At 40.4% G+C, this 59,697-nt stretch overlaps 1 protein-coding gene across 1 annotated transcript; it reads left to right on the top strand.

Annotated features, from left to right (window-relative positions):
• Window positions 1-332: 332 nt before the first annotated feature.
• LOC114470704 (nuclear pore complex protein Nup98-Nup96-like) lies at window positions 333-56,070 on the top strand. Its single transcript, XM_028459050.1, has 34 exons — window positions 333-579; window positions 4,201-4,307; window positions 4,373-4,468; window positions 10,969-11,151; window positions 11,429-11,601; window positions 11,795-11,932; window positions 12,000-12,129; window positions 13,673-13,765; window positions 15,823-15,963; window positions 17,312-17,484; window positions 17,581-17,718; window positions 17,786-17,915; window positions 19,457-19,549; window positions 20,807-20,947; window positions 22,298-22,470; window positions 22,567-22,704; window positions 22,772-22,901; window positions 24,625-24,717; window positions 25,973-26,113; window positions 27,492-27,664; window positions 27,761-27,898; window positions 27,966-28,095; window positions 29,818-29,910; window positions 31,166-31,303; window positions 32,835-32,965; window positions 33,192-33,376; window positions 33,587-33,671; window positions 34,859-34,878; window positions 35,109-35,289; window positions 35,386-35,461; window positions 51,762-51,875; window positions 52,055-52,193; window positions 55,666-55,843; window positions 55,918-56,070. Exons 2-34 carry the CDS (start codon window positions 4,229-4,231, stop codon window positions 56,068-56,070), a joined length of 4,317 nt encoding a protein of 1,438 aa, XP_028314851.1. The 5' UTR covers window positions 333-579; window positions 4,201-4,228.
• The last annotated feature ends 3,627 nt before the right edge of the window (window positions 56,071-59,697 follow it).

Here is a 59,697-nt window from a genome sequence, read left to right as displayed (position 1 = left end):
GACATGTAAACCCATGTAAATTTGCGATGGTAAAACAGGGGACGGGACCCGGATAAGCAAACTGCTTCTCTCGTCTCCTTTTTCGGCATGTACAAAAAAGAAAAGAAAAAAAAAATGTGAAAAAAAAAAAAGTGAATGTAACCATGTCGGAAATAAACTGAATAAATTGTGTACCGAGTGGAGGGGCTGTGGAGGGCATGGCCAGCTTCAGAGCTTTCAATTGTCTTTCTGATCCATTTACACTTATGATTTACATATATATATATATATATATATATACGTGTGTGTGTTCCTCAAATATCTCTGTGAATTAGGCTCAGAATGACCTGAGACTTTCAACATGGCTCCTGCTTGGTTTAGGGGGGCAACTTCAGATTTGTTTGGACTGCAATGATACCATTCATAGATTATTTCATACTTGTCTTAAATGCAAGTTTGTAGAACATCTCAATGTTGACAGGTAGTCATGGTAACTTAGGATAAGTTGAAAGCTGTATAGAATCTACAGGAGTGACTGCACTAAACACCACCTAAATATTGACCAGCAAGTGTCTTCAGTGAGCAACGTTTATAACTAAGGTGAGTAATAATAATAATAATACATATTATTAAAATTAAAATAGGCTTTCACTATATATATATATATATAGCCTATATTACAGTGCTAAATATTGTGCTCTGCACTAATCATGTGAAAATTAATCAATACGTATTAGTATCCAGATACAAACGTTTGTGATGCAATCAATTCATTCAGCATCGGTACATTTTACTGGTGAAATTGAGATGCATCGGTCACTGCGTGCCTCCATCGGTAAAATCCATAATTACATCGATTTTTTTCATCCATCCATCATCCATCCATGTTCTGACCTGCTTGTTCCTGTTTTCAGGGTTGCGGGGTGTTTTTTTTCAAGTTGTATTTCATTCTATCCTGTGTTTCTGAGGCACATTGAACGCCCCATCACTGCTTCATCTTTTGTTTGAAACACGGACTGAAGCCTAAAGCACGTTGGTACTGCTACAAAGTTATAAAAACACGGAGGTCAGCTACAGCAGCAGCTATAGATGAGATTTATAACGCACATAAAAACTTCAAATCAAGCATCGTAGAAAGATGGTAAAGTTGGCCAGACGCTGGTGGTTGTCCTTTCTAGAAACCAAAATATATGAAAATGCAATAGTTATGACTGTACACATTTCACAACAAACCTAAATGTGTCCCTGACGTCACACGTTCAAACAAGTCTTTTAATTTAACCATTAATGAAAAGCTACTGAACCTCCCAATTTATTATAGCTATACATACTTCTATATTAGTGTGTGTGTGTGTGTGTGTATATATATATATGTATACGGTATTTTTCAAACTTTTAACAGTTTCACGGTATAAAACAGTATTTTTTTTCATGCATAATCAGGTGTTCACATCATTTTCTACTGGTTGAATTACTGCAGTAGATGAACTTAGGATGCTCTACTTTACTGTTATAATGAGTGAATATTGTAGAATAATTCAACACCAGCAGTAATATAAGTTCGCAACAGCAGCCCGCGCGAGCTTAGCTTTAGCATTAGCTTGATTTCTAGCTTTAAATGCTGCATACTCAGTGGTGTGCTGGTTTCTTATGGTGAATAACGGAGCGTTTTGTTTGCAGCTCCACCAGGACTTATTTTTGCGTTATAGGAATTACAAATTGCGATCCTTTGCTCTCTTTTTATGTGTATTACTGCCGACATGCTAAGCTGACCCTGCCTACGTGTCCGTGAGTGTTGTTCTCCTCTAGCAGAGGCATGCGCACACAGACACATGCTCACATGCAGCTTCAGAGCTTTCAATTGTGTCTTTCTGATCCATTTACTCATATGATTTACACACATATATATACAGTATATATGTGTGTGTGTGTGTGTGTGTGTGTGTGTGTTCCTCAAATATCTCTGTGAATCAGGCTCAGAATGACCTGAGACTTTCAACATGGCTCCTGCTTGGTTTAGGGGGGCAACTTCAGATTTGTTTGGACTGCAATGATATCGTTCATAAATTATTTCATACTTGTCTTAAATGCAAGTTTGTAGAACAGCTCAATGTTGACAGGTAGTCATGGTAACTCAGGATAAGTTGAAAGCTGTATAGAATCTACAGGAGTGACTGCACTAAACACCACCTAAATATTGACCAGCAAGTGTCCTCAGTGAGCAACGTTTATAACTAAGGTGAGTAATAATAATAATAATACATAGTATTAAAATTAAAATAGGCTTTCAATAAATTACAGTGCTAAATATTGTGCTCTGCACAAATCATGTGAAAATTAATCAATACGTTTAGTATCCAGATACAAACGTGTGTGATGCAATCAATTCATTCAGCATCGGTACATTTTACGGGTGAAATTGAGATGCATCGGTCACTGCGTGCCTCCATCGGTAAAATCCATAATTACATCGATTTTTTCATCCATCCATCATCCATCCATGTTCTGACCTGCTTGTTCCTGTTTTCAGGAGTGAATGAGTGAGTGAATATTGTAGAATAATTCAACACTAGCAGTAATATAAGTTTGCAACAGCAGCCCGCGCTAGCCTAGCTTTAGCATTAGCTTGATTTCTAGCTTTAAATGCTGCATACTCAGTGGTGTGCTGGTTTCTTATGGTGAATAATGGAGCGTTTTGTTTGCAGCTCCACCAGGACTTATTTTTGCGTTATAGGAATTACAAATTGCGATCCTTTGCTCTCTTTTTTTATGTGTATTACTGCCGACATGCTAAGCTAACCCTGCCTACGTGTCCGTGAGTGTTGTTCTCCTGTAGCAGAGGCATGCGCACACAGACACATGCTCACATGCAGCCTCAGAGCTTTCGTTTGTGTCTTTCTGATCCATTTACACGTATGATTTACACGTATGTATATATATATATATATATATTTATGTGTGTGTGTGTGTGTGTGTGTTCCTCAAATATCTCTGTGAATCAGGCTCAGAATGACCTGAGACTTTCAACATGGCTCCTGTTGTTTATTAGTGTTTTAATGTTATTTATTAGTGTTTTAATGGTGTTTATTAGTGTTTTAATAGTGTTTATTAGTGTTTTAATGGTGTTTATTAGTGTTTTAATGTTGTTTATTAGTGTTTTAATGTTTGTTTGTTTGTTAGTGTTTTAATGGTGTTTATTAGTGTTTTAATGTTATTTATTAGTGTTTTAATGTTGTTCATTAGTGTTTTAATGTTGTTTATTAGTGTTTTAATGGTGTTTATTAGTGTTTTAATGTAATTTTTTTTGTGTTTTAATGGAGTTTATTAGTGTTTTAATGGTGTTTATTAGTGTTTTAGTGGGGATGTTCTTTAGATAGTTAGAAAGTACAAACATTAAGTGGTTTATAATCAATGGAAACATTTTGCATAATTAAAAACATGAATTCAACAATGAAATATTAAAGTGTTCTCTTTGCTGTAAAAAGAGGGAAAGGTTTATTACTTCTAATAATTTTACGCGTTAAAATGCTTTTAATCACTGTTTTAACACAATCAGAACCCATTTAACCCTTCAACATGACTGAATGTAACGGGTCAGTTAAAATAAGGTGAATCTACCATAATATAGATCTATAGATGTAATCAAGCCTGGGGTTGTGTCCCATAACTGTGACACTCTCTCCTATCTGCACATTTAGGCCCCTCCCACTAGGGTGAGTGATGTGGTAAAATAAATCATCACAATTCTTTCTTCGTAAGATCACGATTTAATCGTAGTTTTTTTCATTCCGATCATTTGGACCATTTTTCAAGCTTTTTACCAATAAAATAAACCAATCCACTTACTTCCACTAAAAGGGATAAAAGATTATTAGAATACTTTTTAAACATTTAAAAAAATACTGTAAGCACTTTATCAAACTGGTTCCAACACAATTATCCTCAAACAAAAAGTTATTTTAGTCAGTCTTTTTACTTTGTTTAAAGTGGTTTAGCATTAGCAGCACTTGCTACATATTAGTCTAGTGATTTCCATTTATTTAAACCTTAACCCCCAAAAACATCAGAATTTTTACAAGCGTACGCCTGTCTCTGGATTGAGATGTACGCTTTTTTCACGCAAGCCTGTGTAAATGAGGCCCCTGGTGTCAGCACATTATAATTGTTGTAAATGTGGCCCCCTCCCTGTGTGATGTTGACCAAAGCCCCTCCTGTGTGCAGAGTTGGTACGGTTCTGCAGTCAGGCAACATGTTCAACAAGTCCTTTGCTACTCCCTTTGGGGGGGGAACGGGAGGCTTCGGAGCCTCGTCTACGTTTGGACAGCAGAGTAAGTCTTCTGACCGCTGACCTGTGGGGTGTCTGGACTGGTTTTATAAGTGTGTGTGTGTGCAGACGCAGGCTTTGGAACCACGAACAGCTTTGGGACGTCAGCGTTTGGGACGACCACCAACAGCGGGGGCGTGTTCGGCTCTACGCAGAACAAACCAGGTGAGACGGGCTTTTATTGTTAAGAACTGAACTGTCTCATCTGATCTGAGGGGTGTTCCAGAAAGCAGGTTATGTTCATACTCTGAGTTTGTGGTTTTATGAAGTGAGGTTATTTCTACTCTGAGTCTGTAACCATGGTAACGTTCTCCATGAAGTGAACCTACTCACTGGCAGGTTTTGTTTAAGAAACCCTGGGTTTCTACTGGCTCTGCCCACCTGGCTCCGCCCACCTGAACACTTTAATGAACAATGACACTGTTCTCTGATGTTGGTTTTCTTTATAACGTTGGTGATGCAGATCATTTAGTGAAAGGCTCTGATAGATCAATCATCCAATCAGAAAGTTTGATCTGTATTAAAACACATACTGATGTCTGTAGTAAAGTTCACTGGATATAAACCTGTGGATAATGTAAAAGAACATTTACACCTTAAATATGACATGATACACATTTAATACACATTTAAGGCTCCACATTTACAGGTGCTGGTCATGAAATTAGAATCTCATGAAAAAGTTGATTTATTTCAGTAATTTCTTTTAAAAAGTGAAACTTGTATAATGTATACATCAATTTCACACAGACTGATATATTTAAAGTGTTTATTTATTTTAATGTTGATGATTATAACTGACAACTTATGAAAACCTCAAATTGAGTATCTCAGAAAATTAGAAGATTATGGAGAGGTTAAATATTGAAGACGCCTGGTGTTCTTTAGATGTTCTCCAGTCTAGTTCTGTAGGTCTACACAATCATGGAGAAAACTGCTGACCTGACAGTTTTCCAAAAGATGACCACTGACACCTTGAACAAGGAGGACCAGACACAAAGGTCATGGCTAATGAGGCTGGATGTTCACAGAGCTCTGTGTCCAAACACATTAATAGAAAGGTGATGGAAAGGAAAAGAAGTGGTGGAAAAAAGTCTACAAACAATAGTGATAACCACGCCCCCTGGAGAGGATTGTGAAACTAAACCCATTCAAACATGTGGAGGAGATTCACAAAGAGTGACTGTAGCTGGAGTCAGTGCTTCAAGAACCACCACGTACAGACGTATTTAAGACATGGTTTCAGCTGTAGCATTCCTGGTGTCAAGACACTGAACTAGAGACAGCGTCAGAAGCGTCTCGTCTGGGCTAAAAACAAAAAGGACTGGACTGCTGCTGAGTGGTCCAAAGTAATTTTCTCTGATCAAAGTACATTTAGCATGTCCTTTGGAGATCAAGGTCCCAGAGTCTGGAGGAAGAGAGGAACAGAATCCACGTTGCTTGAGGTGGAGTGTAAAGTTTCCACAGTCAGTGATGGTTTGGGGTGCCATGTCATGTGCTGGTGTTGGTCCACTGTGGTTCCTTAGGTCCAAGGTCAATGCAGACGTCTACCAGGAAGTTTTAGAGCACTTCATGCTTCCTGCTGCTGACCAACTTTATGGAGATGCACATTTCATTTTTTAACAGGACCTAACACCTGCACACAGTGCCAAAGCTACCAGTACCTGGTTTAAGGACCATGATATCCCTGTTCTTGATTGGTCAGCAAACTGGCCTGACCTTCACCCCATAGAACATCTATGAGGTATTGTGAAGAGGAAGGTGTGAGACACCAGACCCAACAATGCAGAAGAGCTGAAGGTCACTATCAGATCAACCTGGGCACTCATAACACCTGAGCAGTACCACAGACTGATCCACTCCATGCCACGCCCATTGCTGCAGTAATTCAGACAAAACCAACTAAGTATTGAGTACATGATCATACTTTTCATCTTCATACTTTTCAGTTGGTCAACATTTCTATAAATCTGTATCAGTTTTAGTAATATTTTAATTTTCTAGGATAATGAATTTGGGATTTTCATTAGTTGTTATAATCATCAACATTGAAATAAATAAACATTTGAAATATAACAGTCTGTGTGAAATGAAATAATATAATAAACAAGTTTCACTTTTTGAATAGAACTACTGAAATAAATCAACTTTTTCATGATATTCTAATTATATGACCAGCATCTGTACATCATGTCTTAAAAAGATCAAAGAGCAGTGTCATTGTGGACGTTACAACTGTTATATACCTGTTAGGATAGTGTGTGTGTGTGTGTGTGGTGCAAAGGGAAAGGAAGTGCACTTCAAGGTGGAGTCAGGGGTTTGACTCCTACCTGGGTTATCATTTTATGATGTTTAGAATACGTCGTTTTTGGACGTCCAGACGACAGTGACTACATGATCAGGGCTCAACAATAATGTATCCAGTGGTGGCACTGGTGTGACTAACTTTCTCAGTTGGTCGCACCAGCACAGAATTTGGTTGCACCTTTTTTTTCCATTTTTTTGGAGCGGGGGTGGGAGTAGTACACAGCATAGCCATGCATGCTAATGAATAGTTGACTTAAATGGCGTACCATAGTTTTGTATGAAGTAAAAATTGACAATGACTCAAGATATGTTTTAGTGTCAATATTAAGTTTTTCTGCAACAATCAGTGGCTGAAATAACAGGTCATTTATTTTATATCATTTTAAAAGATGTAACTATTTTTTTTTAAATAACATTAAATCATAACATCAGGTTACATGTATTATGTTTATTTTACAGAAATGCTGTTCAGGAATTAAGCTAACATTAGCATAACCAACTTATCTGCATTGTTTCACCCATGAATTAAATTCAGAGGGTCCAGCTCTGATAGTGGGGTCTCCTATCCCTCTTCCCCTGGTCAGGGGTCTGCAACCTTAACTCTACAAGGAACCATTTAACCTCATCTCACCTGGATTAAAGTCCTCCTGGAGCCATAAATACCTTCTCTATGAAGTGTATTACATTATATACAGTTATAATTATATAGAATAATGTTTGATTTCATTTGATTTATATTGATCATGTAAATGAAAACTTAAAAACAGTTTGAAATAAAATAAATTGACATCAATAAATAAAACAGTATCTTTATCTTCAAATTCTTACACATCTCAGTTTACATGAACACAATGTTATATAAATAAGATTTTTATAGTTAATGTATATAAAAGTCTACAAAAAGTAACATGAATATGATAATACATGATCATGTGATCAACACATGCTAATTACTCATTTCTTGCCACACATAAAACATACATATTTAACCTGTACATTGGTGGTTAAATGAATCTGTTCCCACACAATTAAAATCTCTATTTTCTTCCAGAATAGTGTTTTTGTTGGTTTAGTTATCTTACCAGGGATTTAAAACTTAAGATTAGCCACAGGTGCAGGAAAGTTGATGGTCTGTAGATGTTGTAGGAGGTAAAGTAGGAATGTGCTGAGTCATTGTACAACGTGATTTATTTTAGGTAAATAAATTGTTATATCATGATTTTATTTGTCATAAATCATTAATAACCTCAATAGTTTCAATAGTTTTTTAAAGCTAGAGGGAGCCATTGTATAAGAGTCAAAGGGCCACATTAGGCCCCAGAACCACAGGTAGCAGACCCCTGCTCTGGTAGAACCACAGCTGAACATCTGTCCTGGTATCAAAGTCCATCAGTTCTGGTCCCTCCATGATGATTCTGATGAGTGTGTACGCTCTATTGCTGAGCTCAGCACGTTTTACATTTTTACTGCTGCTCTCAATGTGTAGCGTGCACTCAGTGATCGACTCGTTATGTCTGACTCGGTTCATAGCGGACCGCGTGCACTCCAAAGGAGCTCATTGGTGTTTTTACTCAGCTTATTCAACGTTGCATTACCCGCAGCAAAGTTGCGTGAGCGTGCACCGTCTCATCACCAGCAGCACTGATGTCAAACCAGCCTCCACTCTGAAATCCTCTCTCAACCTATCCACCAGCCAATTTATAGTTCCTGTTTATAGACAGTTTTACGGTAATCCCGCAGCGCGGAGCGAGAGAGAAAGAGATGTGCACTCTGTGGGACGTGACGAAGCGCTCAGCCGCTCCGTATAAAATAACGTTACCCTATACGTACTTGCACAGATGCGACCACATAAAAATTTCACTCGCACACATTGAAAACATACTCGTCTCGAGCCCTGATGAAGAAATAAAAATCAAAAACTCCAAAATGAAGAGGTCAACCCACCCCCATGTCTCAGGACCCACCTGCTTCACCCTAAAAGCTCACAAGCCCCCCAGATCAGATAGCCCCTGAATTACTGTCAGCTGGAAAATGCAATGAATTTGCTGTAAATTTCAATGAAAAAATACAATCAATAAAGTCAAACATCAGAACAAACCAGCAAAATAACAAAAAGCTTGAACAGCTTCCACCACTGAGGGAGGAGTCAACTACAATGTTAGAGTTTATTACAGTGAACTCAAAAACAATAGAGGAAACTGTTCAGCAGCTGAATCCATCACATGTTGCCTTGACACAATACCCTCAAACTTCTTTAAAACTGTTGTAAAGTCAATTATCACTGATTAGTGTCAGATAATTAACTGCTCATTCCAATCAGGCACCGTACCAAAATCCCTGAAAGTAGCTGCTGTTAAACCTTTGTTAAAAAAGAGAACACTGGATGCCTCTAAACTGGCTAACTATAGACCAATCAGCAACCTTCAATTCATGGCCAAGATCATTGAGAAGGTGGTCTTCAACCAACTGAGTCATTTCTTAACATTCAACAAAATATTTAATAAATGTCAGTCAAGTTTTGGTTCTCATCACATCACAGAAACTGCTCTGATCAAAGTGATCAATGACATAAGGTTGAACACTGATTCAGGAAAAGTATCTGTTCTCATTCTATTGGATCTAAGTCTGCATTTGACACTGTAGATCATACAATTTTGTTGCACAGATTGTAAACATGGGTTGGATTAAATGGAAAAGTAATGCAATGGTTTAAGTTCTACTTGGAGGATCAAAGTTATTTTGTAAACATTGAATCTGACAGATTACCAATGTCCTGTGGGCTTCCTCAGGGCTCTGTTCTTGGACCTCTTCTGTTTAGCCTTTATATGCTTCCTTTAGGACACATTTTACACAACTGTAAGGTTGATTATCAGAGCTACGCAGATGACACACAACTATATCTATCACTGAACCCAGATGACTATGGTCCCATTGAGGTGTTGTGTGACTGCTTAGAAAAAGTAAACTGCTGGATGGGTGAAAACTTCCTTCAACTAAACCATGACAAGATGGAGGTGATTGTCTTTGGTAACAAGGAAAAGAGGACTGCTGTCAGCAAGTATCTGAGTCTGGATCTTTAAAAGATAAAGACCAAGTCAAAAACCTTGGTGTTCTGATTGACTCAGATCTGACATTCAGCGTCAGATCAAATCTATCTTCTACCACCTAAAGAACATCTCCAGAGTGAAAGGTTTAATGACTCAGAAAGATCAGGAGAAACTGGTCCATGCTTTTATCTCCATCAGACTGGGCTATTGTAATTTAGGATCCACCGATCCATCGGCCAGCAGAATTCCCATATTTTGGGGATTGGCGATTGGCCGATTTTTGCTTATGAAACCAATCTTTTCCGCCGATCTTTTCTACCTCCGCAAATGTCTTTAGGGCCCCCCATGAAACTTGTTTTCTTTATTTCCAAATTCCATTTCTTCTACTTTAATAGTTTTTAATTCCGTTTTCTAGAAATATTAATTAGGGATGCACCGAAATAAATGTTTGTGGCCGAAGCTGAATAAAATATAAACGCTTGGCCCAATACCAATAATCGAATGCGGTTGTTAAGTTTTTTACTGTTTTTTTATATAGTGCATAAATAACTATGACATTATTAAATATTCCAGTAGCCTTTGCTTTTCAAAATAAGCACAACAAAGTTTATCATTTATATTAAATAAAATAAATGTTTTCTGTTGCACTTTTTGATCATGTAAAGCACATTGAGTTGCTTTGTGTATGAAATGCTCTATACAAATTTTGCCTTACATTATATTAAAAATCAATTGTGTGTAGAGCTGAGGCTGCAGTGCTCTCACTGCAGCGGAGAAGAAGTGATCAGCCCTCCCAGTGCTGCCCACACTATTCATACAATTCCCCGGTCGTCACTGGAGCGATGAAGTGATGAAGTGACCAAAAAGTGCAACAATGCTCAAGTGACTATAGTCTCTGAAGTGGCGTTCTGTGTGAACACCTTTAGAACAGGCTCATATTCCTCTATAAATCTGATTATTTCACTTTTCACTCTCTTCCAGGCGGTTGCCATGGTAGCTCGTGTTATCTTTGCTTCATTGATGATGTTTTTTTTATCGCGCTTGTGCACGTAAATAACCCAAGGTTTACATACTCAGGGTTGATTGATCCACTTCATACCAGCTGTAATAGAATCTGATACCCAGAGTTTACATCGCGGGGTATGTTGACCCAGAGTTTATGGATAGACTCAGAGTTTGTTAACCCTCCTTTATGGAATACCACCCTGGTCTATCACATGTCTCTCCTTCAGCCAATGAGGGAGCAGTGAGCTGGTTGTACCTCTAGCTCTTACGCTCGTGCTAACGTGTTTTCTTCTACTTGTTCTCCAGGCGGACTTTTTGGGTCAACTAACTTCTCCCAGCCAGTCACCTCCTCCACCAGTGCTGGATTTGGGTTTGGGGCGGCAAGCGGAGCCTCCAGCCTGTTTGGAAACACGGGGGGCGGGGCAGGGGACGGGCTCTTTTCTCAGCCCAACAATGCCTTCAGCGCCAACAAGCCCACATCATTTGGAAGTCAGGAACCTTTAGTACCCTTAGCAGAGGTTCTCAACTCAAGGGCTGGGACCCATTTGGTGTTTTATTTTATTTTGAAGGAGATTTATTTATGAATGACCATCTCCTCATGCTACACATTACAGTTAATTAGTTTATAACAGAAGCAGTGCTGTTCTGTTCCAATCTGTTTCCTGTGTGTGTTGCTGAGTCATGGTCCTGCTGCAGTTGAGAACCTCTGCACTGTGTAGGTTCTAGTTTCTGTGGACGTGTCTGAGTGAGTCTTCCGTGTTCTCAGGTTTTGGTACCAGCACCAGCAGCGGTGGCGGAGGTTTGTTTGGCGCCGCCAACGCCACCTCAAATCCGTTCGGAGGAGGAGCCACGTCTGTATTTGGAGGCTCCGGCTTTACCTCGACTCAGCAACAGCAGCAACAGCAACAACAACAATCGGGGACAACGGACAAGTTGAACGTGAGGCCCTGCTTTGATCATATAAAGAATAGCTCTGTTCCTAAATGTACCAATATCAACAAGCACCTTTTTTAAACTTTATTTAATCAGATAAGTCACTGAGCAGGTTCTCATTTACAATGACAAACAGGAAGTGGTTTAGGGTTCAGGGGTGACCCACTTCCTAACTGGCCCATGTGTGTGGTGTGTTCAGGGTCTGGTCGGTAACACTGCAGCGTCTCAGGCCGGGGGTCTGTTTGGAGCGGCTCAGACCAGCACAGCCTCTGGATTCGGCGCGGCCACCGGATTGTTCGGACAAACCAACCCCGGCTTTGGAAACACGGGCACACAGGTACAATCTCATGTGTATTTAACACAGAAACAGGCCGGTGGGTGGAGCTAACTGTCTGTCCTTATAGCCAAGTCTGTTTGGGAATAAAAGTGCTGGGTTTGGCACCACCACCACCAGCGCCCCCTCCTTTGGTACCGGACTGTTTGGAAACAAGCCTGCTCTCACCCTGGGAACGGGAAACAACACGTCTACTTTTGGTACGTCTGAACTCTATAAACTATAACCAACCCACATAATACAACATTAAGCACGTATGTATCACAAAAGCGTGAAAAAAAACAAAAACACATGAATAAGAGTAAATATTATTACAATAACAAGAGATTATTAAAATATTAAAAATAAAATGGCTACATAGCCAAGACTTCAGGCAGCAAAGAGTTACAGCTTTTCCTCTTGATCAAAGGTCTAAAATATGTTGAACGAGTCTCTTTAGGATTATCTGTCCATCTAAGACCATAAACGCCTCTTCACACAGTCTGTGTTTTCTGTAGTCTGACATAAGTTAGAAACAGGTCCCATATTTTATAGAATGAAGAGTGTTTGACCTTGAGCCAGTAGGTCATTGGCTCCAGGGGTAAGAGTTCTATTATACTTTGTACCCACATTGAGAGCTGAGGAGGTTTGTCAGAAATCTATTTAAGTAAAATACATCTTCTAGCACCAAACAAAAGGACATCAAGGAGCTTCAACAACAAACCAAGAATACAAGATACAGGCCTAAGATCTACATTTTTACCAAATATTACAGAAATTCCTTTATGTACATTTTCCCAAAACATTTTAATGAAAGGACAGTCAAAGATACAGTGGAAGTATGTCCCCTCAATGACCTTATATTTATTACTATACTTTGTAAAAGAAGGATTGAATCTATTCAGTAACAGTGGTGTAATGAGAAGCCTGTCAATCATTTTGAACTGTATTTTCTTAACCTTGTTAGTAGACACAACTTATTAGAGAGATTATTAGTCCAAGCATTGTTAATGTAACTCAGTGGTTCCTCTTCTGACCTTTAACCCTAACCATGTAATAATGTCATGTCAGATACATTGTAGCCCCACAGTGACATTTGTCTCTGAATTGTACCTCCTGTCAGGGAACAATATATAATAATAATAATCTGTAAGCACACAAGATCAAATCTGATTCAGAATTATTGATGTAATTAATTAGCCTAATTGTATTTTCAGTGAGAAACGATCTCCAAATATTAGTTGATTGAACATATGAGTAATGCAACATATTGATAAGCCTCAAACTGTAATACAACAAAGACGTATCTACATATTTATTCTAAACACTTTCCGTTTGCTCTGAATATGAACAGAAAATTGAATATTCTAGTTTTGAACATAAGTTGTGCTGTTTTAAAGAGGAATTAATTGTTGGTTGTGCTGCTCATATAGAAATAGAATAAATACAACTTTCTTTAAAAACCAATGAAATAATGGGAAATTAATATAGATGTTGTTTTTAGAGACATATTATTGAGAGTGGAACACTTTTAATAATGACTGACCTCCATGAGACCAAATGATTCTGTACATATTGACAACAACATTCAGATGTTTCTTTGTTATCTGTGATATTATTAACATCTGTTTTTGACTGATTAGTGGGTTCAATGCTGTGTGTGGTCAGATCGCATCATTCACTCAGCGCGCACACACACACACACACACGATGCTCATTGGACAATAACAGGATGAGTGGATGATTCCTCTTGTTTTTCTGAAGGTTCTGGGGCAAATCCAGCTGCAGGAAGTTTGTTTGGGAACCAAACGACCACTGGTGGACTGGGAACTGGACTGGGAACCAGCTTTGGCACTGGTAAGGGTTTCTGAGCACCAGGTTCATCTGGTCCAGTCATACACGGAACAAAAATATAAACGCAACAGTTTATTTTTTTTATTTTCATGAGCTGAACTCAAAGATCTAAAACATTGTCTATAAACACTAAAGACATATTTCTCTCAAATATTGTTGATAAATGTGTGTTAATGAGCAGAGATAATCCATCCCACCTCACTGGTGTGGCATATCAACATGCTGATTAGACAGCATGATTATTGCACAGGTGTGCCTCAGGGTGGCCACAATAAAAGGCCACTCTAAAATGTTCAGTTTTGCTTTATTGGGGGGTCTGTGGGGGTATCTGGTGGGACCACCATTAGCCTCCCATAGTAGAACACATCTCCTTTGCATATAGTTGATCAGGTTATTTATTGTGGTCAATGGAATGTTGGTCCATTCCTCCAAGCTGCTGGATATTAGCAGGAAGAGGAACACGCTGTGGTATCCGCCCATCAGAGCATCCTAAACATGCTCAATGGGTCACATGACCACTGACTGTGCTGGTCATTCAACATCTGGGATGTTTTCAGCTTCAGGAATTGTGTTTGGATCCTAGCAACACGAGGCCGAGCATTATCATGCTGCAACACGAGGTGATGGTCGTGGATGAATGACACAACAATCAGCCTCAGGAGCATTAAACCACTCAAGTGGGTTATGATGATGAACTGCAGTCAGGTGGTGACCCCGATGAGGACAACGACCATGCAGATGAACTTCCCTGAGACGCTTTCTGACAGTTTGAGCAGAAATTCTTTGGTTATACAAAGCAATTGTAGCAGCAGCTGTCCTGCTGGCTGGTCTCAGACCTTCATGGAGGTGAACATGCTGGATGTGGAGGTCCTGGACTGGTGTGGTTACACTTGGTCTGTGATTGTGAGGCCGGTTGGATGTACTGCCTAATTCTCTGAAACGCCTTTATGGACGTCTTATGGTAGAGAAATGAATTTTCACAGCTCTGGTGGACATTCCTGCAGTCAGCATGATAATAACACGCTCCCTCAGAACTAACGACATCTGTGGCATTGTGCTGTAGGGATGTAACGATTCACTCAACTCCCGATACGACTCGATTCATGATACTGGGTTCACGATACGATTCTCTCACAATTTTTTCATTTACAAAATGGGACTATAGACATATTTTTTTTTTGGGAAAAAAACTAGAAAATACTGTATTATTTTCCTTTTATTTTTCATTGTCAAAAGAATTCCTTGATAAACTATTCAAAACAATGCAATTTAACTAAAAATAAATCTTGAATTAAATAAATAAAGGAATAATACAAATGAAAATGAAGCCTATTAATTTAAATTCTGGTTCTATAATAAACAATGCAAAACTGCATAATAGTTCTTTTTCTTTTAAAAGTGCAACTGAAAATGTATTTTGTGCCTTAACAATTGGACTTTGAAAAAAAAAAAAAAAGTCATTGCACTGATTTACATCATATTTGTTTGGACCAGCAGAGGGCACTGGTAATACAGTGGTCGGTTGGCATGCAGATATCTTGCAGTGAAGAAGAGAAGCTATGCTAGCAGACAGAGCTAATAGAAAAACGTGACTTTTACAGATATTCAAGTAATATTACAGATATTCTTTCAGTGCTAAAGGGGCAATGAATCATTTATTAACATATTTAAGAGTAGAAGGCAGCCAGAAAGAAAGTATTAGCAGACTCCGGCCGCCGCAAACACTTCCGGATAGCGCCCTCTGCTGGTTAACAAAAGTACTGCGATTCAATTGTCAGAAAATCGATATCAACCGTGATACCTATGAATCGATTTTTAACTGCCTTACGATTAATCGTTACATCCCTATTGTGCTGTGATTAAACTGATCATTTTTAGAGTGGCCTTTTATTGTGGCCACTCTGAGCCACACCTGTGCAATAATAATGAAATATGTCTCATGTTTGTAGAAAATGTTTTAGATCTTTAAGTTCAGCTCATGAAAAATGGGAGCAAAAACGCAAGTGTTGTGTGTATATTTTTGTTCAGTGTATAATAACACTAGTTTATGTGTGTGTCAGCAGTGGGACCAGGACATTCTCTCTTTGGGAACAACCAGAACAAACTGGGCTCCACACTGGGAACAATGGGAGCATTTGGAGCCTCAGGCTTTAACACTGGGACCAGCACTTTGGGCTGTGGTGATCCGCAGCAGCCAGTTGGTGAGTTGGTTTTAACGTTCTATGGCAAAGGGCCTCAAACACACGTTTACATTCAAGGAATGTTTAGAGTCTAGGATTAAGACTCAAACATATTTGGGCGAACACCTGCAAAACTGAGTTTGCCAGACCAATAAAATGCAAAGCTGAGTTTTTACTACTGCAAGGACTTCTCTGCCTAGTGGTGTCACACAAAACCAGGGACGTCCAATTTGGGGCCTGCGGGCCATAGTTAGCCTGCAGCCGATTGGTTTTGGCCCGCTGTCCATGTTTGAAATTATTTTTAAAAAAATCCCCCATTTCCTGCAGATTTTTTTGTTGCACTTCCTCCCATCACCACAAAGTGCCATTGTTTTACATTGGGAGTAGGGGGGGCGCTATTGATTTCTTGTCAGCTCAGATCTGTAGCATATGACCAGAGTAACGTTTAGATCGGGCCCAAAAAATCAAGTCCGACCCGACCTGAGCCTGACCCATTAACTTAAACTGTAGGCCCGAGCCCGAAGCAAACCCGACATGAATTATTTTATTGAACGTATTGCAGCCGGTAGATTAATAGCGTGGCGCCTCGCGCAGCAAGGGGGGAGGGGGATGGGGTGTGTGCACACACTCACCGCAGCCCAAAAGGTATTTTAATGACATGATTCGAGCCATAATCACAGTGTTACGGGATTTAATGGAGGTCGTAGTAACACGCCAAAAATAAACAATCAAACACACAAAGAACCGTCTTACACTGTCATACACTCACACTACCGTGGGAACACAATTGTTCACTCTTTTCCTACTTACACCTGCCCTTTCCCCAGCCTCCCAGCCAATCAACACTCAGAACACATGTAAACAAAAACACACATAGGCAGAGAAAGCTGTACGTAACCATGATGCCTTCAGGGCCATGGCAAATAATCATCAGTGAATGTGAACGCTGAACAACTAAACACAACACTGTTAATATCCTGTCCCACTACTAGCAGAAATCGATTTAGAAATTATTCCACAACAATATAGAAGTGTTTGTTTATTAAAAAATTATGTTAATGTAATAGAGATTAAAAAAAAAAAGTCAAAAAGAAGAAGAAAAATAAAAGTTAAAAATTGAGGCCGAACTGACAACTGAGCAGGAAAATGAGACCTGAACTCAGGTCTCTGTAACTTTCACATTCTAAATCACATCTTCATGAACTTTATATCCACCTGTTCACAGCAAATAACATGTTGGCCTGTGTCCTGACGCTCGCCCCAAACCCGTCATCTTTCGTCACGTACTTCCATGGGCTCTACAAAAGCTCTGCACTGTGTAGGTTCTAGTTTCTGTGGACGTGTCTGAGTGAGTCTTCTGTGTTCTCAGGTTTTGGTACCAGCACCAGCAGCGGTGGCGGAGGTTTGTTTGGCGCCACCAACGCCACCTCAAATCCGTTTGGAGGAGGAGCCAAGTCTCTATTTGGAGGCTCCGGCTTTACCTCGACTCAGCAACAGCAGCAGCAGCAACAACAACAACCGGGGACAACGGACAAGTTGAACGTGAGGCCCTGCTTTGATCATATAAAGAATAGATCTGTTCCTAAATGTACCAATATCAACAAGCACCTTTTTGGCCCATGTGTGTGGTGTGTTCAGGGTCTGGTCGGTACCACTGCAGCGTCTCAGGCCGGGGGTCTGTTTGGAGCGGCTCAGCCCAGCACCGCCTCTGGATTCGGCGCGGCCACCGGATTGTTCGGACAAACCAACCCCGGCTTTGGAAACACGGGCACACAGGTACAATCTCATGTGTATTTAACACAGAAACAGGCCGGTGGGTGGAGCTAACTGTCTGTCCTTATAGCCAAGTCTGTTTGGGAATAAAAGTGCTGGGTTTGGCACCACCACCACCAGCGCCCCCTCCTTTGGTACCGGACTGTTTGGAAACAAGCCTGCTCTCACCCTGGGAACGGGAAACAACACGTCTACTTTTGGTACGTCTGAACTCTATAAACTATAACCAACCCACATAATACAACATTAAGCACGTATGTATCACAAAAGCGTGAAAAAAAACAAAAACACATGAATAAGAGTAAATATTATTACAATAACAAGAGATTATTAAAATATTAAAAATAAAATGGCTACATAGCCAAGACTTCAGGCAGCAAAGAGTTACAGCTTTTCCTCTTGATCAAAGGTCTAAAATATGTTGAACGAGTCTCTTTAGGATTATCTGTCCATCTAAGACCATAAACGCCTCTTCACACAGTCTGTGTTTTCTGTAGTCTGACATAAGTTAGAAACAGGTCCCATATTTTATAGAATGAAGAGTGTTTGACCTTGAGCCAGTAGGTCATTGGCTCCAGGGGTAAGAGTTCTATTATACTTTGTACCCACATTGAGAGCTGAGGAGGTTTGTCAGAAATCTATTTAAGTAAAATACATCTTCTAGCACCAAACAAAAGGACATCAAGGAGCTTCAACAACAAACCAAGAATACAAGATACAGGCCTAAGATCTACATTTTTACCAAATATTACAGAAATTCCTTTATGTACATTTTCCCAAAACATTTTAATGAAAGGACAGTCAAAGATACAGTGGAAGTATGTCCCCTCAATGACCTTATATTTATTACAATACTTTGTAAAAGAAGGATTGAATCTATTCAGTAACAGTGGTGTAATGAGAAGCCTGTCAATCATTTTGAACTGTATTTCCTTAACCTTGTTAGTAGACACAACTTATTAGAGAGATTATTAGTCCAAGCATTGTTAATGTAACTCAGTGGTTCCTCTTCTGACCTTTAACCCTAACCATGTAATAATGTCATGTCAGATACATTGTAGCCCCACAGTGACATTTGTCTCTGAATTGTACCTCCTGTCAGGGAACAATATATAATAATAATAATCTGTAAGCACACAAGATCAAATCTGATTCAGAATTATTGATGTAATTAATTAGCCTAATGGTATTTTCAGTGAGAAACGATCTCCAAATATTAGTTGATTGAACATATGAGTAATGCAACATATTGATAAGCCTCAAACTGTAATACAACAAAGACGTATCTACATATTTATTCTAAACACTTTCCCTCTGCTCTGAATATGAACAGAAAATTGAATATTCTAGTTTTGAACACAAGTTGTGCTGTTTTAAAGAGGAATTAATTGTTGGTTGTGCTGCTCATATAGAAATAGAATAAATACAACTTTCTTTAAAAACCAATGTAATAATGGGAAATTAATATAGATGTTGTTTTTAGAGACATATTATTGAGAGTGGAACACTTTTAATAATGACTGACCTCCATGAGACCAAATGATTCTGTACATATTGACAACAACATTCAGATGTTTCTTTGTTATCTGTGATATTATTAACATCTGTTTTTGACTGATTAGTGGGTTCAATGCTGTGTGTGGTCAGATCGCATCATTCACTCAGCGCACACACACACACACACACGATGCTCATTGGACAATAACAGGATGAGTGGATGATTCCTCTTGTTTTTCTGAAGGTTCTGGGGCAAATCCAGCTGCAGGAAGTTTGTTTGGGAACCAAACGACCACTGGTGGACTGGGAACTGGACTGGGATCCAGCTTTGGCACTGGTAAGGGTTTCTGAGCACCAGGTTCATCTGGTCCAGTCATACACGGAACAAAAATATAAACGCAACAGTTTGTTTTTATTTTCATGAGCTGAACTCAAAGATCTAAAACATTGTCTATAAACACTAAAGACATATTTCTCTCAAATATTGTTGATAAATGTGTGTTAATGAGCAGAGATAATCCATCCCACCTCACTGGTGTGGCATATCAACATGCTGATTAGACAGTATGATTATTGCACAGGTGTGCCTCAGGGTGGCCACAATAAAAGGCCACTCTAAAATAGTCAGTTTTTCTTTATTGGGGGGTCTGTGGGGGTATCTGGTGGGACCACCATTAGCCTCCCATAGTAGAACACATGTCCTTTGCATAGAGTTGATCAGGTTATTGATTGTGGTCTATGGAATGTTGGTCCATTCCTCCAAGCTGCTGGATATTAGCAGGAAGTGGAACACGCTGTGGTATCCGCCCATCAGAGCATCCTAAACATGCTCAATGGGTCACATGACCACTGACTGTGCTGGTCATTCAACATCTGGGATGTTTTCAGCTTCAAGAATTGTGTTTGGATCCTAGCAACACGGGGCCGAGCATTATCATGCTGCAACACGAGGTGATGGTCGTGGATGAATGACACAACAATCAGCCTCAGGAGCATTAACCCACTCAAGTGGGTTATGATGATGAACTGCAGTCAGGTGGTGACCCCGATGAGGACAACGACCATGCAGATGAACTTCCCTGAGACGCTTTCTGACAGTTTGAGCAGAAATTCTTTGGTTATACAAAGCGATTGTAGCAGCAGCTGTCCTGCTGGCTGGTCTCAGACCTTCATGGAGGTGAACATGCTGGATGTGGAGGTCCTGGACTGGTGTGGTTACACTTGGTCTGTGATTGTGAGGCCGGTTGGATGTACTGCCTAATTCTCTGAAACTTCTTTATGGACGTCTTATGGTAAAGAAATGAATATTCACAGCTCTGGTGGACATTCCTGCAGTCAGCATGATAATTACACGCTCCCTCAAAACTAACGACATCAGTGGCATTGTGCTGTAATTAAACTGATCATTTTTAGAGTGGCCTTTCATTGTGGCCACTCTGAGCCACACTGTGCAATAATAATGAAATATGTCTCATGTTTGTAGAAAATGTTTTAGATCTTTAAGTTCAGCTCATGAAAAATGGGAGCAAAAACACAAGTGTTGTGTGTATATTTTTGTTCAGTGTATAATAACACTAGTTTATGTGTGTGTCAGCAGTGGGACCAGGACATTCTCTCTTTGGGAACAACCAGAACAAACTGGGCTCAACACTGGGAACAATGGGAGCATTTGGAGCCTCAGGCTTTAACACTGGGACCAGCACTTTGGGCTGTGGTGATCCGCAGCAGCCAGTTGGTGAGTTGGTTTTAACGTTCTATGGCAAAGGGCCTCAAACACACGTTTACATTCAAGGAATGTTTAGAGTCTAGGATTAAGACTCAAACATATTTGGGTGAACACCTGCAAAACTGAGTTTGCCAAACCAATAAAATGCAAAGCTGAGTTTTTACTACTGCAAGGACTTCTCTGCCTAGTGGTGTCACACAAAACCAGGGACGTCCAATTTGGGGCCTGCGGGCCATAGTTAGCCTGCAGCCGATTGGTTTTGCCCCGCTGTCCATGTTTGAAATTTTTTTTTAAAAAATCCCTCATTTCCTGCAGATTTTTTTGTTGCACTTCCTCCCATCACCACAAAGTGCCATTGTTTTACATTGGGAGTAGGGGGGGCGCTATTGATTTCTTGTCAGCTCAGATCTGTAGCATATGACCAGAGTAGCGTTTAGATCGGGCCCAAAAAATCAAGTCCGACCCGTCCTGAGCCTGACCCATTAACTTAAACTGTAGGCCCGAGCCCGAAGCAAACCCGACATGAATTATTTTATTGAACGTATTGCAGCCGGTAGATTAATAGCGTGGTGCCTCGCGCAGCAAGGGGGGAGGGGGATGGGGTGTGTGCACACACTCACCGCAGCCCAAAAGGTATTTTAATGAGATGATTCGAGCCGTAATCACAGTTTTACGGGATTTAATGGAGGTCGTAGTAACACGCCAAAAATAAACAATCAAACACACAAAGAACCGTCTTACACTGTCATACACTCACACTACCGTGGGAACACAATTGTTCACTCTTTTCCTACTTACACCTGCCCTTTCCCCAGCCTCCCAGCCAATCAACACTCAGAACACATGTAAACAAAAACACACATAGGCAGAGAAAGCTGTACGTAACCATGATGCCTTCAGGGCCATGGCAAATAATCATCAGTGAATGTGAACGCTGAACAACTAAACACAACACTGTTAATATCCTGTCCCACTACTAGCAGAAATCAATTTAGAAATTATTCCACAACAATATAGAAGTGTTTGTTTATTAAAAAATTATGTTAATGTAATAGAGATTAAAAAAAAAAAAAGTTAAAAAGAAGAAGAAAAATAAAAGTTAAAAATGGAGGCCGAACTGACAACTGAGCAGGAAAATGAGACCTGAGCTCAGGTCTCTGTAACTTTCACATTCTAAATCACATCTTCATGAACTTTATATCCACCTGTTCACAGCAAATAACATGTTGGCCTGTGTCCTGACGCTCGCCCCAAACCCGTCATCTTTCGTCACGTACTTCCATGGGCTCTACAAAAGCTCTGCACTGTGTAGGTTCTAGTTTCTGTGGACGTGTCTGAGTGAGTCTTCTGTGTTCTCAGGTTTTGGTACCAGCACCAGCAGCGGTGGCGGAGGTTTGTTTGGCGCCACCAACGCCACCTCAAATCCGTTTGGAGGAGGAGCCAAGTCTCTATTTGGAGGCTCCGGCTTTACCTCGACTCAACAACAGCAGCAGCAGCAACAACAACAACCGGGGACAACGGACAAGTTGAACGTGAGGCCCTGCTTTGATCATATAAAGAATAGATCTGTTCCTAAATGTACCAATATCAACAAGCACCTTTTTGGCCCATGTGTGTGGTGTGTTCAGGGTCTGGTCGGTACCACTGCAGCGTCTCAGGCCGGGGGTCTGTTTGGAGCGGCTCAGCCCAGCACCGCCTCTGGATTCGGCGCGGCCACCGGATTGGTCGGACAAACCAACCCCGGCTTTGGAAACACGGGCACACAGGTACAATCTCATGTGTATTTAACACAGAAACAGGCCGGTGGGTGGAGCTAACTGTCTGTCCTTATAGCCAAGTCTGTTTGGGAATAAAAGTGCTGGGTTTGGCACCACCACCACCAGCGCCCCCTCCTTTGGTACCGGACTGTTTGGAAACAAGCCTGCTCTCACCCTGGGAACGGGAAACAACACGTCTACTTTTGGTACGTCTGAACTCTGACATGATTCATCAGTTAGCTCAGGATGATGAGCTGACACACACCCATCACAGTTACACACAGTCCAAGCATTGTTTTTTTTTTTTTTAAAGATATCTTTATTATTTTTCAATTTAAAGACAAAAAAGCAAGAAACATTTACATCAATTACCATCTTTTAAACAGTGCAGGCAATAAAAAGGAAAAACTATAACCAACCCACATAATACAAAATTAAGCACGCGTGTATCACAAAAGCGTGAAAAAAAACAAAAACACATGAATAAGAGTAAATATTATTACAATAACAAAAGATTATTAAAATATTAAAAATAAAATGGCTACATAGCCAAGACTTCAGGCAGCAAAGAGTTACAGCTTTTCCTCTTGATCAAAGGTCTAAAATATGTTGAACGAGTCTCTTTAGGATTATCTGTCCATCTAAGACCATAAACGCCTCTTCACACAGTCTGTGTTTTCTGTAGTCTGACATAAGTTAGAAACAGGTCCCATATTTTATAGAATGAAGAGTGTTTGACCTTGAGCCAGTAGGTCATTGGCTCCAGGGGTAAGAGTTCTATTATACTTTGTACCCACATTGAGAGCTGAGGAGGTTTGTCAGAAATCTATTTAAGTAAAATACATCTTCTAGCACCAAACAAAAGGACATCAAGGAGCTTCAACAACAAACCAAGAATACAAAATACAGGCCTAAGATCTACATTTTTACCAAATATTACAGAAATTTCTTTATGTACATTTTCCCAAAACATTTTAATGAAAGGACAGTCAAAGATACAGTGGAAGTATGTCCCCTCAATGACCTTGTATTTATTACTATACTTTGTAAAAGAAGGATTGAATCTATTCAGTAACAGTGGTGTAATGAGAAGCCTGTCAATCATTTTGAACTGTATTTCCTTAACCTTGTTAGTAGACACAACTTATTAGAGAGATTATTAGTCCAAGCATTGTTAATGTAACTCAGTGGTTCCTCTTCTGACCTTTAACCCTAACCATGTAATAATGTCATGTCAGATACATTGTAGCCCCACAGTGACATTTGTCTCTGAATTGTACCTCCTGTCAGGGAACAATATATAATAATAATAATCTGTAAGCACACAAGATCAAATCTGATTCAGAATTATTGATGTAATTAATTAGCCTAATGGTATTTTCAGTGAGAAACGATCTCCAAATATTAGTTGATTGAACATATGAGTAATGCAACATATTGATCAGCCTCAAACTGTAATACAACAAAGACGTATCTACATATTTATTCTAAACACTTTCCCTCTGCTCTGAATATGAACAGAAAATTGAATATTCTAGTTTTGAACACAAGTTGTGCTGTTTTAAAGAGGAATTAATTGTTGGTTGTGCTGCTCATATAGAAATAGAATAAATACAACTTTCTTTAAAAACCAATGTAATAATGGGAAATTAATATAGATGTTGTTTTTAGAGACATATTATTGAGAGTGGAACACTTTTAATAATGACTGACCTCCATGAGACCAAATGATTCTGTACATATTGACAACAACATTCAGATGTTTCTTTGTTATCTGTGATATTATTAACATCTGTTTTTGACTGATTAGTGGGTTCAATGCTGTGTGTGGTCAGATCGCATCATTCACTCAGCGCACACACACACACACACACGATGCTCATTGGACAATAACAGGTTGAGTGGATGATTCCTCTTGTTTTTCTGAAGGTTGTGGGGCAAATCCAGCTGCAGGAAGTTTGTTTGGGAACCAAACGACCACTGGTGGACTGGGAACTGGACTGGGATCCAGCTTTGGCACTGGTAAGGGTTTCTAAGCACCAGGTTCATCTGGTCCAGTCATACACGGAACAAAAATATAAACGCAACAGTTTGTTTTTATTTTCATGAGCTGAACTCAAAGATCTAAAACATTGTCTATAAACATTAAAGACATATTTCTCTCAAATATTGTTGATAAATGTGTGTTAATGAGCAGAGATAATCCATCCCACCTCACTGGTGTGGCATATCAACATGCTGATTAGACAGTATGATTATTGCACAGGTGTGCCTCAGGGTGGCCACAATAAAAGGCCACTCTAAAATGTTCAGTTTTGCTTTATTGGGGGGTCTGTGGGGGTATCTGGTGGGACCACCATTAGCCTCCCATAGTAGAACACATCTCCTTTGCATATAGTTGATCAGGTTATTTATTGTGGTCAATGGAATGTTGGTCCATTCCTCCAAGCTGCTGGATATTAGCAGGAAGAGGAACACGCTGTGGTATCCGCCCATCAGAGCATCCTAAACATGCTCAATGGGTCACATGACCACTGACTGTGCTGGTCATTCAACATCTGGGATGTTTTCAGCTTCAGGAATTGTGTTTGGATCCTAGCAACACGGGGCCGAGCATTATCATGCTGCAACACGAGGTGATGGTCGTGGATGAATGACACAACAATCAGCCTCAGGAGCATTAAACCACTCAAGTGGGTTATGATGATGAACTGCAGTCAGGTGGTGACCCCGATGAGGACAACGACCATGCAGATGAACTTCCCTGAGACGCTTTCTGACAGTTTGAGCAGAAATTCTTTGGTTATACAAAGCGATTGTAGCAGCAGCTGTCCTGCTGGCTGGTCTCAGACCTTCATGGAGGTGAACATGCTGGATGTGGAGGTCCTGGACTGGTGTGGTTACACTTGGTCTGTGATTGTGAGGCCGGTTGGATGTACTGCCTAATTCTCTGAAACGCCTTTATGGACGTCTTATGGTAGAGAAATGAATATTCACAGCTCTGGTGGACATTCCTGCAGTCAGCATGATAATTACACGCTCCCTCAAAACTAACGACATCAGTGGCATTGTGCTGTAATTAAACTGATCATTTTTAGAGTGGCCTTTCATTGTGGCCACTCTGAGCCACACTGTGCAATAATAATGAAATATGTCTCGTGTTTATAGAAAATGTTTTAGGTCTTTAAGTTCAGCTCATGAAAAATGGGAGCAAAAACACAAGTGTTGTGTATATTTTTATTCAGTGTATAATAACACTAGTTTATGTGTGTGTCAGCAGTGGGACCAGGACATTCTCTCTTTGGGAACAACCAGAACGAACCGGGCTCCACACTGGGAACAATGGGAGCATTTGGAGCCTCAGGCTTTAACACTGGGACCAGCACTTTGGGCTGTGGTGATCCGCAGCAGCCAGTTGGTGAGTTGGTTTTAACGTTCTATGGCAAAGGGCCTCAAACACACGTTTACATTCAAGGAATGTTTAGAGTCTAGGATTAAGACTCAAACATATTTGGGCGAACACCTGCAAAACTGAGTTTGCCAAACCAATAAAATGCAAAGCTGAGTTTTTACTACTGCAAGGACTTCTCTGCCTCGTGGTGTCACACAAAACCAGGGACGTCCAATTTGGGGCCTGCGGGCCATAGTTAGCCTGCAGCCGATTGGTTTTGGCCCGCTGTCCATGTTTGAAATTTTTTTTTAAAAAATCCCTCATTTCCTGCAGATTTTTTTGTTGCACTTCCTCCCATCACCACAAAGTGCCATTGTTTTACATTGGGAGTAGGGGGGGCGCTATTGATTTCTTGTCAGCTCAGATCTGTAGCATATGACCAGAGTAGCGTTTAGATCGGGCCCAAAAAATCAAGTCCGACCCGTCCTGAGCCTGACCCATTAACTTAAACTGTAGGCCCGAGCCCGAAGCAAACCTGACATGAATTATTTTATTGAACGTATTGCAGCCGGTAGATTAATAGCGTGGTGCCTCGCGCAGCAAGGGGGGAGGGGGATGGGGTGTGTGCACACACTCACCGCAGCCCAAAAGGTATTTTAATGAGATGATTCGAGCTGTAATCACAGTTTTACGGGATTTAATGGAGGTCGTAGTAACACGCCAAAAATAAAAAATCAAACACACAAAGAACCGTTTTAAGATTAAGATTAAGATTAAATCGGGTTTACACTGTCATACACTCACACTACCGTGGGAACACAATTGTTCACTCTTTTCCTACTTACACCTGCCCTTTCCCCAGCCTCCCAGCCAATCAACACTCAGAACACATGTAAACAAAAACACACATAGGCAGAGAAAGCTGTACGTAACCATGATGCCTTCAGGGCCATGGCAAATAATCATCAGTGAATGTGAACGCTGAACAACTAAACACAACACTGTTAATATCCTGTCCCACTACTAGCAGAAATCGATTTAGAAATTATTCCACAACAATATAGAAGTGTTTGTTTATTAAAAAATTATGTTAATGTAATAGAGATTAAAAAAAAAAAAGTTAAAAAGAAGAAGAAAAATAAAAGTTAAAAATTGAGGCCGAACTGACAACTGAGCAGGAAAATGAGACCTGAACTCAGGTCTCTGTAACTTTCACATTCTAAATCACATCTTCATGAACTTTATATCCACCTGTTCACAGCAAATAACATGTTGGCCTGTGTCCTGACGCTCGCCCCAAACCCGTCATCTTTCGTCACGTACTTCCATGGGCTCTACAAAAGCTCTGCACTGTGTAGGTTCTAGTTTCTGTGGACGTGTCTGAGTGAGTCTTCTGTGTTCTCAGGTTTTGGTACCAGCACCAGCAGCGGTGGCGGAGGTTTGTTTGGCGCCACCAACGCCACCTCAAATCCGTTTGGAGGAGGAGCCAAGTCTCTATTTGGAGGCTCCAGCTTTACCTCGACTCAGCAACAGCAGCAGCAGCAACAACAACAACCGGGGACAACGGACAAGTTGAACGTGAGGCCCTGCTTTGATCATATAAAGAATAGATCTGTTCCTAAATGTACCAATATCAACAAGCACCTTTTTGGCCCATGTGTGTGGTGTGTTCAGGGTCTGGTCGGTACCACTGCAGCGTCTCAGGCCGGGGGTCTGTTTGGAGCGGCTCAGCCCAGCACCGCCTCTGGATTCGGCGCGGCCACCGGATTGGTCGGACAAACCAACCCCGGCTTTGGAAACACGGGCACACAGGTACAATCTCATGTGTATTTAACACAGAAACAGGCCGGTGGGTGGAGCTAACTGTCTGTCTTTATAGCCAAGTCTGTTTGGGAATAAAAGTGCTGGGTTTGGCACCACCACCACCAGCGCCCCCTCCTTTGGTACCGGACTGTTTGGAAACAAGCCTGCTCTCACCCTGGGAACGGGAAACAGCACGTCTACTTTTGGTACGTCTAAACTCTGACATGATTCATCAGTTAGCTCAGGATGATGAGCTGACACACACCCATCACAGTTACACACAGTCCAAGCATTGTTTTTTTTTTTTTTAAAGATATCTTTATTATTTTTCAATTTAAAGACAAAAAGCAAGAAACATTTACATCAATTACCATCTTTTAAACAGTGCAAGCAATAAAAAGCAAAAACTATAACCAACCCACATAATACAAAATTAAGCACGCGTGTATCACAAAAGCGTGAAAAAAAACAAAAACACATGAATAAGAGTAAATATTATTACAATAACAAGAGATTATTAAAATATTAAAAATAAAATGGCTACATAGCCAAGACTTCAGGCAGCAAAGAGTTACAGCTTTTCCTCTTGATCAAAGGTCTAAAATATGTTGAACGAGTCTCTTTAGGATTATCTGTCCATCTAAGACCATAAACGCCTCTTCACACAGTCTGTGTTTTCTGTAGTCTGACATAAGTTAGAAACAGGTCCCATATTTTATAGAATGAAGAGTGTTTGACCTTGAGCCAGTAGGTCATTGGCTCCAGGGGTAAGAGTTCTATTATACTTTGTACCCACATTGAGAGCTGAGGAGGTTTGTCAGAAATCTATTTAAGTAAAATACATCTTCTAGCACCAAACAAAAGGACATCAAGGAGCTTCAACAACAAACCAAGAATACAAGATACAGGCATAAGATCTACATTTTTACCAAATATTACAGAAATTCCTTTATGTACATTTTCCCAAAACATTTTAATGAAAGGACAGTCAAAGATACAGTGGAAGTATGTCCCCTCAATGACCTTATATTTATTACAATACTTTGTAAAAGAAGGATTGAATCTATTCAGTAACAGTGGTGTAATGAGAAGCCTGTCAATCATTTTGAACTGTATTTTCTTAACCTTGTTAGTAGACACAACTCATTAGAGAGATTATTAGTCCAAGCATTGTTAATGTAACTCAGTGGTTCCTCTTCTGACCTTTAACCCTAACCATGTAATAATGTCATGTCAGATACATTGTAGCCCCACAGTGACATTTGTCTCTGAATTGTACCTCCTGTCAGGGAACAATATATAATAATAATAATCTGTAAGCACACAAGATCAAATCTGATTCAGAATTATTGATGTAATTAATTAGCCTAATGGTATTTTCAGTGAGAAACGATCTCCAAATATTAGTTGATTGAACACATGAGTAATGCAACATATTGATCAGCCTCAAACTGTAATACAACAAAGACGTATCTACATATTTATTCTAAACACTTTCCCTCTGCTCTGAATATGAACAGAAAATTGAATATTCTAGTTTTGAACATAAGTTGTGCTGTTTTAAAGAGGAATTAATTGTTGGTTGTGCTGCTCATATAGAAATAGAATAAATACAACTTTCTTTAAAAACCAATGTAATAATGGGAAATTAATATAGATGTTGTTTTTAGAGACATATTATTGAGAGTGGAACACTTTTAATAATGACTGACCTCCATGAGACCAAATGATTCTGTACATATTGACAACAACATTCAGATGTTTCTTTGTTATCTGTGATATTATTAACATCTGTTTTTGACTGATTAGTGGGTTCAATGCTGTGTGTGGTCAGATCGCATCATTCACTCAGCGCACACACACACACACACACGATGCTCATTGGACAATAACAGGTTGAGTGGATGATTCCTCTTGTTTTTCTGAAGGTTGTGGGGCAAATCCAGCTGCAGGAAGTTTGTTTGGGAACCAAACGACCACTGGTGGACTGGGAACTGGACTGGGAACCAGCTTTGGCACTGGTAAGGGTTTCTAAGCACCAGGTTCATCTGGTCCAGTCATACACGGAACAAAAATATAAACGCAACAGTTTGTTTTTATTTTCATGAGCTGAACTCAAAGATCTAAAACATTGTCTATAAACACTAAAGACATATTTCTCTCAAATATTGTTGATAAATGTGTGTTAATGAGCAGAGATAATCCATCCCACCTCACAGGTGTGGCATATCAACATGCTGATTAGACAGTATGATTATTGCACAGGTGTGCCTCAGGGTGGCCACAATAAAAGGCCACTCTAAAATAGTCAGTTTTGCTTTATTGGGGGGTCTGTGGGGGTGTCTGGTGGGACCACCATTAGCCTCCCATAGTAGAACACATGTCCTTTGCATATATTTTATCAGGTTATTGATTGTGGTCTATGGAATGTTGGTCCATTCCTCCAAGCTGCTGGATATTAGCAGGAAGTGGAACACGCTGTGGTATCCGCCCATCAGAGCATCCTAAACATGCTCAATGGGTCACATGACCACTGACTGTGCTGGTCATTCAACATCTGGGATGTTTTCAGCTTCAGGAATTGTGTTTGGATCCTAGCAACACGGGGCCGAGCATTATCATGCTGCAACACGAGGTGATGGTCGTGGATGAATGACACAACAATCAGCCTCAGGAGCATTAAACCACTCAAGTGGGTTATGATGATGAACTGCAGTCAGGTGGTGACCCCGATGAGGACAACGACCATGCAGATGAACTTCCCTGAGACGCTTTCTGACAGTTTGAGCAGAAATTCTTTGGTTATACAAAGCGATTGTAGCAGCAGCTGTCCTGCTGGCTGGTCTCAGACCTTCATGGAGGTGAACATGCTGGATGTGGAGGTCCTGGACTGGTGTGGTTACACTTGGTCTGTGATTGTGAGGCCGGTTGGATGTACTGCCTAATTCTCTGAAACGCCTTTATGGACGTCTTATGGTAGAGAAATGAATATTCACAGCTCTGGTGGACATTCCTGCAGTCAGCATGATAATAACACGCTCCCTCAGAACTAACGACATCTGTGGCATTGTGCTGTGATTAAACTGATCATTTTTAGAGTGGCCTTTTATTGTGGCCACTCTGAGCCACACCTGTATAATGAAATATGTCTCGTGTTTATAGAAAATGTTTTAGGTCTTTAAGTTCAGCTCATGAAAAATGGGAGCAAAAACACAAGTGTTGTGTGTATATTTTTGTTCAGTGTATAATAACACTAGTTTATGTGTGTGTCAGCAGTGGGACCAGGACATTCTCTCTTTGAGAACAACCAGAACGAACTGGGCTCCACACTGGGAACAATGGGAGCATTTGGAGCCTCAGGCTTTAACACTGGGACCAGCACTTTGGGCTGTGGTGATCCGCAGCAGCCAGTTGGTGAGTTGGTTTTAACGTTCTATGGCAAAGGGCCTCAAACACACGTTTACATTCAAGGAATGTTTAGAGTCTAGGATTAAGACTCAAACATATTTGGGTGAACACCTGCAAAACTGAGTTTGCCAGACCAATAAAAAAATCAATTTAGAAATTATACCACAACAATATAGAAGTGTTTGTTTATTAAAAAATTATGTTAATGTAATAGAGATTAAAAAAAAAAAAAGTTAAAAAGAAGAAAAATAAAAGTTAAAAATGGAGGCCGAACTGACAACTGAGTGGGAAAATGAGACCTTTCACATTCTAAATCACATCTTCATAAACTTTATATCCACCTGTTCACAGCAAATAACACGTTGGCCTGTGTCCTGACGCTCGCCCCAAACCCGTCATCTTTCGTCACGTACTTCCATGGGCTCTACAAAAGCTGGGGGCTGAGTCGTGCAGGAAGGGTTTGCCCCCTTTCATAACTGCTTGTAGTTCTAATTATTATTATTATTATTATTATTATTATTATTATTATTATTATTATTATAACATCACTATTATTATTATCACTATTACATCATTATTAATTATTGTAGACAAAGAACTGAAATATTCAAGGATGTGGGTGTAGAGATTGTGTTAAGTGGTTAAACCAGCATTTTAAATATGTCCAAACACCTTGTATCATAGCTACATGTGACGTTTTTCAAAAATTAAACAGTTTAGAAATCAGTTCAAAATTGAACAAATAACTCTACTTAGAGATTGAGAAATACCTCTCTGTCATAATGTCTATGCACCGCTGCCTCCACCAACACCGGTCCAAGATTGCGGCGTTGTTGACGTGTTCTTCCACAGTCGATGCGGCGTCTACATATATAATGTCTATGGTCAGAACTTATGGAACGCTTAAGGCAGTGGAACACGGATAACAGAAAGTTTAAAATTAGTTGGGAACATGTTCCTCCTCCATGTCCGTGTAACAGGGAAACAAAACTTTCTGTGTCACAGGCTGCAGAGCCTCAGATGTAGGGCTCGAGACTGTGACCAAAATGGTCTCATATGCGAGTATGTTTTCAATGTGTGCGAGTGGAAAAATTTTTGTGGTTGTATCTGTGCAAGTTTGTATAGGGTAACGTTATTTTATACAGAGCGGCTGAGCGCTTCGTCACGTCCCACAGAATGCACATGTCTTTCTCTCTCTCACTCCTCACCTAATGTGCCTCTTTGACTCTTATACAATGCCTCCCTATAGCTTTAAACTATTAAAATAAATAGTTATTTTTTTACAGAGGCTATTAATGATTCATGACAAATAAAATCAAGATATAACAATTTATTAACCTAAAATAAATCACGTTGTACAATGACTCAGCACCTTCCTACTTCACCTTCACCTATAAATGTTATATATATATGTGTGTGTATATTTGTTATATATATATGTGTGTGTTGGTGTGTGTGTATATAAATTTTATGTGTGTGCAAATATATATGTATATGTGTGTGTGTATATAAAAGTTGTGTGTGTGTGTGTGTGTAGCTCTCATTGATCCCAGTGCAGCAGCAGCAGCTCAGCAGCAGTTGTTACAGCAGCAGCTCAGTTATCTGGCTTACAGTCCATACGGAGACTCTCCTCTGTTCAACACTCTGAGTGACACCAAGAAGGAGGAGGTCAGTCTCTCACACACACACACACACACACACACACACACACACACACACGCACACACACACACACACACACACACACACACACACACACACACACACAGTCATAGTGAATGTGTTAAAGTGTCTCACTGACTGATGTTTCCATGTGATATGTTTTTTAATGTTTAAACTCTTATTGTATCAACAATCTGATTTCACACACACACACACTCGCTCTCCCCCACAGAGTTTGAAGCCCACTAATCCCACAGCTCAGAAGGCTCTGACCACACCCACCCACTACAAGCTGACCCTTAGACCCGCCTCCAGGAGGAGACCCAAAGCCCTGCCCCTCTCCTCCTACTCCAAATCTTCTCTGTTTGATTTGCTGGACGACGAGCCCCCCCTCACCTCCGCCTCCTTCATACCCAGGTACTGTAGCTGTGTGTGTGTGTGTGTGTGTGTGTGTGTGTGTGTGTGTGTGTGTGTGTGTGTGTGTGTGTGTGTGTGTGTGTGTGTGTGTGTGTGTGTGTGTGTGTGTGTGTGTGCGTGTGTGTGTGTGTGTGTGTGTGTGTGTGTGTGTGTGCGTGCGTGCGTGTGTGTGTGACCTGTGTGTAACCTGTGTGTGTGTGTGTGCTGCAGGAGGAACATTAAGAAGTTGGTGCCGAAGTACATGAGCAGCAGTCAGTACAGCATTGTTCTAAATGGACACACACCACGGACACAGGTAAACACTTTACACACACAACGGACACATGTACACACTCACTACACACACTCAAAGACAACGGTACACACTCACTACACACACAATGGACACGGGTACACACTCACTACACACACAATGGACACGGGTACACACTCACTACACACACAATGGACACGGGTACACACTCACTACACACACAATGGACACGGGTACACACTCACTACACACCTTACACACACAACGGACACATGTACGCACTCACTACACACACAGACAAAGGTACACACTCACTACACACACAGACACAGGTACACACTCATTACACACACAGCGGACACAGGTACACACTCACTACACAGACACAGATACACACACACAACGGACACAGGTACACACTCACTACACACGCGATATTTTTCTCCCCGATCGATTATCGATATGCTCCCGCAAAGCATCGTTTTTTTTTTTTGTTTTTTTTTTTTAAAAAACATTTTCTACTTTTTCACTAAAATGTGCAGGTACGTCTTCACAGAAATATTATCACTGTTTGTTGAAGGAACCAATATATTGTTTACTGTAATATTTCACTATAGTGATGTCACTGATAATAAAGACCATATTTATTGTTTACATAAATCACTATTATAGATACTTATTAGTTTACATTGGTATGTTGACACTTTTTTACAGAAATGTTGCAATAAAATAGTGTCACTGTTCACTGACACTTTTTATATTTGTCTTTCAGAGATATAAAATAAATATGTATTTTTTCACTCAATCTTTTTTTCTAGTTATGTCATAATTATCGTAGATTGATTCATGAACCAAAATATCGATAATCGCAGTATCGTCATATTGTGAGATAATCGTTATCGTGAGCTTTGTATAGCATATCGTATCGATAGGTACACAGAGGTTCCCACCCCTACTGCACACTGACACAGACGCAGGTACACACAGTCCCTAACCTCTGACTCCTCCCTCTATGGTTATAATATCAGGGTCCCCACGGTCATGCAATTCCTGGAAAGGTTATGGAATTTAAAAAATGATTTTTCAGTCTTGAAAAGTCATGGAATATTTTAACAGTTTTGGAAATATATGTAATTTATTTTAAAGTTTAAAATGTGTTCAGCGTTATCTGAGAGTGAATCACCAGATCTCACAAATTCACTGTTGACCTTGTTTATAAAACTGCGTAGATAAGATCACTTCATCTGGCGTACGCTAAAAACCGGCAAATGCATATGCAGAAAAAAAAGATCTTTGTGCTTCAGAACTAAGTCATGGAAATTTGGTAAAATATTTTGGAAAGGTTTTGAAAAATCATTGTGAAAAAAAGTGTGGGAACTCTGTAATAAGTCATGTGACCTCTTGGGGCAGCAGTGAGACCTTCATGATTAGTCTGTTTTATTGCTGCTAAGCTACAGTGTGTCTGTTGACTGACTGCAGTGAGGAGGTGGAGCCTCAGAGTGAGGAGGTGGAGCCTCAGGACGACGCCCCCCACAGCAGCCCTGAGGTGTCCCAGTTCTACGTCAACCCCATCAGTAAGCTCCTCTCACAGAGCAGAGCCCCTCCCAGCCCCCAGGACACCATCACTGAGCTCAACATGCACCGAGCTGTTGGTCTGGAGGTCAGTGAATGCACCATGGAACGTTCTACACACACACACACACACACACACACAGTATTTATTAACCACTCTCTTTCTGTGTATGTGTGTTTTCAGGTGAGCAGTGAAGATGTGTCACTGTCTGAGAGAGATGAATTATTGCACGAGGAGCAGCACAGTCCTCACCCTGCACGTCACACACACACGTTTTTTATTCCGGAATTAATGATTCTGAAATAAATTATTCAGAATGAAAGCGTTCTGCTTGGTGTTTACATGTAAACAGGTTTATTCTGCTTTATTCAATCCCTCTTCAGGTCTGAGGGTTGGGAAGGTTCTGATTGGATAGGAGAACGTGACATATTCACGTCTATCAGAAAAAACACAACAAACCTTTTATTTTTGGCTCCAACACAGAAACCACATGATAAGAACTGTTTACACTTTTATTTTTTATTGAAGAGATGAATAATTTCACTTATTTTTTTTCAACAAAGTCATTTGATTTTGCTCTTTCATTTTTACACTATGGAACTTGGAACAAATGAACAATAAATAGGTCTATTTACACTTTAATTTTGAATGTAGTTTTGACAATAACAATGTTTAACTTTGGTCAGCTGAGCAGGAAATAGCAAACTGTACTTGGACAAATCAGAGCCAGCGGTTACTGTTCTTCATTATATTATGTCTTTCAAGGCTTTTATTAAATATTCTTTGCTCCAGTCCAACGACAGCCATCTTGGATGATGTTGTGAACCAGTCAAATATGTTCAGAACCACCAGAAATAAATTAAAGTGGAATTAAGTGTTTACAAGATCAAGGAATTATTTAATTCTGAATCAAAATCAGAATAAACCTAATTAGGATTAAAGTTTAATTATGAATTACATTTGTATTAGGGGTTTACTTGGTCAATTCAAAGAGGAATTAACTTTTATTCTGCATTAAAAGAGAATTAAAGCTCATGTAAATGTGACCGTTGACTCTGTCACGGCAAATTTGCGGTTGACCTCATTTGGAGACATGATTTATTGCTCTGGTTGAATGATGGAGTCCAGTCGAAGCATTGATGATTTTATAAAAAAGATTTATTATAAAATTAAATAAAAAAGAGTAAAAAAGAAGCTTCCATCCTGTAAGAATGAAAAGCAGGCCCCAACAAGGATGGTCAAAAGGCTCCTGATAGAGCAAAAAGGCAAGACCCAAACTAACAGTTTCACAGCTTAAGCTTTTATACAGATAACAGAAAAAGTTCCACCCTGAGGTGAGTAGAAGGAGGGGGTCAGATGCCCAACAGTGGAAACGTTTGAGGAGGATGAAGGCGTGTATATTATAAGGAAGGTCGGGCGCCACTCTTGTCTATCCTTGATAGTGTGTGTGCGTGTATATCTGCATGTGCGTTTGAGTTTGGCCTTCAGCAGAGACTCTGTGTTGCACTGAGTACAATACGATCTGTACTGTTTAATCTAACATGACTCAGCTGTTCAAAAGTGCAGAGTAATGCAGTCATCATGTATTAAAACATGACAAATTGTACACATGAACACACATTTGACGATATGATGATGAATAGAATAATTGCCATAACATTCCCCACTTTTGGTCGCCATCAACGACCAAATCAAGAAACAAAATTATTATATTCTGGTAGAATAACCTTGGATCCACCTTTGCTGTCTGTCAGGGTTAACCATTAGCATCGTTATTGTCATACATTGGATATATTCTTCTTTTGTGAGGCAAAAGGCAAGGCAAATTTATTTGTATATAGCGCATTTTATACTCAAGGCAACTCAATGTGTTTTACATGATAAAACATTCAATTGTTTAAAATCAATAAGAACATTTAAAATCATCAGTAAAATCATCATGACATCAACAACATGACCAAAAATCTCTCTCTCAATCATATGCAGTAGAGAAAAAAAGTCCCTTTAACTTTGATTTAAAAATGTTCACATTGGATGCTGACTTCAGCTCTGCTGGCAGTTTGTTCCACTTCTTTGCAGCATAACAACTAAAAGCAGCATCGCCATGTTTACTGTGAGCTCTGGGCTCCACTATCTGACCTGTGTCCATAGATCTGAGAGACCTGCTGGGTTCATACCTGACTAACATGTCACTGATGTATTCTGGACCAAACCCATTCACAGATTTATACACCAGCAGCAGAACTTTAAAGTCTATTCTGAGGCTGACTGGGAGCCAGTGTAAAGACTTTAAAACTGGAGTAATGTGCTCTGACCTCTTTGTTCTGGTTAAGACCCGAGCTGCAGCGTTCTGAACCAGCTGTAGCTGTTTGAAGCTCTTTTGGGGGATTCCTGTCAGAAGACCATTACAATAGCTCAGTCTGCTGGAGATAAAAGCATGGACCAGTTTCTCCTGATCTTTCTGAGCCATTAAACCTTTCACTCTGGAGATGTTCTTTAGGTGGTAGAAGCTGTTTTTGTGATAGATTTGATCTGACGCTGAATGTCAGATCTGAGTCAATCAGAACACCAAGGTTTTTGACTTGGACTTTAGCTTTTAAAGATCCAGACTCAAGATAATTGCTGACAGCAGTCCTCTTTTCCTTGTTACCAAAGACAATCGCCTCCATCTTGTCATGGTTTAGTTGAAGGAAGTTTCACTCATCCAGAAGTTTACTTTTTCTAAGCAGTCACACAACACCTCAATGGGACCATAGTCATCTGGGTTCAGTGATAGATATAGTTGTGTGTCATCTGCGTAGCTCTGATAATCAACCATACAGTTCTGTAAAATTTGTCCTAAAGGAAGCATATAAAGGCTAAACAGAAGAGGTCCAAGAACAGAGCCCTGAGGAACCCCACAGGACATTGGTAATCTGTCAGATTCAAAGTTTCCAATGCTTACAAAATAGCTTCGCTCCTCCAAGTATGACTTAAACCATTGCATTACTTTTCCATTTAGTCCAACCCATGTTTGCAATCTGTGCAACAAAATTGTATGATCTACAGTGTCAAATGCAGACTTAGATCCAATAGAATGAGAACAGATACTTTTCTTGAATCAGTGTTCAACCTTATGTCATTGATCACTTTGATCAGAGCAGTTTCTGTGATGTGATGAGAACCAAAACCTGATTGAAATTTATCAAATATTTTGTTGAATGTTAAGAATTGACTCAGTTGGTTGAAGACCACCTTCTCAATGATCTTGGCCATGAATTGAAGGTTGCTGATTGGTCTATAGTTAGCCAGTATAGAGGCATCCAGTGTTCTCTTTTTTAACAGAGGTTTCACAGCAGCTACTTTCAGGGATTTTGATACGGTGCCTGATTGGAATGATCAGTTAGTTATCTGACACAAATCAGTGACAATTGACTTTACAACAGTTTTAAAGAAGTTTGAGGGTATTGTGTCAAGGCAACATGTTGATGGATTCAGCTGCTGAACAGTCTCCTCTATTGTTTTTGGGTTCACTGTAATAAACTCTAACATTGTAGTTGACTCCTCCCTCAGTGGTGGAAGCTGTTCAAGCTTTTTGTTATTTTGCTGGTTTGTTCTGATGTTTGACCTTATTGATTGTATTTTTTCATTGAAATATACAGCAAATTCATTGCATTTTCCAGCTGACAGTAATTCAGGGGCTTTCTGATCTGGGGGGGTTGTGAGCTTTTCAATTACAGAAAACAACGTGCGAGAGTTGTTGACATTTTTGGCAATAATTTCAGAAAAGTATTGCTTCCTTGCTTTGAACAAGCCATCATTGAATTTTCGCAGACTTATTTTGTATAGTTCTAAATGAATTGGGAGTTTTGTTGATCTCCATTTACGCTCAGCTCTTCTACAGTCAGATTTCAAATTCTGCATTATCTCAGTCCTCCTCCAAGGTGTTTTCTGTGTGTTTGGTTTTCTCTTAGTTTTGATTGGAGCCACCACATCTATGACATTACAGACTTTTCTAATATACTCATCCAGGAGATCATCAACTGTCTCAGCACTCAATGTTGGTGTCATTGCTATGGCCTGTGCACTTGTGTTGTCATTTATGTACCTTTTCTTTAAACACACATAACTTGGGGGAACAGATGTTACAGTCTCTAGGTCAAAAAAGACAGAAATGATCAGACAGAGCTAAGTCTCTTACATCAACAGCAGAGATATCAACACCTTTAGAGATAACCAGATCCAAAGTGTGACCTTGAGTGTGTGTCGGACCAGTCACATGTTGTGTAAGACCAAAAGTATCCATTAAAGCATACAGTTCTTTGGCAGTATTGTCCATGTTATTGTCTACATGAATATTTAAGTCACCTGTTATTATTAAAAAGTTGTAGTCAGTGCATACAACTGACAGCAGTTCAGCAAACTCATCCATGAATTCTCCAGAATATTTTGGGGGTCTATAAACGACTAAAAACAGAACTCTTCAATCACCCTTCAGTAAGAATGACGTATTCAAAGGAGATAAAATCCCGAAATATTATTTCTTTGCCCTGAAATATTGATTTAAAAATGGCAGCAACTCCACCACCTTTCCTGCAAGTATGACACTTATTGAAATAAATAAAGTCTTGTGGTGCACTTTCATTGAGAATAGTATTACTGATTCAACCACGTTTCATTAAGAAATAAAAAGTCCAAGTGATGTGTCAAAATAATATCATTAATTAGTAGGGACTTGTTAACAAGAGATCTAACATTAAGAAGAGCTAATTTTAAAGACTTTACTGGAGACACTGGTGGACTTTTTGGATGACATGTTATAGGAGTCAAATTTTTATCTCTATAAAGCTTTTTGCTTTTCTTTAATTTCACAATTTTACCTGTGTTACCTGTCACCACAGGAATTAAAGAAGCTGCATTAACTCCATAGGGCCCTGACTATTTCTGGTTGTTCCTAAAAATAGAGCTATTGCAGTCCGGGTTGACCTGGGTTGGGTTGACCTCTTCATTTTGGCGATTTTTATTTCTTGCTGGAAGCTCATCGACCCTATGTTCTTTCCTTGTTGTTTTGTTCTCCGATGGTACATGTTGTCCTCTGTTTTTATCAGAACTGATAGCAGTGTGACTGGTGAAGTAAAACAAGTTGGATGTGAAGGGTTTTACTCCAGCCTTGTTTAGACACAGTCCATCTGCTCTAAAAAGATGACGACTTTCCCAAAAAATAAGAAAATTTTCTATAAAATTTAGTGAAAGGGCAGCACAAGCCGAAGACAAAAATTTATTCAAAGAGTAAATCCTTGAGAATTTCAGATCTCCTTTGCGGACTGGAGGTATCGGGCCACTGATGAACACTTTAGGCAGTAAACAGCTCACAGTTTTTAGCAGATGGGTGAAATCCTGCTTTAACACCTCAGACTCCTCCTTGGCTAAATCATTTAACCCAAAATGAATCACAGCATTTTTCAAATGTGGGTAATCTGCAACGATATGCAAGATTTTGTCAGCCAGGTCTGATACTGTGTCATTAGGTAAGCAGATCACTTTCACGTTGCTGCTAAACATCTTCTGAGCATCTTTAACAGAAACGTCTCCCACTATCAGTGTGTGAGGTTGTTGCTTTGGCCTACCATGTCGCTTTTGTTTTCCTGAAGTACTTTAAGTCTTCGCAGTTCCAGAAGGTTGTGTGTTGACCTCATTAGAGCCAGATCCTAGGTCATTCAGCAGTGGGGCAAATCGATTACCCAGTTCTACATGAAACTGGGTTTGTGACTTGGTGATACTCCTGCCTTGAGCAGATGTCCACTTTTGTGCCTGGGCAGACAAGGGAGTCGATGTTGAGGCTGCAATCTGCGAAGGCAGTGCAGGCCAGTCCGTCTCATTATTGATATCAGGGCGCTTTGCTCGGCCCTTTAGCCTTTGAAGTGGATATGACTTTTTCTTAGGCTTAGCTCCCAGGGTATTCCAGGGAGGACTCCCACCTGTTGGCTTATCAACGGGAACAGGATCCTCCCTAGGCCTGATAGCTTTGTTAGCACGGGCTGGTAGCGAGTTAGCTTTATCCACTCCGCTGTTTTGAAACAGCGGCACAGTCGTATCATTATCATATTCACAGTGTCCATTAACCTCAATGTTTACTTGTATTCCTCGCACTGTAGTCTCCAGTTCGGTAATCTTTTGGAGAAGACTGCTGTATTCTGTTGTGGAAAGAGCCATTCTTCTGCTAGTTAGCTTGCTACTTGTAGCTAGCTAGCTTGCTACTTAGCTTTCCAGTTGAGCCAGCAAATAAAAAAGCAGTAGATGATTACCTCAGAGCCAGAGTCAGATGGTTAATGATAGAGTTTGATGTTGAGGTATCGTATCATTTCTCAGAAGAAAAAGTTCATGTTTAGTAAATAAATTCCTCTGTGAGCTCCGCTCTGCTCTTTTGCTGCTGTCAGCTCAGCTGCACAGACATACCAAGAAAAATGTGGAAATAAACCTTAAAAATCTTCATCATTATTATCAATGGCATGAATCATCAAAAATCATCCTCTATTACCATCTAAAGTAGATAAGCAAAAATAATCATTTAGATCAAGGACGTCACTCGTGTTCATTGACTGAGTTCAGTGGTGACTGGGGTCACCAATAGCTAGAAGAATAGTGGAACCATGGGTAGAATCACCGCACTTGATTGGCAGTATCATGAATGAAGAACCTTGAGTGTTTTCCTCAATCACAGCAGAAGGGCTTGTGACTGTATTCTTGCAGCTAGGTGTGAGGTTGTCCACCCTTCACCTAGCTATAAGCCTTTCATGGGTGTGGCCTATAAACAAAGTAAAGGAAGAACAAAATCCCACGTCGGCGGGGTCCTCAAGGCTTGGTCTAGGCTCTTGTTCTGGAGCGTTTTCTCAACAGAGTGTGTGTCTCGTGAAAAAGACAATCAGCTCCTGTGATCCCACAAGACAAAGGAACGCTTCTTTGTGCACCGCACCTGAGAAACCAGCTTAAACGGTGTAGTTATTACGCCGCCTCACTCAGTGGCCTTGTCGGTTCTCCCTTCGTTGCTCGGTCAGCCTCCGCCTCAGCATCAGCTGGTGTCGGCAATCATCTGCTTGGAGCCATGTCGCCCGCTCCGCGACCTTCACTGCCGTGTGGGTCATCAGCTGAATTCGGAAAGTGTCGGTCCACCTTCGGTCGGTCATTTCCGGTCGGCGTGTAGATGATCGGTTGTTGTCTGAGGAAGGGTAGTCTCCACACACCTGGCAACCTTTCTTGGGATCGGTTGGTACCTGAACAAAAGAAAAGAGGGGAGGAAAAAAAAGAAACAAAAAAACAAAACAAAATTTAATTAAATACAATTAAATAAAATTTAAAAAAAAAAAATTAAAAAATAAAAAAAAGTTTAAAGAGAAGGGGTGTTAGGGTTAGTTAACTAACTAAATGAATAGTTAGTATGGCTCTGCCGCTCAGTTATAGCTTCCAGGGAGGCAGGGACAGGTCAGAGGTCAAGATCTGAGAGCTTTTCATATCCTAAAAGGTGCTGCTGCACAATCACACAATGGTTAGGAGTGGGTTAGTGAGCTTTTAGCCATGCCAATGTCATTGTTTTCTGTAGCTCATTCACACGTGAGTGGGAAACTATGAGGCTGAAAGAAAAGCAGGAAGTATTAATTCGATTCTCCTTTCCTGGAGCAAGGAGAAGCGTAGCTGGAGTTGTAGTGATTCTCAAACTGTGGTACGTCTACTACCAGTGGTACGCTGATACCTGGTGAGAAGCAACAATTTGAAAACCACTGTTTACAAAAGTGTCTCCTATTCTGTGTCTGAACCGGAGTTAAGCAAGATTATTAGCCCTTTAAGGTTAGACAGAATTAAAGTTAAGTTGAGTCGAACAATCATATTGTCTTTTGCTCTCTGCATTTATCCCATTCGTTGGAGTGACGAGCCATAGCACAGTTTTGAGAGCTTCCTTAAATGCTCGGAAGTTACTTAACTTTAAACTATCTCATTTATATCAATCAATTATCAAGAATTTCAGGAGGACCCTCTTTAAATCTCAGGCGACCCAGATTGGGCCACCAACCCGATGTTGAGAGCACTTAATCTTATTCTTTAAAATGTCTAAACCCAGTGAAAGTGTTTTATGGTCTTGCACGCTAAGTGCTGGTGGGGGAAGAAAAGGGTTGAAGGGTTTTGAGGTATATCATTTTCCTATGATAAAATACAAATCAAAAATCAGGGGGACGTTGGCCCTCTCCCTGTTATGTTCTGTTGGGTGTTTTGTTATTCTGTGTTTTTGTTTATTCTGAGTCTTGTCGGTGTTTCAGGGATTCCTGTTTGTGGCTCCACCCCTCAGTGATGTCTGTGTGCTTGGGTGGTGATTGATTAGCTCCCTCGTGTTTTCACCCAGGTGTGGCCCATTCCCAATCAGGCCTCCTCCACTATTTAGCTGAGTGTTTGGACACAGTATGCCTGCGGGATCAATGTGTGTGTGATGTTGTCAGTTTTGATTTTGGATTTTTGAATTAAAAACATGGATTGGTTCCAAGAACGCTACTCCTGCATCCTGCCTCCATCTTTTCCTGCATTTGGGTCCACACCAACAACTAACCGTAACACTCCCTTCCTTTTTACATAAGAATACATTTGGATTCTTAAAACCATATGAAAGATATCATTGGAAAATCACTTATCTGATCATTTTGGATCTGTCTCCGTTTTCCTCTCTCTTGTGTCCGCCTGCTTTTGTGCCCTCCAGCCTCCTCGACCTCCTCCTCCTCAGCCATAAAGGTCAAAGCCAGGGTCAACTGTACGCTCCTTTTGGAAATTTGAAGATCTGTCCCCACTTTCGCAGTTGGATTGGAAGTCTCTGTTGTCTCTGGAATAGATATTATGTTAGAACATCCACAATATGTCATATTGTCACGTGTCTATTTCAATCTATTTCCCCTTTGCTTCCCAGTTATAGTTATGGACAATACTTCCCTTTAATTCTCATCCTTCATCAAAGAAGCAGTGACCAGGCATGACGGCTGTAGGAGGCAGGAGCGGAGTCGAAAAGGCGGTGGCATTTTCTGTTCGGAAACACTCAGAAACAGAAAGAGAGGAAATCATAGACTTAAATGAATCATTTAAAATATCGCTTTTCTTTTGTTGGATTTGATTCGTCTCCTTTGAATATACAGCCAGTGTCCTGTATATTTGAAAAAACAACACAATAACAACTAAGACGAAAACATAGAAAAGTGTACACAACAACGAGTATACACATAAAACAACAAAAACATGGACACTGAACATGAACAGTAAGGTCAGTCAAGGTCAAAGCCAGTCATTCCACTGAAAGTGGTATTATATATTAAAAACGTCGTTTGGTGTTTTTAAACACCCAGAAAAATAACCTTTAAAACCTGGTAAACTTTTTTAGAAGGCCCAAGGCCAAAAATCATAATTCCATTAACAAGCAGCAGTGAAATCTAAACACCCCACTACATAATTGGCAAAAACAGGGCGAAGATCTAGTGCATCAAAACCCAGGAGGAAAGGAAGGTGAAACAGAGGAACATGTGTAGTCAAACAGCCATTCATCGATCAATCACTCAATGACACGTCCACGGCAAATTCGCACTCACAACGCGGTTCTCTCAGGCATACGTAACGTGTCATCATTCAGTCATTCATGCACCGCACACGTTCATGCCTCAATTTTCACGTCCATGCGTTCACAAGGTTTCGCTGCATAGTGTCTAAGTAGAATACAGGCCTCATCTAACCCACCAGCGGTGATAGCCAGTCCACCTCCTCTCTCGGGGTCAATGAGCTCTTATTGCTCCCCCATGCTTGGCAACCTTTTAGTGTTAATTAATTGCTTTTCACTGGTATACAATCCAAATAGGTAACTTTTCACAACATTTTTCATCTGATTAATAAGAGGTACGCTCCTTTTCACTTCCCCTTTTGGGGCCGATTAACTTTGATTGTTGCCCTCAATTCTCCTCACGGTCCGTTCTGTGCTGAACAGGCACTTCACACTGGCCAGTTCGGAACGCCGTCCGTAATAAAACAAACTCTCAACAACTTATGTTTCCAGAATTTTTAAGAAAAATATCTGAACAGCCGGAGACCAACTCAACGTACACCCTTAAAAAATAAAGGATTGGGAGCAAGACAAACATGACATAGACAGCCGGTTCAACTAAAAGTTGTGTAAACACGACTAAAGGAACCCCTCTCAACAGCATATATTTCCAGAATTTTTAAGAAAAAAATATCTGAACAGCCGGAGACCCGCTCAACGTACACCTTTTTAAAACAAAAGATTGGGAGCACACAAAAAAAACCCTAATAACAGACCGTCAGGACTCTGGGCGCTGTAACAGGATGGGAGCCAGCCTCTAACAACCCTCACTCTAAGGGAACGTACAATATTAATATTGTAGACTGAGAAATTTGTTCAGAACGATATTCGGTTACCAAGCATGTATCAAATCAGGTGGACCGCTATCCCCTGGCAAGACAGTATGAAGCATGTTCAGCGAGTCAAGGATGGTGTCCGGGAGAGAGAAGCATTCCCCAGGAATTGTTCCGCCTGTCACAATAAAACCAGGATTTCTTGTTTGAAAAGTAATTGCCTATGTACTCATAGCAACTAATGGGACAGTTTTCTCAGGAAAAATTTGGTACCCCCCCTGCTGTCCAGTGGCTTCGGGCCGGCAAGACAGTCCGACGCGGTAAGGAGGAGGCGCGCAAAATGAAAACAATAAATGTTGAACTATGCTGCCTGTCGCAAGCAGCTTCAAAAGTGTAAGGTAAAGATTGTTTACGAGGGTATCAAAATGTAAAATTGGTTGAGGCTGCAGTCCTCAATCTCCGTCTCAATTTTCCTGAAATTGAGTAAAAACAAAAGAGTAAAAGAAGAATCGTTCAGAAATAACAAAAGAAAAACGTGTGAGCTCAAAAAAAATCATAGCCAATAAAAGAATAAAAAATAAAAACTTCAGCTCCAAAAGCTGAGGCAACAGAGGGCTCTTTCTTCAACGGATGTAACCATATATTGCATTGTGGGGGGCCTCCCCTCAACAAGAAAATAAAATAAAAGGAAAGAAAAGCAAACAAAAACAAACCTATTAGTAACACTATTTTCCTCCCTTTTGTTTGTTTTTTTCTCATAAAGGCAAAAGCAGTGTAAATAAATGAGCAACATAATGAATAAAAGCAAAGATAAATGATGGGCACACATGGTCTCATGTGGCAAACAGAAGGGTTCTGTGTGAAGTTACGGTGGTCTTGTGTTTCAGCTCATAGTTATGAACGTGTGTGTGTGACTGTATGTCTGGTCTGTCTGCTGAGAGTGCACCTTCTTTTAAGTGTTTCTCAAAGCGTGTCAGAGAATAAATGAAAACAAAATAATCTAGCGTACAGTCAGAAAATAGAGGTGTTAGTATTGTCCTATCGAAGGAAAAGCTTGTTGGCTATTTGCTAGTTGTCCCCCCCATGCCAAAGTTCAAGGCTAAAGTGATATAGCACTACCACCAAAGGCTGTGGTGTACTTCTTATGGCTTGCTATCCTCGTGGCTTTTGAAACAGTGTCTTTTTTGGTGAAGATGTTCCAGCAGACGTTTGATCAGTCTGCAGTTGCTGCCGCATCATTCAGGCAGTAATCGTGGCGTTTAACCTGAAACTCATTGCTGGGGGAGTGTCCAACCAACTCCGACGCCCACAGGTTCTCAGTCTTTGATGATGGGGCTGGATGTGTTAATCCCAGCATTGGCATGCGGCCCATTCCATAGACGATGAAGAGTTGACTTGGGACTGAGCGAGTTATTTCGTTGCAGCATTGCTTTGCTGAATGGGAGAGTTGAGTCCTTTGATAGTCGATTTCCTTCTGAAGCTTGGTCCTTTGAATGATGTTGACATTTCATTAGCATAAGGGTTGAAGGTGATTTCATTCATTAAGAGCTTTCATTGAAGATGTCGTTTCTTCAGGGACAACCGCAAAGCCAACATAAACTAACAATAAAATAATAAAAAAATTATAATGATGATAACAGTAATATTAAATTAAAATCAAATCAAATACTGTATTCATCTGTGTGTGTGTTTGAGTGTGTGTTGCTCATAGGCATTTTAGAGTGGACCCCAGATATATCAAACATGAAATCAAATAAAATTTAAAATAAAAATAAAAATAGTGTCTGTGTTGTAATGGCTTAGCACTATTCTGTAGGCAGAGGGAAAGCTGAGAAACCACAACGTTGTGGCACTAACGCTGTTAGTTTTGGGAATCTAAGCCTGGATAGAGTCCAACAGTGTGTGCGTGTGTCTCTCTCTCTCTCTCTCTCTCTGTGTGTGTGTTGGTGTATTTCTCCATGTGTGCATGCGTTGCACGCGCGCACGGGGACAACACACGTCCATACGTTCAGCTGAGAGAAAAAGGTCCAAAATGGCGGCATTAAAGCCAAACAACCAAAGGGAGAAATCTGATTCCATTCACACGTTTAAACAAAATTAAAAAAAAATTAAAAAAAAGTAAAACTCACTGAAAGCTTGCCCGTTTCATGATCTGAGTTCACATCATATGTAAATTTATATTTATATAAAAAAGCAGCTTTACCTTAAAAGTCCGAATTGGTGTTTGAGGATCAACCGATGGTTCGTGGTCCAGTCTATGTGAGGGGGCAGACCACCGCGGGGCAGACTCGGAGTCCCATGCCATAAAAAACTGGCTTTGGGGTTTTAAGTGCATCCACTCTCCGGTACCGGTCCACGGCAGAAGCCCCCCAGAGTAGAAGATGGATCCTGTTCGTGATTGCCAATTTGTCACGGCAAATTTGCGGTTGTCCTCATTTGGAGACATGATTTATTGCTCTGGTTGAATGATGGAGTCCAGTCGAAGCATTGATGATTTTATAAAAAAGATTTATTATAAAATTAAATAAAAAAAGAGTAAAAAAGAAGCTTCCATCCTGTAAGAATGAAAAGCAGGCCCCAACAAGGATGGTCAAAAGGCTCCTGATAGAGCAAAAATGCAAGACCCACTAACTAACAGTTTCACAGCTTAAGCTTTTATACAGATAACAGAAAAAGTTCCACCCTGAGGTGAGTAGAAGGAGGGGGTCAGATGCCCAACAGTGGAAACGTTTGAGGATGATGAAGACGTGTATATTATGAGGAAGGTTGGGCGCCACTCTTGTCTATCCTTGATAGTGTGTGTGCGTGTATATCTGCATGTGCGTTTGAGTTTGGCCTTCAGCAGAGACTCTGTGTTGCACTGTGGATACAATACAATCTGTACTGTTTAATCTAACATGACTCAGCTGTTCAAAAGTGCAAAGAGTAATGCAGTCATCATGTATGTTGGTGCTGACTCGTTGTATAGGTGTGGTGCTGACTCGTTGTTTTTTATAGGTGTGGTGCTGATTCGTTGTGTTGTGTAGTTGTGGCGCTGCCTCGTTGTGTTGTGTAGGTGTGGTGCTGACTCGTTGTGTTGTGTAGGTGTGGTGCTGACTCGCTGTGTAGGTGTGGTGCTGACTCGTTGTGTTGTGTATTTGTGGTGCTGACTCGTTGTGTTGTATAGGTGTGGTACTGACTCGTGTTGTGTAGGTGTGGCGCTGACTCGTTGTGTTGTATATGTGTGGCGCTGACTTGTTGTGTTGTATATGTGTGGCGCTGACTCGTGTTGTATAGGTGTGGCGCTGACTCGTTGTGTAGGTGTGGTGCTGACTCGTTGTTTAGGTGTGGTGCTGACTCGTTGTGTAGGTGTGGTGCTGACTCGCTGTGTTGTATAGGTGTGGTGCTGACTCGTTGTGCTGACTCGTGTTGTTGTTGTGTAGGTGTGGTGCGGACATGTTGTGTAGATGTAGTGCTGACTTGTGTTGTTGTTGTGTAGGTGTTGTGCTGACTCGCTGTGTAGGTGTGGCGCTGACTCGCTGTGTTGTATAGGTGTGGTGCTGACTCGTTGTGTAGATGTAGTGCTGACTTGTTGTGTTGTATAGGTGTAGTGCTGACTCGTTGTGTTGTTGTTGTGTAAGTGTAGTGCTGACTCGTGTTGTGTAGGTGTAATGCTGACTCGTTTTGTTGTGTATTTGTGGTGCTAACTCATTGTGTTGTGTATTTGTGGTGCTGACTCGTTGTGTTGTATAGGTGTGGCGCTGACTCGTTGTGTTGTATAGGTGTGGCGCTGACTCGTTGTGTTGTATAGGTGTGGTGCTGACTTGTTGTGTTGTATATGTGTGGCGCTGACTCGTGTTGTATAGGTGTGGCGCTGACTCGTTGTGTAGGTGTGGTGCTGACTCGTTGTGTAGGTGTGGTGCTGACTCGCTGTGTTGTATAGGTGTGGTGCTGACTCGTTGTGCTGACTCGTGTTGTTGTTGTGTAGGTGTGGTGCGGACATGTTGTGTAGATGTAGTGCTGACTTGTGTTGTTGTTGTGTAGGTGTTGTGCTGACTCGCTGTGTAGGTGTGGCGCTGACTCGCTGTGTTGTATAGGTGTGGTGCTGACTCGTTGTGTAGATGTAGTGCTGACTTGTTGTGTTGTATAGGTGTCGTGCTGACTCGTTGTGTTGTTGTTGTGTAAGTGTAGTGCTGACTCGTGTTGTGTAGGTGTAATGCTGACTCGTTTTGTTGTGTATTTGTGGTGCTAACTCGTTGTGTTGTGTATTTGTGGTGCTGACTCGTTGTGTTGTATAGGTGTGGCGCTGACTCGTTGTGTTGTATAGGTGTGGCGCTGACTCGTTGTGTTGTATAGGTGTGGTGCTGACTCATGTTGTGTAGGTGTGGCGCTGACTCGTTGTGTTGTATATCTGTGGCACTGACTCGTTGTGTTGTATAGGTGTGGCGCTGACTCGTTGTGTAGGTGTGGTGCTGACTCGTTGTTTAGGTGTGGTGCTGACTCGTTGTGTTGTGTAGGTGTAGTGCTGACTCGTTGTGCTGACTCGTGTTGTTGTTGTGTAAGTGTAGTGCTGACTTGTGTAGATGTAGTGCTGACTTGTGTTGTTGTTGTGCAGGTGTTGTGCTGACTCGTTGTGTAGATGTAGTGCTGACTTGTTGTGTTGTATAGGTGTAGTGCTGACTCGTTGTGTTGTTGTTGTGTAAGTGTAGTGCTGACTCGTGTTGTGTAGGTGTAATGCTGACTCGTTTTGTTGTGTATTTGTGGTGCTAACTCGTTGTGTTGTGTATTTGTGGTGCTGACTCGTTGTGTTGTATAGGTGTGGCGCTGACTCGTTGTGTTGTATAGGTGTGGCGCTGACTCGTTGTGTAGGTGTGGTGCTGACTCGCTGTGTTGTATAGGTGTGGTGCTGACTCGTTGTGCTGACTCGTGTTGTTGTTGTGTAGGTGTGGTGCGGACATGTTGTGTAGATGTAGTGCTGACTTGTGTTGTTGTTGTGTAGGTGTTGTGCTGACTCGCTGTGTAGGTGTGGCGCTGACTCGCTGTGTTGTATAGGTGTGGTGCTGACTCGTTGTGTAGATGTAGTGCTCACTTGTTGTGTTGTATAGGTGTGGTGCTGACTCGCTGTGTAGGTGTGGTTCTGACTCGTTGTGTAGATGTAGTGCTGACTTGTTGTGTTGTATAGGTGTAGTGCTGACTCGTTGTGTTGTTGTTGTGTAAGTGTAGTGCTGACTCGTGTTGTGTAGGTGTAATGCTGATTCGTTTTGTTGTGTATTTGTGGTGCTAACTCGTTGTGTTGTGTATTTGTGGTGTTGACTCGTTGTGTTGTATAGGTGTGGCGCTGACTCGTTGTGTTGTATAGGTGTGGTGCTGACTCATGTTGTGTAGGTGTGGCGCTGACTCGTTGTGTTGTATATCTGTGGCACTGACTCGTTGTGTTGTATAGGTGTGGCGCTGACTCGTTGTGTAGGTGTGGTGCTGACTCGTTGTTTAGGTGTGGTGCTGACTCGTTGTGTAGTTGTGGTGCTGACTCGTTGTGTTGTGTAGGTGTAGTGCTGACTCGTTGTGCTGACTCGTGTTGTTGTTGTGTAAGTGTAGTGCTGACTTGTGTAGATGTAGTGCTGACTTGTGTTGTTGTTGTGCAGGTGTTGTGCTGACTCGTTGTGTAGATGTAGTGCTGACTTGTTGTGTTGTTTGGGTGCAGTGCTGACTCGTTGTGTTGTTGTTGTGTAAGTGTAGTGCTGACTCGTGTTGTGTAGGTGTAATGCTGACTCGTGTTGTGTAGGTGTAATGCTGACTCGTAGTTGCTGTGTAGATGATTGGTGACTCGTTGTGTAGTTGTAGTGCTGACGTGCTGACTCGTTGTGTTGTGTAGGTGTAGTGCTGACTCGCTGTGTTGTATAGGTGTGGTGCTGACTCGTTGTGCTGACTCGTGTTGTTGTTGTGTAAGTGTAGTGCTGACTTGTGTAGATGTAGTGCTGACTTGTGTTGTTGTTGTGCAGGTGTTGTGCTGACTCGTTGTGTAGATGTAGTGCTGACTTGTTGTGTTGTTTAGGTGCAGTGCTGACTCGTTGTGTTGTTGTTGTGTAAGTGTAGTGCTGACTCGTGTTGTGTAGGTGTAATGCTGACTCGTAGTTGCTGTGTAGGTGATTGGTGACTCGTTGTGTAGTTGTAGTGCTGACGTGCTGACTTGTTGTGTTGTTGTTGTGTAGGTGTTGTGCTGACTCGTGTTGGCTACTACACAATCCCATCCATGGATGATCTCGCTGAAGTGGTCGATGAAAACGGAGAATGTGTCGTAGAGAACTTCACCATCGGCAGGAAAGGTAACACACACACACACTGTAACACACACACACACACACATATTGATTAATCTAATCAATGGTAGAGGAAGCTACAGAGGAGCTGATGTTTGTTTATTGCAGTAAGCGAATCTAAGGGGCGGAGCTTCCCACTCAGGCGGAACAGATGTTGATGTTGTTTTGTCCTCTGATTGGTCCAGGCTATGGCTCCATCTTCTTTCCTGGGAAGGTGAACGTGTCCAACCTGAACCTGCACCACATCGTCCACTTCAGACGTAAAGAGGTGGTGGTCTACCCCGACGACTGCCCTAAACCTGCCCAGGGAGAGGGGCTCAACCGGTCAGTTAACCCCTCACCCACCACAGGGAGAACATGCAAACTGCCCAGGGATGGGAGAAAAGATTGTTAGCATCATGTTAGCGCTCTCAGCTGAACACCTGGTGAGGGATCAGAGGGAGGGGGGAGGTGGTTTATATTTTAATATATGGAGGTGGAAAATACCTTCAATGCATTATGTGTCAATATTGGGAAAGATCTGGCAGAAAATATTCCTGAACCTGAAAATGATATAGTTACAGCTTTATTAAAGGGGACATATCATGGTTTTAAATCTTTCCTTTTTACATATAAATCATACAGTTGTGGTCTATATAAAGCGGAACTGCAATGCTTGAGTCTGAATTCCTCATTATTATAGCTCCACCCCTTTTCTACCCCTTTTCTGATGTGCTTCTGAGAGCAACTCGTTTTGGTGCGGTCTCTTTAAATGCAAATGAGACACTCCATACCCCGCCCCCTCTTCAGGTGACACTCGGTTCAACTCCACCCTGCTCGGCCATTTTTGTAGTTTGATAGAAGAGATACGGCTATGTAGCGGTGCATAAACTTTTTATTCAGAGGTTATTTACAAAATGTCAACAACGGAAGACTTGTCCATCCAGCCTTTAATGTTCGAGCCAGAGTCGGACCCGGCGGAGCGAGATGAATATGAAGATGAACCTGCAGAACCCTAACAAGTGAGCTAACACAAGCACCGAGCTAACGCTAGCGCCAAGCTAACATCACGAAATGCATTTTAATACAGTCTTTTCGGAGACAAAAACGGCAAAATGGAATGACTAATGAAAACTTTAGACTTAAATTAAACCACGTAGGCCATATCATCAAGGATCTAAAACGAGCACACAGCGCTAACATATGTAGACGGTGCAAATGCTAATGCTAACAAAACAATGACAAGGACGTCTTATCACACTTTTTAGCGTTATATACAACTTACCGAAGTGCTTTGTTCGTCGTCTCCAAAGATAGAAGGAATTGAACCCTCAATCAGACAAAGTCTTTCGGCAAATCCTTCTTTACACTGGTGGAGGTTGCAGAAGCAGTCATCCTTGAAGTGCTTCGCGCACACAAAAATGATCTCACCCACAGATGTGGGTACATTTCCGTGAAAAATAAAACTCAACCAGGCACTTCGAAAAGGTTCTGATGCTGGGAGACGTTGTAATGAAGCGTGTGGGTTACTACATCCAACAACCAAACATTTTGACTTATCCTCTCGTAACTTCGGCATCCTTGAGCTTGGACTACAAAATAAAAGCGAGAAATTAAAATGGCGGATTGCTCGAAGTGTTGGACCTGGAGTTGATGTCCTAATTTGGCAGTTCCGCTGCAAATACTGTGATGTAATAGTTCAAAAAACGTAATAGAGAATAGAAAAATCGAAACAGATTGAAAAATATGAGCAAAACAGAATATAAAGATATCTACGGAGCACCTGAAGAGACTATTTTTTTTTTTTTCTGTACTTCTAAGCACTCTAAATATACAACAAAATGCATTTAAGGGCTAAAAAAGTGGATTTAGCATGATATGTCCCCTTTAAAATAAATTTAAATTCAATGTTCCTTTCTACGGTGAAAACGGATAATTCAAATAGTTTTAAAATGTAAGAATTAATCTTCAAATGACTGTAACAATATTAATGACTGTGGTGAGAAATGTTACGGTATTTAAAAACCTCTTTTCTATATTTGCAACTGATTTTTTTAATCTACTATTTTCATTTGATTTGGAAATGTGCCAAAGGTCATTTTACAAACTATAAACCACTTTCTATGTTTCCACAATTCTCAAAAATTCTAGAAAAACTTTTTATCACTTGTCTTGACAACTTTTTGGACAAAAGTAAAATACTTAATGAATACATTGTTAGACTTTATAGAAGGAATATTAAGTTATGTAAATAACAAAATGCATATTATTGGAATATTTATTGATCTTCAGAAGACGTTTGATAACATCAATCATGATATTTTATGAGTGAAATATGGGATCAGAGGAAATAAGTGGATAAAAAGTTGTTTTACTGAGTGAAAGCAGTTTGTGAAACTGGGAGATGACTTTTCTGAATGCCTGGACTTTTCTAGTGGTGTCCCACAGGGGGCAGTGTTGGGCCCACAATTATTTATTCTTTACATTAATGATTTATTTAAGTGTCAGAAATATTGACATTAGTGTTGTTTGCTGATGACACCAATGTTTTTGTTCAGGTAGTGATCTTCAGTTGTTAGTGCAGGAAATAAATAAAGAATTAGAGAAGATGAAATTATGGTTTGATACAAACAAATTATCACTAAATTTAAAGAAAACAAAATTAATTATGTTTGGTAAAGGTCGAAATAATTTGCAAATTGAAATTAAGCTGGATAGAGGGAATACTGAAAAAGCTAATGAAATAATATGTTTAGGAGTCATAATTGATAATAAAGTGAACTGGAAATCTGATATTATTGATATATATCAATAATTAGTAGCGCAAGACAAGGCTTAAATCATAAGTCTATACGTATGCTCTATTGTTCACTAGTCTGGCCTTATTTGACTTATTGTGCAGAAATGTGGGAAACAACTCCACGACAACAGTTGACCATCCATAGGAGGTTATAGGGAACATACAAATATATATTTTATTGAGTCCAAATTATTAAAATTCAAAGATCTGGTGGATTTGCAGACTGTACAAATTCCATATATAGGGCAAAGTGCAATGATTAACCTCAAAATGTACAAAAGTTATTTAGTCAGAGGAAGGAGGAAATATGTTAAACTATATTTCATAATAACGATTGTACACAGTAATAAGGTTTGTGTTTCTGTACAAGGAGTAAAACTGTAGAACAGCTTCAATCAGCAGCTCAACTAATGTTCAAATATAAAACTATTTAGATTATAAAATTATTTTTGAACGTTATAAAAATGAAGGAAAATGAGTTGATTTAACTGGAATTTTTGTTGTTAACATATTGTTTGAATGTATGAAGATATACAGTATGAACTTGTGTTATGTAAGAAAGTAGATAAAACCAAAGTAAACTATTGTAATAAGACTTTAGAAAAGGGGGTGGGATTAAACTTTATACCACTCCATTATTGTATTATGTTGTACATACTGTACACTTTTTTATTGTGTGCTTGAAATAAAACTAAACTAATCTTATTTAGTATCAAACTTTACATTTTAGGAACATATAAAGCTCAGACCTTCATTTACGGAACTCACTCACACGTGCTGTCCCTTAGAGCAGAAACATATTAATAAGCTGTTTTTTAATACATGTCATCAGCAAATAAATATGGAGAGTTGACTCTGATCAATGAACTCATTGATCTGATGAAGTGTATCTTGAGGGTGTGACCTTGGTTCATGTTGATTAATAACTCTTCTTTAGTTTTTAACTCAATCATTACACTCAGTGTAGGTGACACTTATTGATTGGTGATCAATAATCCAGGGTGCTCCTCTGTGCAGGAGAGCTGAGGTGACCCTGGACGGCGTGTGGCCCAACGATAAGACGTTGTGTTCCCAGATCCGGTCCCCTGAGAGACTGAGTGACATCAACTATGAGGCTCGTCTGGAGAAGGCCTGTCGTAAACAAGGAGCCCGTTTCCTAGACTACAGACCTGAGAGCGGGTCCTGGGTGTTTGAGGTCAGACCAGGAGGAGGAGGAGGAGGAGGAATAGTCTGTGGTTCTGACCTCTGACCTGTGCTCTGGTCCATCAGGTGACCCACTTCTTTAAGTACGGACTACAGGACTCAGACGAGGACATCTCAGTGGACCCCAAGAGGCTGAAGATGGCTCCGCCCACATTAGCTGCTGCTTCTCAGCAGCAGGGGGCGTCGCCACCACCGCTTCAGGTTATTGTTGGACTTTGAAGCTTTATGTTAAATAGAGTAGAGGAGCCACAAACAACATCAACCTTAATGTTGCTATAAGAGGAAACTAAGTTATATTTATGTGGAACAAAAACACTCAGGTTTTAAAGTTATCTTTGAATAAAATACTGAATATGTATTTGAGTCCTTGTCGTGTTTAGACGATATTATTATTAGGGGGCCAAGCACGCGGGGACAGGGAACCGCGAATGTAAGCATACGCGGTTCCTAGGACCAGCGGTGCTAGGAACCCTATTGTAATCGTTATTATTATTATTATTTTTATTATTATAATTGTTACCTTTTATAGTTCCGTTGGTAAAACTGGTGCTGCAGAATAAACCGTGCAAGGTAGGGCGGTGCCCTTTGGTGGTTGGGTCCAAAACCCCCAGGGGACCTTGGATGCAAAAATTCACCTATATCCGCCAGCAGGTGGCGCTATAACAAAGGTCAACGTGTTTTGGCCAATAACTCCCACACCGTTTGTTGCAAATTTAAAACCTTCATATTCACAGATTCCTTGAATAGCACTGAATTACCTGGGCATGGCCACGCCCAGGTAATTGGAAAACTTACTTTTTCGAAATCCTCCTTGGGGTTTTGTCCAATCAGCGTGAAACTTGGCACGTAGAGTCTTCAGTTGGACTTGATCTAAAGTTGATAAAATAATTTTGTTGGCTCAAAATATGCGCGAATAATTAGAGCAAATTTTACTAGCTAACTATAAAAATGCATAACTGTTGCATATCTCGGTAAAAATAAATGCTAACAACACCAAATCTGTGATCCTTGGTTGGCATGTGACTGTAAGGGTATAAGCAATATTTTAATAATTTACGCCACTAGGGGCCGCTGCAAATATGAGAAATGTATATCTCATAAATGGATTGATCGATTATTACCAAATTTGGTGGGTATGACCTAGGGTCGCTCCTGGGACCGTATCTTGAAGTCAATTGCGATTGGTCAAAGTGGGCGTGGCTTATTACTACATAACATATAAATAAACAAACCTTTATTTCAACTGAAATATTATGTTGAGGGCTGTGAAATTTACAGGGTAATCATAGAAGAGCACACAGACCACCTATAACAAAAAGTTTATTTTATTTATTTTTTATTTATTCAGTTTATTTCCGACATGGTTACATTCACTTTTTTTTTTTTTTACATTTTTTGTACATGCCGAAAAAGGAGACGAGAGAAGCAGTTTGCTTATCTGGGTCCCGTCCCCTGTTTTACCATTGCAAATTTACATGGGTTTACATGTCTCTCTGGTCAAACATTCTTGAGTTGTTCTGAACAGTCCTTTTTTGTGTATTCTCATCTGTAGTCAGTGTTGTCTTGTTTTTATTCCTCTTCCTCTCTATCGTTGTTCATGTTGGCCTTGTTCCCTGCCAGACGTTGTTAGCATTCCTCCAGTTCAAGAACAGTTCCTCTTTCGAAGTTTTTTGGAAGTTTTTTTTTGGTTTTTTTTTTTCCCTTTTCATCCATAATGTCACCACTCGGGAATGTCTCTTTTGGACACACAAGTTTGCAGCTTGTTTTGTCTCTACATGTCAGGGTTCAGGACAATGTCCTTCGACTCCAGGTAGTCAATGACCTGTTGTTCAATCGATTTTGTTTCTTCGTCACTCGCGTAGCTCCTGGGTTTTATCTTTAGGCCTGTGATGATGACATCTTTCTCTCTTTCCTTTTGTTCCAGCTGTTCAACCCTGGCGTTCAACAATTTTATCTCTTCAGCATTTCTTTCATTCTTTTCTTTCAGTACCTTTGCTTCGCTTTGTAGTTTTTCCAGTGAGTTTTCCAGCGTCTTCTCCAACTACTTTATCTCGGCAGATAGGTTTCGTAGACCCTCGCATATCATCTCCTTGACCTCTTCCAAACCCAAATTGGGTTCTGAAGGGCCTCCCTGCGGTTTTTTCACCATTTTCCTTCAGTCTTGGGCCCAATTTTTCAGGCTGTTCAGCTGTAGCCAGCTGTAGCCAGCTGTAGCCAAGGTCGTGTTATCGGGGCGAATGAAAAACACGTCTGCTCTCTCCAAAGACCAGAGACTTTTTGAGTGTACCACTAGGTGGCGCTATAAAGGGTGCAAATGCATTTTGGCCTGTAACTTTCACGCTTTAAGTCCACATCTTCCACAACTTCACATCCACCTGTTCACAGCAAATGGCACGTTGGCCTGTGTCCTGACGCTCGCCACGAGCCCGTCATCCTTCATGACGTACTCCCACGGGCTCCGCAAAACCTGGGGTCCGAGTCGCGCTGGAAGGCTTGGCCGCCTTTCATAACTGCTTGCAGTTCTAGTTATTATCATTATTATTATTATTATTATTATTAAGACGCATTAAGCAAAATAAAATAGTCAGATAAGTCAAACTTTATTCAACTCATTACCAATAACTCAACATTGTTCAGGTTTAACACATAAAATACAGAACAATAGACTCACTTTTTCAGTTCAGTATGTTGAAGCACAGTAGATAATTTCATATATAAAGCGCACCTGATTTTAAGGCGCACTGTCGATTTTTGAGAAAATTAAAGGATTTTAAGTGCGCCTTATAGTCCGAAAAATACGGTATGTGTTTTTTCATATGTTACACATTAAATGCGTCTTCTATCATTTTGGAGTAAGAACAAAATGCGACCATGAAGTGACCCGCATGTCCTGAGCTACTCCATGTGCACGCAGACATGCACTGTGTTGACTGAAGTAAATCTCTCATCTCGGCATATGTGTGGCACTGATAATACGTGTAATATAATAAGTACTGTTCACATAGACATGAAAATATCAGATACATGTCAAATGTGGGCAAAAAAATTAGAATTGATTTGCAGTGTGAAAATAGTCTAAATGTATGGCAAAAAGTATGAAGTGAAACAGCATGTTTTGCTCATATATGAAACCAGTAACATGTTTCTAATTTGTTTCCCCAACATATTTTATGAACTCTTTGATCAAAAAAAAGTATATTAAATACAATAGTACTACAATAATATTTTTCAGCCAGTAGCGTAAAGAAACAGATAACCCTGGAAAGAAAAGTTATTAATATTCTTCACTCACACACATGCATGTTTTATACCTTTAAATTTCCCCTAATGCAAAACACTGAGGCAATATAATCCCACGGATGGAACTCATCCGTGTTCTGTTGGTCTTAACAACAACTGACACATTAATGGTCTCATCCCAACACCTTTGCACTTGCTAATGTCCCATATGTGCTGCTCGTTCAGTTGAAGTTCATGCAGTTCATCCATTCTGCGTGTTCATATTCTGTTGTGAAGGTAAGGCTCGTAAATGAATAGAGCTTCTCAGTTGAGGGGGAAGGTCAAGCCTTAAAATAGTGATGCTCATAATATTTTTGTGAGATGTAAATGCTTTTAAAGATTAAAATCAAGCAGAACTAATGTAGTGTCCAATCGGTAATGTAATGTGAAAGGAATGGCGGGCGGGGGGGATAGTTTTATATCAGCCAATTAGAAGTGATATATGTCATGGAAGTGGTAACTTAGTACAAGAAAAAGTAGTTTAATCTATTGCGTATTTAGTTGACTAAAGTCAGTATTTAACTTTGTCAACAGGAAATAGATAAAAAACATATTTTGATGTTTAAA

Source organism: Gouania willdenowi, chromosome 10 (assembly GCF_900634775.1).
Source record: "Gouania willdenowi chromosome 10, fGouWil2.1, whole genome shotgun sequence".
Taxonomy (NCBI): domain Eukaryota; kingdom Metazoa; phylum Chordata; class Actinopteri; order Blenniiformes; family Gobiesocidae; genus Gouania; species Gouania willdenowi.
This window is presented reverse-complemented; position numbering and strand designations above follow the sequence as displayed.

Coding starts and splice junctions, on each gene's coding strand:
- LOC114470704 (XM_028459050.1), top strand. CDS start 4,229: ATGTTCAACAAGTCCTTTGCTACTCCCTTTGGGGGGGGAACGGGAGGC. Junction 22,705..22,771: donor TTGGAAACACGGGCACACAG/GTACAATCTCAT, acceptor CTGTCCTTATAG/CCAAGTCTGTTTGGGAATAA. Junction 24,718..25,972: donor GGGATCCAGCTTTGGCACTG/GTAAGGGTTTCT, acceptor TGTGTGTGTCAG/CAGTGGGACCAGGACATTCT.